This window comes from Rhinatrema bivittatum, chromosome 3 (assembly GCF_901001135.1).
Source record: "Rhinatrema bivittatum chromosome 3, aRhiBiv1.1, whole genome shotgun sequence".
NCBI classification, from domain to species: domain Eukaryota; kingdom Metazoa; phylum Chordata; class Amphibia; order Gymnophiona; family Rhinatrematidae; genus Rhinatrema; species Rhinatrema bivittatum.
The window spans coordinates 494,284,592-494,356,680 of NC_042617.1; positions in this window are offsets into that span (position 1 = coordinate 494,284,592).

The following is a 72,089-nucleotide window of genomic DNA, read 5'->3' on the forward strand; positions in this document are numbered from 1 at the left end:
AATTTGTATTATTTTACAAATCAGGGTCAGAGCAAGCATATTTGCCACCCTTAGTGAATCTTACAGCTTTGTGCCCACCCTTCCTCCTATCATGGCTCTTTCCACAGACAAATTCAAATTAGGCATTTATAATAAAATATTTTACATGATAAAACATACTCTAAGTACAGTCTTTTGAAGTAAAAAGATCACTATTGCACTGCTGTATTGTGTCAACCAGAAAACCCTGCATAAAAGCCAAAAAGACACTTGTAACATATATGGGATTAGGACTATTGTAATGCATGTTGGGTATAGGCTTGGTCTTCAGTAAGCGATATATATGCTGATTGTGCATTGCAAAATCAGCATAGAGAATGTGCTATTCTTGCAAATTCTTATATTGTGTGCCTGCACAGATGAGGGGAAGGGTGTCCCTCTGCTCATTTGCCATTGGATGAGGTCCACTGTCAGCTGCAGGGCCTCTCTCCCTGTTTTTTGTCTTCCGTTGGGAACAGGTTCACCGGCAGTTGCATGCAACTTCCCCCACGGTTCAGAGCATCCAGATTCACTGCTGCTGGTGCCCCCCTGCTCTAGGTGGCCGAGGGCATCCTCCTCTTCTGCTTCCAGGTGGAATGGGCTTCCCCAGTGGCCGCAGGCCTTTTCTTATGCCACAAAGTACCCATACAGCTTGGCAGCCAGGACTTTGCCCCCCCATCCCAGGAATTTCCCCTCGCTATGCCACTAGGCCTCTGGAACATGTGGAGAGAAAGCCAGGCCCTGGCGCAATGGTGCCACACCTAACTTCACAAGCCACTTGGTATGTCAGCGATGCAGTCACATCCACCACAACCCCCACCATGGCCATGCCATTTTCTGTAAACACATTGCCAGAGATGGAATAGAGAAAGAAGCATCTCTCTTACCTATGAGCCGTCACCATAGATGTTGTCCTCAAAATTTTCATACAGGCCCGATTTCCTAAGTATAAGGAATTATGCGCGGCTCCTGGATACCTGGCTACCATGTTGAGGATGGGTATTCCAGCGTCACAGACCAATAGCGCATGATGGAGTGGAAGAGCATTCTGTTGCGAAAGATCTCCTCCCTGTCATGGTGTGGGATGATGGTTATGTGAGTGCAGTTGATAGCTCCCAGAACATTGGAAAAGTTTGCGATGGTATAAGTCTCTCATAAATTCCATGAAGTCCTGCATGTCCTGAGGAAATGCTATGTAGCAATTCATGCGATCAGATATAGCTGTTATGACCTGGTCTAGGTAGCAGGAAAAAGTGGTTTGGGACCTTACCCCGAAGACCCCTATTGTCATTTGTAAGGAGCCACTTGCCATGAAATGCAGATAGTTCCTTACACACTATGCCGTTCCTTACCAATAGTTTGGTAAGGAACGGCATAGTGTGGGAACTTTCTGTGACCGGATCCAGATCCCTCTCAGATTTCTTCATATAATTCCAGGATAGCCTGAGAGCTGAGGCAATACCGGCTAATCATATAATACTAGAGCATGTCCAACAATTAGACTTGTGGAGCAAAGATGCACTCCCTAGGGATGTGCAATTGTTTTCAAAGAATGTGTAATCTGCAACGAATAGATCCCTGTTCATTTGATTGGTGGCTACACGAAACGCATGGCGATCCCGCACAAATGAAACATATCATATTAGTTTCATTCTTTTGGTTTGCAGTGCTTTCTTAGCAGCCTTTTGAAATATGAGAAGACCACGTGGGAGTATCCATAGCAACAACCAGCCCTTTCCTGTGAGTCATAAGTGACCTCAGCGCCCTGTCATAGAATGGGTCAGACAGGTTGGCATGGAGACCAGAATGCCAATGTATCAGAGCAAAGATTTTTTCTAATAAAATCAATTGCTGCTCTTAGTGCTCTGTGATGATGTTCCTGCAGTATTTCTACCTTAAAAAAGCATAGCAATCACGCAGTGCACTTTCATCTTGGCTTCTGTCTGAGAAGGTTGTAGCTCTTTGAGCTCTCTCCGAGTGTCTCAAATCTTTATTCAATTGCTTGCTACTTTGCTAGTTTGCTACAATTAATTTTCCATTGCTGAAAAAGATATTTGTTCTTCTTTGTTGCTGTGCCAGCCAGGATTTTTTTTTACTGTACTTGTTTCTAATTGAACTCAGACTGTCTCTTTGTCTCTCCCACTAAGACAAACTGCCAGCAGTGGCATTTTGCTGCTGATCTTATCCCCTGTGGTAGGTTGCAGGCAGGGTTTTGGTGGTGTGGGAGGGAGATAGTGTGAGAGTTGCAGTGGTTGTCTGGGAGTTGGTATTTTCAAACAACAAGAGCATCACTGTAGGACCTGGGCTTGCTCAGGCTTCCAGTGTTTTATCTGTAGTTTCACACAGAGCAGACAGTGTGAGAGTTGCAGTGGCTGTCTGGCAGTTGGTATTTTCAAACAACTAGAAGCATCACTGTAGTACCTGGGCTTGCTCAGGCTTCCAGTGGTTTCTCTGGAGTTTCACACAGAGCAATCTCAGTTGTAGTGTACAGTAAAACACTGTACTGTGTATCTGTATGTGTGTAGTTTTCCAATAAAGAAATAATTCTTTTAATTGAAATCCCTAGTATGCAGTGATATAAATCCATGATGTCAGGGAATGGTAGACGTGGTCGAGTAATTGGGACTAGCAGAGGAGGCACTGGGAGAGGAGGCACTTCAAAAGGCAGTGCCAGTCCCCCATTAAAGTTAAAAAAGGAGCTGTTCCAATTTAAAATCTCTGGAGGGGCAGGCAGTTCCATCCAGAAAAAAATGAAATTTAAAGATGATGCACCACCACCACCTATTTCTGACCCTTTTGTTTTGGAGGTGAAGTAAGGGGAGGCTGAACCATGCAAGATAAAAGAGTGAGACCCAAAAGCAGCAGTGTAACAGCAGACTCAAGTTAGTGCTGACGATGCAGCGCAGGCACTGTTTGAATCTGATTCTGATGAAGAATCATCTTGTATAGGATTCCCTTAATCAGAAATGGAAAATTTCATAGCTGAAGAAGGTTTAGGAGGATTAGAAAGTTCTGTCATAGCCTCCACTTCAGTGATGGAGGAGAGACATGACACTGATGATGATGAGGAGGAGGATGCGCAGTCAGTGCAGGTACAGAGTGTGACTGATGCCCCTGCTACTCTGCCTTGCTGCCATTCATCAGATGACTCACTCTACTCCTTGTTTTTTCTTTCCACTATCATGGTTCCTCAGTGTGTTGATGCTAGTCTTTCTTTGCTGTTTGTACCTTTATCGGCGCCTTGTGGTTTTTTCTGACACCCTTCCTACCTGCTATGTTCCCCCTTCATTGTGCTGTATGATGTTGATGCCATTTGTCTTGCCACTTTGCCTCTTGTGCTGCCTTTGAGGGTACATGCAACTGTTATTGTTGCTCTCTTTTGAAGCTGTGGTGTGTTTTTGACTCTCTTGATGCTGCTTTGCACCACTGTTAAAGCACTTTTGACAATCCTGGTACCCCTTTGCCCATTTGCAGTGCCTTAGGCTATTCATGCCACTGGTGCCACTTAGCCCTAGTCTAAGTACCTGGGAGCTCTTTTCCCATTCTGATGATTAATCCCCTGTAGTTTCATCCGAACTGATAAGAAAACCCCAATTCTGCAGCCAAAAATCAGCTGCAAATACTTCCCCCATTAACTTTAATGGCAAACAAAAAACGAATGAAACTAATAAAACAAATTGGGGGTTTTTTCTATGAAACTAATAAAACAAATTGGGGTCCCCACGAAATGAAAATATGAACCAAAACATTTTTTCCTTCTGCACATCCCTAGCACTCCCTATTAGGGATGTGCAGAGCAAAAGTTTAAGTTCATATGTCCATATGTCCAAAGGGGGTCCCATTTGCGGTCAATATGGACATAAACAGAATTCAATGAGTTGAGTATATGTCCATATGTGCAAATAAAAATTTAAACCCCTCACCCTCCTTAATCCCCCCCCCCCCCAAGACTTACCACAACTCCCTGGTGGTCCAGCGGGGTCAGGACGCCATTTCTGACCAACTTTGCAAGGAGCAAATGATGTCGGCGTCACGTCGGAGTGACGCGGCGTCACGTGATTCCCCGCGGGGTCGCTTCCGGGATCCTCGTTCGGTCCAAAAGGAACTTTTGGCCAGCTTGGGGGGGCCTCCTGACCCCCCCAAGCTGGCCAAAATTTGCTTTTGGGCCGAACGAGCGTTCCGGCGCGAACCCGCGGGGAATCACGTGACGCCGCGTCACTCTGACGTGGCGCCGACATCACGTGCTCCTCGCACAAGGATTTCAGAAATGGCGTCCTCACTCCTCGCTGGATCACCAGGGAATTGTGGTAAGTCTTTGGGGGAGGATTAAGGAAGGTGAGGGGTTTAAATTTTTATTTTGGATCAACAATTGCAATTTCCAACTTATTCAACATAGCTATGTTGAATAAGTTGGAAATCCAATCGTTTATGTCTCATCACTTTTTTAAATTAAAAAAAAAAAAAGTAGCGTTTTACATTTATGTTCAAAACGAATGCACACCCCTACTCCCTATATCTCCTCCACCATACCTGCCTGCATGCCAGGTGCTGCTATGGGCCCAGACACTCTCCCTGCGGAGCCAGTGGCTTGGGCTCCAGTGCCTGGACTTCCCTGGGAGGGGTTGGAACAATCCTTGCCTATTCTTTTGGGTGCTATTGTTCCTCTTGATGTTATCTGCGGCGAGCCTCCTTGAGCATCCAGTATCCCCTAACAAGTAAACATACCACAATACATTATGAGCCGGATTTTAAAAAGGCCCGGCAGCGGGCATAAAGCCCCATAACACGTGTAAGTCCCGGGGCTTTACAAAAGGGGAGCCAGGTTTGGGGCGGGGCCAGAGGCCTCCGAACGGCCACTGGACCTGGGATCGCGTGCCATCAGTTGGCCAGTGCACAACTTCCTTCAGCCCCAGGGCTGAAGTAAGTTTTAAAACAAACAAAATAAGTAATCAAAGGTAGGGGGGAAAGGTCGTGGGAGGTAGGGAAAGGGAAAAAAAGCAGGGTAGGGAGGTAGGAAAGTTCCCTCCAAGGCTGCTCCAATTTCGGAGCGGCCTGGGAGGGAATGGGGGAAGGCAGCATGACTCGCAGCAAGCTTGGCGCATGCAAGGTGTACAATTGTGCACCCCCTTGCATGGGCCGACCCTGAATTTTATAATGGGTGCGCCTGCGTGCGCATGTTATAAAATCGGGTGTAAATGTGCGCGTGCCGTGTAGCATGTGCGCGCGCCAAGTAATATCTCATGATATTAAAGACCTCTATCATATCCACCCTCAGTTGTCTTTTTTTCAAGCCCTAACCTCTTTAGTATTTCCTCACAGGGGAGCCTTTCCATCCCCTTTATCATTTTGGTTGCCCTTTTCTGTACCTTCTCCAATGCAACTATATCTTTTCTGAGATGCAGGGATCAGATTAGTGCACAGTACTCAAGGTGCAGTCTCACCATGTAGTGATAGAGATGTATTATGACATTCTCCATTTTATTCAGCATTCCCTTCCTAATAATTCCTAATATTCTTTTTGATTTTTTGACTGTCGCAGCCCACTGAGCCGACAATTTCAATGTATTATCCACTATGATGCCTAGATCTTTTTCCTCGATGGTAACGCCTAAAATGGAACCTAACATCATGTAACTACTGCATGAGTTATTTTTCCCTATATGCATCACTTTGCACGTTTCCACATTAAATTTCATCTTCCATTTGGATGCCCAATTTTCCAATATTGCAAGGTCCTCCTGCAATTTATCACAATCCGCTTGTGACTTAACTACTCTGAATAATTTTGTATCATTTGCAATCTTGATTATTTTACTTGTCATATTCCTTTCCAGATCATATGTAATATATTGAAAAGCACTGGTCCAAGTACAGATCCCTGAGGCACTCCACTGCTTACCACTGAGAAAATTTGCCTATTTATCCTAATCTCTGTTTCCTGTCTTTTAACCAGTATGTAACCCATGAAAGGACATCGCCTCCTATCCCATGAATTTTAGTTTTTTTAGAAGCTCATGAGGGACTGTTAAACGCCTTCTGAAAATGCAAATACTGAAAAGAAATATACATTGCAGTCACATACTACTTGTGCTACTTCTCAGGTAGTATACATTATTTTATGTTCTTGTAATTGTATATGTGTAGTTAAAACAATGTATGCTGTTAGAATAAGGATCGCTGAGCACTAAAGCTCGATTTGGTGCAATTGTATAGATGCACCGCTTACATTTCATTGGACAAATCAGGGTCTTTCAATTAGTGATTTAAGGCCTTTGGTACTGCAACAGGTCACTTTCTAATATGGAGGAGAACAAAAGTGGGAAATTTGAACTGGGTTCTCTTAGCCCTGTGGGCTTTAATAATAGAATGAAGTGGGAGTTTTCCTTTAAGGATTTATTATCAATAAGAGTGTTTCCATTTCTACCAATTCAATCGATGGGTTTGAATTTTTACATCAAGTATTGTTACGCTCGGCCAGCTGCATTCACGTCCCTCAGCTGGCTGCCCTCACCATCCTGCAGAGCCAATGTTACTTCCCAGAAGACATGGCCGACCTCCTAGAATGCTACCGTGTTGCGCCGGGACACTATGTGATCATCTGCTTAGGCGCACACGCATGCAGCAGTTGTGTCTTTAAATGGTCAGCGGCGGGGAAATCCTTCTTTAGATGCCTCAGCAACAGGTTCCTTGGACTCTGTCCTGAAGCTTGCTCCTGGATTGTCTTCTGATGTGTCCGGGTTTGCCCTTGCCTCTCTTCTTACTGTTTTCCGCCTGCCCTGAATTGGATTGTTTTTAGATCTATCTTGCTTGCTGCCTGTCCAGACCATGGTTTGCTTCTCGTCTTGCTGTTCACTGCCTGCCCTGACTTGGACTGTTCATCATCTCTCTTGCTTACCGTCTGCCCAGATCTCAGATCATCTCATGCCTTGCTTTCGACCAGCGATGCCTGCTGATGGTGAGGACCTTTGGGGTTCTTCTCCGAAGGTTGCACCAATCTCATCTCAGCCTAAGGGTTCACATGAATAACAAGTATTTAAGATCATGTGATTGTATGTTTTTCTGTAGTATACACTCAAAATGTCTGTTACAAAGTATTATTACATTGTGGTTTTAATGAAAATAAAGAAAAAAATTATAAAAAAAGATCATGTGATATGGGTACCTGGCCAGTATCCTGTTGTTTGGATCATGTCTTACTCTTCTGTCTGTTCTCAACATCAGGAACAAGGATGACGAGCAAACTTGGGAAGTGATTTTTTTCTGTTGAACCAGAAGTCTCACCTGTGGAACGGACACGTTGCCCAGGACTTTTCCTGAACACTGAGGCTCCTGTTTTTGTCTGAAATACGGGGCTTCCCAGCCTGATGTTTGACGAGATGTGGTAAGGACTGTTTGTACATTAAAGTGCTCGGTGTTCTGGTGATGTGATAGCTGACGTCAGATTTCAGTGTTACATATGTACATCTATCTTATATCTGTATATACAATTATTTAGTTAATATAGTATTCTTTTCTATTGTGTGTATACTGTCTTTTGGCCATTAATTCTTGGTTGAAACATTTGGCTTAATTGGCAAGATGTCTTTATTTAGAAAGAAAGACAAAAAGACATGGGAAAAAACTAGTGAAGTATCGGGCCGATACAGTACAGTGCGCTCCAACCCTCTATTGGACATGCGTTTTTGACGAGCTAGCATTCCCCTTATTCAGTAAGGGGCCGAAAACATGCTTCCAATCTCCCGAACCTAATAGCGCCCCCAACATGCAAATGCATGTTGATGGCCATATTAGGTATTCCCGCTTGATTCAGAAAACAAAATGTGCAGCCAAGCCGCACATTTTGCTTTCAGAAATTAGCGCCTACCCAAAGGCTTTTCTGTGCAGGGCAGTCTGCTGGCTGGCTGGCAATATTAAGTCGGAGGTCCGAAAAGTTACCAAAAGTAAAAATAAATAAATAAATAAAATTTGAACTTGGCCCGCGGCTCACAGGTCGAAAACCGTACGCTCGATTTTGCCGGTGTCTGGTTTCCGAACTCGTGGCTGTCAGCGGGCTCGAGAACCGACACCAGCAAAATTGAGCCTCGGCTGTCAAACCCGCTGACAGCCGCAGCTCTGGCCCAAAAAGAGGTGCTAGGGATGCGCTAGTGTCCCTTGCACCTCCTTTTGCCTGTTATACCGCCGGGCCTAATTTGAATAGTTAATCGTGCGCACTAGAGAGCGGGCATTCTCCCGCTCTCCCATGGACTTTACTGTATCGACTCGTTAGTGAGGTAAAAGACTTCCTTGATATCCCGGGATAAGAGAATCAACCGTTTAAAATGTTAGCGGACAATGGGGTTGTAATACGGGTCTATGTAAAAACTGAGAATGGAAGGTGAAAGTTTATATGAGCCTTTGTGTCTCTTTTTCCCTTGATCTTTTAGTGTGAAGGACTGATTTGTTTATGTTGGGGACCATCTAGCTTGTGTTAAGAATTTTTCTTATATTCTGCAAAATGCAGGATAGAGCATAAGAAAACCTATTGAGTACAGAATATTCTGTGTGTATTTAACTTTAGCATTATGTGGCAACAGAAGGTGTCATTTGTTAAGAATACAGAATCGCGCACGCAGGGAGACCGGGCGTGCGCCTGCTCTCCCGTGGACTTTACTGAATAGGCCCGTTTGTATGTGAGAATTTTTTTTTTTTTTTTTACAGATTTAGAAGAATAAAAGCCTGGACTACCTCACAGGAGGGTAGTCCAGTGTAGCACTGTCCCCAAATCTCTCCCTCCACTCTTTTCCAGACCAGAGCCTCCAAGCCTCTACAGAGCCTGCACTTGTTCTGGGGAACTGCCTGGCAGCCAGTCCAGCCAAGCTCCCAGCAAATAAACACAAAAACAGTTTGTAGTCACAATGTATCAGTCTTTTCCTTTTCTATAGTTCCCACTGACGACCACAGGTGGGCCACAAAAACTCCCCAAGGGTTCAAACAGACACCCCACTGCACAGGGACAAACACTGTCTGGCTTCTCCAGCCAGCAAACCGCCCTGCCTGGGAGTTGCAAAACCCACTCCAACTCCCCTCAGTTGTGCAGCAGGTTGCGGCCTTCCTGTTCCTTTAACACAATAACATGGTGCAGCAAAATACAGTAAAAAATATCCCAAAACATACATAATTTCCCCCTCCCCTTCAGCAGTGTCACTCAATCTGTTTCCATGCTGGAGTCAGCGGCTTCCTCTGCTGGGGAATCAATGTCCATCTCTTCCTCCTCCCTAATAGGACAATTAAGCTCTGGAATTTGTTGCCAGAGGATGTGGTTAGTGCAGTTAATGTAGCTGGGTTCAAAAAAGGTTTGGATAAGTTCTTGGAGGATAAGTCCATTAACTGCTATTAATCAAGTTACTTAGGGAATAGCCACTGCTATTAATTGCATTAGTAGCATGGGATCTTCTTAGTGTTTGGGTAATTGCCAGGTTCTTCTTGCCTGGTTTGGCCTCTGTTAGAAAGAGGATGCTGGGCTTGACGGACCCTTGGTCTGACGCAGCATGGCAATTTCTTATGTCCTTATGTTCTTAAGAGCCAATGAAAACAACCAAGAAAGGACCTTTAAACCAGTGTCATCCATCCAACCTTTTTTTCATATCAGATAGAAATTCTGAAGCTAAATTAAAAATCCAGCGTTGTTCTTTATAATTTAATTGGGATCGAATATCTTCCCCACTTTAGATATTTGAACCATGTCCAAGATTTGCTGAACCTGGCTACCACTCAGTGTGGTGTCCTCAGTTTGTGCAGATGCACATGGGAGATCCTGGATTAGATCTGGAAGTATCTCCATTCGTATATCATTGCATAGAGCAAGATTAGTGAATACATAGCACAGCAGCATTATATCTCCTACTTTGGGTGGGGCATACATTAAATCTCCACCCACTTTGTCCAAACAGCAAAATCTACTTTTGAGAACTCCGAAGGTCCATTCTATGCCACAGCGGGTAAAACATAAGGCCTCATTGTACCTAGACTTCGCTGGAATGTTGGGAATAGCAATGGACGTGAGAAGCCACGTCCTGCAACCGTAGCCAGAATCTCCTGCGGCAAAGACAGAATGTGGGCATCAATCACACCACAGTCATTTTGATATCTGGATGCCAAACCACAGCTTGCTATAAGACACTAGAACTTAGCCTCTAGCTTAGAATGACCCTTAAAAGCCTATTTCCCTACACTAAGTGCATGCCACCTTTTCTGGGACACTATGGGGCAGATTTTCAAAGACCTACGCACATAAATCAAGGAGAATTTATGCACGTAGGGAGCTTATGCGCGCCGGGCCTATTTTCAAAAGCCCCAGTGGTGCGCGTGTAAGTCCTGGGGCTTGAAAAAAGGGGCGGGGCATGGGCAGGGCGGTATGGGGCTGGAGGAGGTATGGCCAGAGGCCTTCTTATGGCCTCTGGCCTGGGGATTGCACGCAGTTAGTCAGCCGGTGCGCTCAAGTTACACCTGCCTCTGGCAGGTGTAACTTGTGAGATAAAGTTACGGGTATTTTTTTTTAGGGGCTGGGGGCCGGGACAGGTAGGGGAAAGGAGGGGAAGGTGGGGGGGAAGGAAAGTTCCCTCCGAGGCTGCTCCAATTTCCCAGTGGCCTCAGAGGGAACGGGGAAAGCCAGCTAGTCTCCCCAAGGGCTCAGTGCGTGCAATATGCACTAGTGTGCACCCCCTTGCGCATGCTGACCCCTGATTTAATAACATGCATGCAGCTGCGCAAATATGTTATAAAATTGGCCATACATTTGTGTGCCTACCTTTTAAAATCTGCCCCTTTATGACCAGTATAGCATTAGCTGAATCTAGGTAAGATCTTCCTGACTAATAAACTATGTCTAGGAATTCCACCAAATATGTGGCAGCTCCTCACAACCAAGCTAAGGCTCCTCATTCTTAGCAGTCATTAAACCTTGAAGCAGTACATCAGAGCTGCTATACCTGTCCTAGCAGAAAAACCTCTAGCATGTAGTCTGAATGTTCTAGTCCCTGGCTGCTCTGCAGTATGTCTTCCAGAGATGCAAATTTGTCAGACCTGATACAGGGAATATGCTAGGCCCCAAAATGCACAGGCCACGACTTCTGGTTTACCTGTGTGATGGACAACACAAACTGTGCCTGACATCCTGGTTGTCCCATCACTAGCAGGCCACACCTGATCTATGAATACCAACATTGTTGATACGTAAAGGTTGTGATTAAACTGTGAGATTTCAACTGCTTGAAATGGGTGGATTGGAAAAGGCGACTTTTTAGAGTGAACCTGTAGAAAGTTTAGAGTGCCTGATCTCACATCAAGCTTTATGGCAATTGCATTGTTTGGCCTCACAAGATCTGCAGCCCTCTACAGAGGCATAGTGAGGGTCTTTGGTGCCCGAGGGCCAATTTTTATTTATGTATTTATTAGAATCTTATATTTGCAACTTCCTTGCTCAAAGCGTTCAGTGTTATCTTCCCTGCAGGTGTCCCTCCTTTCTCTTCTCCATCATCCACCACATAGCACCACCATGTGAGGTCTCTTCATTGGGGTGGATGGGAACCCCGCCAACGCATCACCACAGAGCACCACCATGCAATGCCAGTGCTAACTTTTCTACAGCCCTGTGCAAACAATTACTGATCTGTCCCCTCCTCATTCTGGTTTTTCTTTTTTAATTTATTTTTTTTTACCATTTAATTTGTATTATTTTACAAATCAGGGTCAGAGCAAGCGTATTTGCCACCCTTAGTGAATCTTACAGCTTTGTGCCCAGCCTTCCTCCTATCATGGCCCTTTCCACACACAAATTCAAATTAGCCATTTATAATAAAATATTTTACATGAAAAAACATACTCTAAGTTCAGCCTTTTGAAGTAAAAATATCACTATTGCACTGCTGTGGTGTCAACCAGAAAACCCTGCATAAAAGCCAAAAACACACTTGTAACATATATGGGATTAGGACTATTGTAATGCATGTTGGATATAGGCTTGGTCTTCAGTAAGCCATATATATGCTGATTGTTCATCGCAAAATCAGCATAGAGAATGTGCTATTCTTGCAAATTCTTATATTGTGTTCCTGCACAGATGAGGGGAAGGGTGTCCCTCTGCTCATTTGCCATTGGATGAGGTCCACTGTCAGCTGCAGGGCCTCTCTCCCTGTTTTTTGTCTTCCGTTGGGAACAGGTTCACCGGCAGTTGCATGCAACTTCCCCCACGGTACAGAGCATCCCGATTCACTGCTGCTGGTGCCCCCCTGCTCTAGGTGGCCGAGGGCATCCTCCTCTTCTGCTTCCAGGTGGAATGAGCTTCCCCAGTGGCCGCAGGCCTTTTCTTATGCCACAAAGTACCCATACAGCTTGGCAGCCAGGACTTTGCCCCCCCCCCCATCCCAGGAATTTCCCCTCGCTATGCCACTAGGCCTCTGGAACATGTGGAGAGAAAGCCAGGCCCTGGTGCAATGGTGCCACATCTAACTTCACAAGCCACTTGCTATGTCAGCGATGCAGACACATCCACCGCAACCCCCACCAAGGCCATGCCATTTTCTGTAAACACATTGCCAGAGATGGAATAGAGAAAGAAGCATCTCTCTTACCTATGAGCCATCACCATAGATGCTGTCCTCAAAATTTTCATACAAGCCCGATTTCCTAAGTATAAGGAATTATGCGCGGCTCCTGGATACCTGGCTACCATGTTGAGGATGGGTATTCCAGCGTCACAGACCAATAGCGCATGATGGAGTGGAAGAGCATTCTGTTGCGAAAGATCTCCTCCCTGTCATGGTGTGGGATGATGGTTATGTGAGTGCAGTTGATAGCTCCCAGAACATTGGAAAAGTTTGCGATGGTATAAGTCTCTCATAAATTCCATGAAGTCCTGCCTGTCCTGAGGAAATGCTATGTAGCAATTCATGCGATCAGATATAGCTGTTATGACCTGCTCCAGGTAGCAGGAAAAAGTGGTTTGGTACCTTACCCCGAAGACCCCTACTGTCATTTGGAAGGAGCCACTTGCCATGAAATGCAGAGTCCAATAGTTTGGTAAGGAACGGCATAGTGTGGGATCTTTCTGTGACCGGATCCAGATCCCCCTCAGATTTCTTCATATAATTCCAGGATAACCTGAGAGCTGAGGCGATACCTGCTAATCATATAATACTAGAGCATGTCCAACAATTAGACTTGTGGAGGAAAGATGCACTCCCTAGGGATGTGCAATCGTTTTCAAAGAATGTGTAATCTGCAACGAATAGATCCCTGTTCATTTGATTTGTGGCTACACGAAACGCATGGCGATCCCGCACAAATGAAACATATCATATTAGTTTCATTCCTTTGGTTTGCAGTGCTTTCTTAGCAGCCTTTTGAAATATGAGAAGACCACGTGGGAGTATCCATAGCTACAACCAGCCCTTTCCTGTGAGTCATAAGTGACCTCAGCGCCCTGTCATAGAATGGGTCAGACAGGTTGGCATGGAGACCAGAATGCCAATGTATCAGAGCAATGATTTTTTCTAATAAAATCAATCGCTGCTCTTAGTGCTCTGTGATGATGTTCCTGCAGTATTTCTACCTTAAACAAGCATAGCAATCACGCAGTGCACTTTCATCTTGGCTTCTTTCTGAGAAGGTTGTAACTCTTTGAGCTCTCTCTGAGTGTCTCAAATCTTTATTCAATTGCTTGCTACTTTGCTAGTTTGCTACAATTAATTTTCCATTGCTGAAAAAGATATTTGTTCTTCTTTGCTGCTGTGCCAGCCAGGATTTTTTTTTACTGTACTTGTTTCTAATTGAACTCTGCAGGAGGTCGTTCAGCGAGGCGCCGGAACCCTCGCTGAACGACCTCCTGCAGTCGATCTCCTGCCGGCGCCATTTTCCGTACGAAAACGATTCGCGGCGGGAAATCGCTCCCTGACCCCCGCTGGACCTCCAGGAACTTTTGGCCAGCTTGGGGGGGGCCTCCTGACCCCCACAAGACTTGCCAAAAGTCCAGCGGGGGTCCGGAAGGACCTCCTGCCGTCCAATTGTGTTCGTCTATGGCCGCCGCCATTTTTCGGCGCCATTTTGGAAAATGGCGCCGGCCGAACACAACAAGATTCAGTAGCAGGAGCCCGTTCCGGACCGCTGCCGTTCCGGACCGCCGCTGGACCCGCAGGTTATTTAAGTCATTTTGGGGGGGGGTTCGGGAGGGTGGGGGATTTAATTTAAAGGGTCGGGGGTGGGTTTTAGGGGGTTTTAGTGTGCCGGCTCACGATTCTAACGATTTATAACGATAAATCGTTAGAATCTCTATTGTATTGTGTTCCATAATGGTTTAAGACGATATTAAAATTATCGGACGATAATTTTAATCGTCCTAAAACGATTCACATCCCTATCATAAATTGAGCACAGTAATATTCAGAATTATATAAAAGCATGTACATACCCCCCCCTCCCCCCCCCCTCACCTACAGGCTAGTAATAATCTGTTAGATTGTAATGGGTAATGCATAATTTATGAACAAAGAACGATAAAGGGTGCATTCAAAATGAAAATGAAAAGAAGCATCAATCATAATGCAATACCCGGTGTCGTTCATACATATGAGATATGTAGTGAAATAGAAGGACGAGTTACTATGTCTACATAGGACTTCCGATAGAGAAAAATATAGAAAGAAAGAGAGAATGTAAAGGTGATTGCAATCAGGATAAAAATGGCAACTTAGAGGTTCTCCAAGCCCTGAGATGGATACCACACAGTGAACGGAGACCACACAGCCCTATAGGCCGGAAGGCGTTTGTGCCGGATCGCTGTGATATACTCCAGTTGACGAAGATTATGAATCCGGGAAATAATGTTGGCAAGGGTAGGAGTGAGATGAGTCTTCCATTTGCTAGCCAACGCCAAACGGGCCAGTATAAAAACTTGCTGGCAAAACCTATCTAGAGATGTAGATAGAGAAGGGTTGGCCGCTCCCAAGAGTATGACGGTGGGATCCATTACAACAGGCTGTCCCAGAACCTGAGCCAGCCAGTCTGTAATCATTGTCCAGTAGGCAATCACTATTGGGCAAGACCACCAGATATGTAAGTAGGTTCCCATTTGACCGCAACCTCTCCAACACTCCCCCGAAGTCGCTGGGTACAATTTATGTAAATGCGCTGGTACATAGTGCCATTGGTATAACATTTTTAAGCAGTTCTCTTGTAAATGTGCTGATAGTGAGCATTTACGCCCTCTGGCGAATATCTCTTCCCAGTCTCCAATCTGCAGGGTGACCTGGAGGTCCCTTTCCCATATCAAGGAGCTCCGAAGTTTAGTGGACTGTGACCCCTGCAACAGCAAATAGATCTTAGATACTGCTCCCTTCACAACCCTAGGCTGGGCACACTATGTTTCAAATAGAGTATTAGTGAGGTTCACTCGATTGGCTGATAACTGCGACCGGAGGAAGTGATCCAATTGAGCATATTCTAAAAAAGGGAAATGAATCCCCGGGTAACGCTCTGAGAGAGAAGATAGAGACACTACTGTTGACTGAAGAAGCAGCTGTCCCAGTTTGGAGATACCCGCTTTTTTCCACGTCGGAAAAGCAGATCGAGGCAGACCCACGGCTAATTGCAAATTGTGAAATAAGGACGTGGATAAATGATAGGCGGAGTTTCCCACCAACTTTGTCTTCCATCGGGACCAAACTCTTAATGTGTTTTGAAGCGTTGGCGGTAAAGGATATGTCGATCTCCATGTCGATTTTGGTTGCCAGAACATCGCAGCAAGCGGCATATTTCCAGAGAAGTATTGCTCAATGTGCTGCCATGGCTTTGTGCCCTGAGCACACCCATGTATTTGTAAAACAGATCGCAGTTGCGCGGCTGCGTAATACCATTCGAGATTAGGTACGCTCATTCCACCATTTAACTTGGGGCGATATAAAACAGTGCGGGGTACCCTGGGGGGACGTTTTCTCCAGATGAAAGCAAACAGCTTCTTCTGTGTGGATTTCAGAATTCGGGAAGCAAGATGAATCGGTAGGCTGATGAATAAGTAGAGAAGACGAGGAAGGACATTCATCTTTAGGATCGCTATTCGTCCCAACCATGAATGAGAGTCTTGATACCAATGCAGGAGATCATCATCTATACGCTTCAGTAAGGGCACGTAATTCAAATTGTAGAGCTGGTCCACCTGAGCACTAATAAATACACCCAAGTATTTCAATGGCTTTTTGGTCCAGCGAAAGGGAAATTGGTTTTGTAGGCTTCGTTCTTCTTCCTGTGTGATATGTATGGGAAGAATCTCAGATTTGTCTAAGTTGACCTTGTATCCGGAGACGGCGCTGAAGGCTTGAATAGCCCTAAGTACCGAAGGGAGTGACTTGCTCGGATGCGTTAGTGTGAACAAAACGTCATCTGCAAATAAGTTCATTTTGTACTGTTGATCGCCTAAGAGGACCCCCATCACCTCCATATTAGAGCGTATTGCCGATGTAAAAGGCTTCAAAAAGAGTGCAAATAGTAGGGGTGAGAGTGGACACCCCTGACGGGTCCCCCTAGCAATAGGAAAACGGACCCCGTAACCTCCATTCACCTTAACACACGCAGCTGGGTCATGGTACAGTTGTTGTATCCAGCGCAAAAAGCTGTCACCAAATCCCATTTTAGTGAGGGTTTTAAATAGGAAGGGCCAATGCACCATATCGAACGCTTTTTCAGCGTCTACGGCCAGAATCGCTCCCGGGGCTCTCTCCTTATGGATCCACCAGAGGAGATCGACGGTGCGGCATATATTGTCTGCTGCTGACCGATTAGGGATGAAGCCCGCCTGGTCCGGGTGCACCAGCTCCGGTAGAAAAAGATTGAGGCGCTCAGCTAGTATGTGAGCCAGCAGCTTCAAGTCCAGATTGATCAAGGATATGGGACGATATGAACCACACAAGGAAGGGTCCTTCCCAGGTTTGGCGATAATGGTGATACTAGCAGTGTTGGAATGAGGTCCCAAGGATGCTGTGGTCCTCAAGGCATTGAACGCTGATACTAAGCGCGGGGCAAGAACAGAAGAAAACGTTTTATAATACTTGCTAGTCAGACCGTCTAAGCCGGGCGCCTTAACCGGTTTGAGGGATTTAATGGCCTGTATGACTTCGACCAAAGTTACTGGGTCATCCAATCTAGTCTGTTGAGATGGCGATAAAGCAGGTAAATCCACAGCACTCAGGTATTCATCAATCGCCGAGGTGTTAATATCGGTTCGGGCAGCATAAAGGGAAGAGTAGAACTGAGTGAAACAGTCACTAATATCTGCAGAATTAGTTTGCATCACGCCAGAGGTATTCTTAATTTTAGCTATGTTGTTGCGAAGAAGTGTTTTCTTGAGGCGTCGTGCTAGGAGTCGACCCGCTTTATTCCCGCCCTCAAAGTAAAGCTGTTTAGTGATATTTAAGGCGTGGGCAATACGGTCTGCATCCAATTTCTGAAGTTCTAGCCGAGCCTCAGTGAGCTGCCGGTACACAGTGGAGGTGGGTTGGGTCATGTGCCGCTTTGTTAGTTCCGTGATGGATTGAAGGAGACGGGTTCTCCTCTCTTCCTTACGTTTTTTGCAGTAAGTGGCACGAGAGATAAATTCCCCACGAATGAACGCTTTGGAACACTCCCAGATCGTAACGGCTGACGACTCTTGGGGATCCTGGTTTTGAAAATAGTCTTGTAGGGAACATTCAACCTTCTTGACATAATCCTCATCCTCCAATAGCTGCTCATTAAGTCGCCAGTACTGTACTCCCCTCGTCACATCTGGGATGGTGAAATCCACCCACACTGGAGTGTGGTCCGACCATGTGATAGGCTCTATTTCCACTCTAGTAACATAATTCTGAAGGCGTTTGTCGACCAAAATATAGTCTATGCGCATGTAGACCAAATGAGGGTGGGAATAGAAGGTATACTGACGTGACTGTGGGTTTCGCTGCCGCCATATATCCACCATATTCCAGTCATCCATGAGCCGAAGAAGCAGATTGCGTGCAGCTTTGGCGGTGGAAGCCCCGGCTTTGGACGTATCCAAATGTGGTCGAAGAGTGAAATTAAAATCTCCCCCTATTAATACATGGTGGTTGTCTGACTTAGACAATTGGTCTTGCAGATGGCGTAGAAAAGGAACCTGGGTTGCATTGGGAGCATATATATTAACAAGTGTGAACAGTTCAGTCCCAATCCGTATAGTAAGTAATAACATACGACCTTCAGGGTCAGCGTATTCATGAATTACTTCGTGGACCACTGATGCAGAGATGAGGATCGCCACCCCAGCGTACTTGGCCCGTACAGAGCTGGATGTGAAATACTGACTGGGAAATCTGGAGTGATGAAGCAGTTTTTCATGTCGCGCTTTTAAATGGGTCTCTTGTAACATCACTATATCAGTATGGAGGGTAGTAAGCTCTTGGAAGAGGAGCTGCCGCTTCCGATATGTTTGCAATCCCTTTACATTTAAAGATAGTAATCTAACCATTGGATAGAGAGAAAAAAGCACCAGTAAAGCATAGATAAACTCGTACATTATCCTTGTTCATAACAGTGCAAAATAAGAATAAATGAGTAACATACGGAAGGGCGCTCTAGCGCAGCGATCAAAATGGCCGCCTAAGCGAATGCCTCCGCTCTCATCTTTCCAATAATCTGGGGAAACTATACTCCAAAATATTTTCCAGCGCTAATTTTCAGATCCTACAGCTCCTAAATTGTCACTGCACCTGATGGCAGTGAGCAAAGCCGGGAAAATAGAGGCAGCCTTTGCGGCGGCGGCCGGAACAAAAAGATCGAAGGCTGACCCTCCGTCACCAGGCGAGGCCCCGCCGGCGAAAGTCATGGCATCCGCTGATGTTGTATTAATCGAGCTACGACAACTCAAAGACTTGATTAATATTAATATTGATGCCACTAACGCAATCCGAGGCGAATTGCAAGCGGTTTCCACCCAGCTTGACACGTATCGCTCCCGCCTCGACGATGTGGAAACTCAAAGTCTCCTCCTTGTTACTAACAGCTACCTCCGTTCCCCAACTTACCAAGGAGGTGACACATTTACAAAATTCTCTGGAGGACCTTTCTAACAGAAATCGCCGCAATAACATACGGATTCTCGGTGTTGCAGAAGGCGAAGAAGGTAACGATATCGGCGGCTTTATCCTTAGACTGCTTAGCACTAGCCTCCATCTTGAGTTTCAGTATCCTGCAGAAATTGAAAGGGCCCATAGAGTGCCCGCTAAACCTCTTCATAACTCTAAATACCCGCGGCCCATTATTTTTAAACTGCTGCGTCATCCACAAGTTCTTCAAATACTGGCGGCTGCCAGGACTCAGGCACCTATTCAATATAAAGGCCATAATGTGCTTTTTGTTCCCGATTTAGCCAAAGAAACTGCTACGAGGCGTAAGGCCTTTCTCGCCCTCCGGCCACAGCTTCAGCGTGTAGGTGCGAAATATGGGCTACTCTATCCAGCGCAGATGAAGGTTACTCACCTTAATCACACCAGGATATATCAACAACCTCAAGACCTGGAGGTCTTCCTTCAATCCCTTGGAGATGGCCAAGACATGAATACCTGAATTGATACTGTATAGGGCTACACTTAGCCCTAAAGTGGCATTCTTTTTGCAATAGCTCTGATTAGAGCTGAAAGGCCGTCAACTTCGCTGGTACAGTTGACATTTTGGCTTCTTCCTTTCCCCTTTTTGATTGATCTCACTTTTTTCATATTCAGATGAGCGGAGCGGATCGTTTGGAAGGCCATTGGTCCGCCTGGAAACCCATCACTAGTCCCTGTAGGGACTTTCTAGAATAGCACAGATAGTGCTAGCAATACTTGATATCTTTTTTTTTTCTCTTTTTTTTTTTTCTCATCTCTTCTCTTTTTCTCTTTGCTACTCTTCTCTATATTCTTTCTAACTCCCCTTCTAGCTTCTTCTTTATTCTTCTGTCAGCTTTTCCAATTTATCTTTCTTCTTGTTTGCTCTTATTTCATAAAATACAAGGCATACATCAGGTTATTTTTACATCGCTCCTCTTCCTAATTGCTCATGACTGCCGCCATTACCTCATTTACAGTGGTATCTCTCAACGACCAAGGATTCTCGCATCCCATCAAGAGGAAAAAAGTTCTCACTTATTTAAATTCCTTGCACGCAGATATCGCTCTCCTGCAGGAAACCCGTCTGACATCATCTGAATTCCTTAAACTGAAGCGACACTGGGTGGGTCAAATTTCATTCAGTCCTGCAGTTCATAAAAAACGGGGGACAGCTATACTTATCAATAAATGACTAGATGCTACGATTATTCAGCAATCTGCGGATCTTGATGGTAGATGGAATATCATTCAAGTTTCCATAAATAAAGAAGTATATTCTATTCTCAACTTGTATGCTCCGAATCAAGATGATCCTGTTTTTTTTCACACTGTGTTTTCCCATCTCCTGGCTAATGACTCTGCACAGATTATCATTGGAGGGGACTTTAATCAGGCCCTGGATCCCTTCATAGATCGGAAATCGACGGCACGCCTATCCATGTAAAAATGTTATTACTAATGTAAATACCTATACCTAATGTTATTCTCTTTCTTTTCTTCTCTCCTCCCAGTTCTATTACCTTGTTATTTGTAACTGCTTCCTTCTACACAAATAGGTTATTGAATTGTTTACTGTACACCCCTGTTATATGTAAACCGGCATGATGTGTTTGCAACATGAATGCCGGTATATAAAAATTTTAAATAAATAAATAAATAAAATATCAAAATCAAGCAAAGCTCTCAAGCATCTCATGTCTTCATTTGGATTATCAGATCCTTGGCGTCTTCTTCATCCTGGAGACAGGGAATACACTTTCTTCTCTGCTCCACATTCCTCTTACTCTCGCATTGACTTCTTTTTAACATCTCATTCCTTAAACCCGCAAATCCTCTCAGCTGACATTGCCCCTATATTGGTCTCGGATCATGCTGCAATTATTATTTGATGTACTCTACAATCACCGATCATAACGGACAAAATATGGAGATTCAATTCTTCGCTTTTAGCAGACTCAGACTTTGTAGACCACATTCGTACTCATACTATAGACTATTTCTCTACTAATGACACTCCAGACATCTCGATCTCAACTCTCTGGGAGGCCTACAAGGCCACCATTAGGGGCATTATCATCAGCTACTCAGCGCATCAGCGGAAAACTAAACGAGCAGAATTAGCTAGAGTTCAAAGCTCCGTTGCCTCTTTGGAATCCGAACACATTCAACGCCCGACCAGCACCTCTCTGGCAGCTGTAATAAAAGCAAAGTTCCAATATAATCAGCTTCTTAGCTCATCTGTTCACCTATCTACTTTTCACACGAATGCTACATATTATGCGGAAAATAATAAATGTGGACACCTTCTGGCCTCTTACTTGAAGAAGAGGGTAGAAAAAAAACGTATCACTAAACTCACGTCTGCTTCAAATCAGGTTCTTACTCAAGATGTGGATATTCTGTGTGAATTCCGAGACTTTTATGAAAAACTTTACCAGCAGGAAGTTCACATTTCGGAAGAAGAACTTCATTCTTTTTTCTCCACAATCTCCCACCCTTCGTTATCAGCGCAACAAATTCAGGACCTTGAGTCTCCAATTACTTCACAGGAAATCGAATGTGCGATTCATGCTCTCCCAGCAGGGAAAGCCCCCGGTCCGGATGGCTTCACTACTGATTTTTATAAAACTTTTAGCAAGGAATTAGTTCCATATTTACAACAGTATTATTTGATTGCCCCGGATCAACCAGAACTCTTCTCCTCTTTCTCCACAGCATGTATTGTGGTTCTTCCAAAGCCAGGTAGAGATGCAACGGAAGTTGGCAACTACAGGCCCATATCTTTATTGAATACAGATTACAAAATTTTTACTAAAATACTAGCAACTCGACTATCCCGTATAATGTCCAGTATTATTCACCCAGATCAATCTGGTTTCATTAAAAATAGGCTCATAACAAATAACACTAGACTTTTTTTTCATATTCACGAAGCGGTATCCTCTGCCCCCTCCCCGGTCATAGCTGTTTCTCTGGACGCTGAAAAAGCTTTCGTCCGTGTGGAGTGGTCTTTTCTTTTTTCCACTTTACATAAATTTGGTTTTGGCCCCAGTTTCATTTCATGGATCAAACTCCTCTATTTTTCTCCCACTGCTTTTTTATATCTCAATAATCGTAGATCCCCAATTTTTTCCCTTCATAGAGGAACTCGTCAAGGATGTCCCCTCTCTCCTCTGCTCTTCAACCTGGCTTTGGAACCCCTTCTTCTTGCTATCTGACAGAATTCGTTAATTACAGGTGTGAAAATTGGTTCGGAAGAATATAAGTTATCAGCTTATGCAGACGATGTGTTGCTTTTTCTGTCTCATCCTGATTCCTCCCTTCCATACCTCCTCCAGCAAATTGCTTCATACTCTGCTCTCTCTGGTTATAAGATTAACTGGCACAAGACTGAACTCCTCCCCCTCAATACTTTAGGTTCATTGGTTGATCTCACGAATTCTACTATACAAAAAGTTCCTCATTGTATTAAGTATTTGGGAATTTATTTTTACTCCGAGCCCCAATTAACACTTTCTAATGCTGAAACTCGTATTCTCCAAGCGATTAAAGATCTCACTATCCACTGGTCTCCCCTACATCTCACATGGTGGGGACGGTTAGACACTATAAAAATGGTGGTTGCCCCTAAAATCACTTATGCTTTATCAATGATTCCTATTTTCTTCTCCTGTGCTTTTTACAAGCAGATTGACGGGATATTATCTTCCTTCTTATGGAAGAATAAAACCCCCAGAATTGCTTTAACCAAACTCAAGCTCGTTAAGGCTGAAGGAGGTGTCAATTTCCCTAATTTCTATGCATACCATCAAGCTTTCATGCTTCAACAAGCTCAGCATCATTTCTCTCCCTCTGCTACTCAAGGGGAAAGACCTAGATGGCTAGATTTGGAATGCTCCCTAGTATCCCCTTTCCCACTTACTTGTTCCCAGGGATGAAAATATCCAAACAACTAGAATCTAATGCAATTTTACGCTCACTACTCAAGGCGTACTCCCTTTTTGACTCCATCCGCCCCAAACATGTATGCTCTTGGAGCTATTCTAACATGGCCCCCATATGGCGTAACTCTAAATTGACTATTGACAAACACCCCCTCAATTGGCCGCTATGGCAGACAAAAGGCATCTGGTTCTTGGCCTCCATCTTTGAAGATGCTATGATACATACGTTTCCTCGCATGCGAGCAAAATATGGGCTACCAACCTCTCAATTTTTTGCATGGCTGCAATTACGAACTGTTATAGCTGCTTCCTCATACTCCTCCACTTCACTCAATACATCCCCATATCTATTACAAGTTTTCCAGGAACATGGGCTTCAGAGGCATTTAGCATCAAAACTATATAAAATTCTTGTTTCTACTGATGCTCATGTTCTTCGAAATGGGCTTTACTCCACCTAGACTAGAGAAATTGACACCCATATTGGTCAAACTACATGGCGACACCTCTGGTCCATAACAACTCGCATCACACTATCTTCCAGCCTGACGCAATCCTCCTTTTTCCTCATGCACAGAGCTCTTTGGACACCTTGGCGATTACATAGGGCCGGTTTACTTACCTCCCATCAATGCTGGTCATGCTCAGCACCCAAAGCGACTTTTGAACATATGTTTTTCTTCTGCCCATATGTACGAAAGTTTTGGCTCCAAGTTTGGTCAACGATCACTTCCATCATCCCCATTTCCCATCCCTTTACGTATGCTGTGTTTTTCCTCCGAGGCTCCAATCCTTCGTTTCCCCTATCCCTTCCTCGTCGGAAATTAATAGATTTCTTGTTCGCCATTGCTATCCACACAATACTATCCAACTGGAAGCGTAGTGATTTGCTTTCAAAAGCCTGGTGGTGGAATTCAGTGTGTATGTATTATAAGTATGAAAAAGCAATGGCTATAAAGTGTAATCGGCTAGCTTCTTGGGCTCAAGTATGGAAACCGCTCGAAGAATATATAACCTCTCTATCTTGATAACCTGATACTTACTTGCATAATCCAATTTCTTCTCTGCCATCTCCACATGTCGCTCTCTCATACACTTTTGCCCTTCTCTCTTTATCTTTCCTCTCTCTTATTCCCTCTTTACCTTTTAGTTTTCGTCTCTTCTTTCTTACAGGATTCTCTTATAATGTACTTTGTACTGTTATATAGACTCCTCCCCCCCATTATTATTGCTAATACAGAAGATGTGGCTTTTTTATTTGTTTGGAAAGTATGCTAATTTGAGTTCTGTAAACTGGATATCTATTGCACTGTGCTACTGTGTTTGAGATTCTTATATGCCGCTCTCCATTATGTTGAATCCTGTCTTTTTCTTTTATTTTGTACTCTCTCTGTTTAATGTTTAAAAAATGTTAATAAATCGTTTAAACATAAAAAAAAAAAATGAGTAACATACAATGATGCTCGTTCTGTATGGTGAGATCCCAACTGAATCTGACAATCTGCCCAACCCATCCGGCAGATCAAACTCCTGCGCAGGGCGTATAAGCGCATGTGAAATGGTGTGTAGTAACCTTGAAACCCCCCCCCTTCAAACCCCCCAACATACAGTGCGTACTTAATGACATAGCAACCTTACCCAGCAAAAATAACAGTAAAAGAGAAAATCATCGCATTCATATATAGTGCAATAGGGATGTGAATCGTGTGCCATATCATCTTAACGATAGAAATCGTGTGGCAGGAGAAGAAAATCGTGTTAGACACGATTTTTTAGTTAAAAAATCGTTAAAAATCGTTTTTTCCGATTAGTGCGCACTAACGGGAGTTAGTGCGCACTACCTCCCAGTTAGTGCGCACTAACTCCCGTTAGTGCGCACTAACAGAAAATGATACAATTTGACACTTTTCAGGTCAGTTAAGGTCAGTTTAGGAATGAATATGTATTCCTATTGGCTGCCCTCTTATTTATTCATGTTACCAAGGTTCCCACTGACAATATATGGGGGATGGGAAATGGAAATAGTTGGTAGCTTGACAAAAAAAGTAATGTGATCAGTCAATGTGACTAGAACTTGTGCCCTAACCCTGATACCAGGGGTGTTGTGATCTTCCTGCACACAGTGCCCTAACCCTGGCACCAGGGGTGTTGTGATCTTCATGTACACAGTGCCCTATCCCTATTAATACCAGGAGTGTTGTGATCTTCCTGCACACAGTGCCCTATCCCTATTAATACCAGGAGTGTTGTGATCTTCCTGCACACAGTGCCCTAACCCTGGCACCAGGGGTGTTGTGATCTTCATGTACACAGTGCCCTATCCCTATTAATACCAGGAGTGTTGTGATCTTCCTGCACACAGTGCCCTATCCCTAATACCAGGGGTGTTGTGATCTTCCTGCACACAGTGCAGCTCCCCCCTGTCTGTGAAGCCAGCCTCTCACTAGTAATGCAGGGAAGGAGCTGTTTCAGCCTCACCATCCTCCCCCCCACCCCCCTCACCCACACACCATTCACTGGCTGGGACATGGGGGAAGTCAGGAGTGAGGGTCAGGCAGCTCCCCCCTGTCTGTGAAGCCAGCCTCTCACTAGTAATGCAGGGAGGGAGCTGTCTCAGACTTCACCATCCTCTCCCCCCCCCCCTCACCCACACACCATTCACTGGCTGGGACCTGGGGGAAGTCAGGAGTGAGGGTCAGGCAGCTCCCCCCTGTCTGTGAAGCCAGCCTCTCACTAGTAATGCAGGGAGGGAGCTGTCTCAGGCTTCACCATCCTCCCCCCCCCCCCCCCCTCACCCACACACCATTCACTGGCTGGGACATGGGGGAAGTCAGGAGTGAGGGTCAGGCAGCTCCCCCCTGTCTGTGAAGCCAGCCTCTCACTAGTAATGCAGGGAGGGAGCTGTCTCAGACTGGTATCAGGGATAGGGCACTGAGTGCAGGAAGATCACAACACCCCTGGTATCAGGAATAGGGCACAGGTTCTAGTCATATTGACTGATCACATTACTTTTTTTGTCAACTACCAACAGTTTCCATTTCCCATCCCCCCAACCATCACCTCAGTTGGAACCTTGGTAACATCAATAGATAAGAGGGCAGCCAGCCAATAGGAATACATATTCATTCCTAACTGACCTTTACTGACCTGGAAAGTGTCAATAATTTGTATCATTTTCTGTTAGTGTTCCTGAGTTTCCATTTCCATTTCCCATCCCCCCAACCATCACCTCAGTGGGAACCTTGGTAACATCAATAGATAAGAGGGCAGCCAGCCAATAGGAATACATATTCATTCCTAACTGACCTTTACTGACCTGGAAAGTGTCAATTTGTATCATTTTCTCGTGCGCCGAACAGCACCCCCGGGAGTTGGTATTTTCAAACAACAAGCAGCATCACTGTAGGACCTGGGCTTGCTCAGGCTTCCAGTGGTTTCTCTGGAGTTTCACACAGAGCAATCTCAGTTGTAGTGTACAGTAAAACACTGTACTGTGTATCTGTATGTGTGTAGTTTTCCAATAAAGAAATAATTCTTTTAATTGAAATCCCTAGTATGCAGTGATATAAATCCATGATGTCAGGGAATGGTAGACGTGGTCGAGTAATTGGGACTAGCAGAGGAGGCACTGGGAGAGGAGGCACTTCAAAAGGCAGTGCCAGTCCCCCATTAAAGTTAAAAAAGGAGCTGTTCCAATTTAAAATCTCTGGAAGGGCAGGCAGTTCCATCTAGAAAAAAATGAAATTTAAAGATTATGCACCACCACCACCTATTTCTGACCCTTTTGTTTTGGAGGTGAAGTAAGGGGAGGATGAACCATGCAAGATAAGAGTGAGACCCAAAAGCAGCAGTGTAACAGCAGACTCAAGTTAGTGCTGACGATGCAGCACAGGCACTGTTTGAATCTGATTCTGATGAAGAATCATCTTGTATAGGATTCCCTTAATCAGAAATGGAAAACTTCATAGCTGAAGAAGGTTTAGGAGGATTAGAAAGTTCTGTCATAGCCTCCACTTCAGTGATGGAGGGGGAGACATGACACTGATGATGATGATTTATTTACGGGTTTTTTATATACCGAGGCACGTTTGCAAAACATCACCTCGGTTCACAATGTAACATAACTGAGCAACAGGCTTTACAATAATAACGTTTTTTAACAGGGAGGGGGTAAACATGGACAGGAGTAGATGATATGAGAATTATATACATATATACATGTTAGTTTTTACAAGGGCGTTCATCAATGTAATCAGGGTAATTAGCAGGGGAAAGAAATAAGGGAGGGGAGGGGGAGAATATTCACAGTGGGTGGGAGGAGGGGAGAGTAAGTAGGAAGGGCAAGCGTCAGTCGGGAGGTCATGTCGCATCTTTGGAAGGAGTCAATTCGTTAGTCCGGGTACGCTAGTTTGAACAGCCATGTTTTAAGATTGTGCTTGAATTTTTTGTGGCAAGGTTCCTGGCGTAGTTGAGAAGGCATTTTATTCCAGTGGGTAGTGCCTGTAATGATGAATGATCGCTCTCTGAAGGTGGTGTGTTTCATGAGCTTAGGAGAGGGAGTCTGAAGTTTGGCCTGGTGATGCGTTCTTGTGGGTCTGGTCGGAGTGTGAAGCAGGAGATGTTCTGGGAACCATTGCATGTCATGGTTATGAATGGCTTTGTGTATGAGCGTGAGTACTTTATATACTATCCTGGAGGTTACAGGAAGCCAGTGTAGTGATTGGAGGACGGGAGTGATGTGTTCATGACGGTGAGTATTGGTAAGGATGCGTGCAGCAGCATTTTGTAATAACTGTAGTGGTTGTAGAGTACTTTTTGGTAAGCCTAGGAGAATAGCGTTGCAATAATCAATTTTGGATAGGATCATAGCTTGCAGTACTGTGCGGAAGTCAGAGGAATGAAGAAGAGGTTTGATTCTCTTCAAGGTGTGGAGTTTGAAGAATCCGCTTTTTATGGTGGCCGAAATGAATTTTTTGAGGTTAAATTGGTTATCTATCATAATTCCAAGGTTACGGACTTGTAAGGTAGGAGGGCAGCTGGGGGGGGGGGGGGGGGGGGGGAGAGATTTCGTGAGGGGTTGTTAGGAGGAGAAAGAATGAGTAGTTCTGTTTTGTTGGTGTTGAGAGCAAGGAAATTTTCGGAAAGTAGTTTATTTATCTCAGATAGTGCAGCGTTCCAGATCTTCATTGCATTTGTAATGGAATCACTAATGGGAATGAGTATCTGCACGTCGTCAGCATATATAAAGTGCTGGATACCCAGTTTAGAGAGGAGATGGCAGAGGGGGAGGAGGTATATATTAAAGAGTGTTGAAGAGAGGGATGATCCCTGTGGTACTCCTTGAGATAGTTTGACAGGGTTGGATTTGTTACAACCAATTTTTACACTGTAGCTTCTGTCGCTAAGGTATGATTGGAACCATAGTAAGGCTGTGCCAGCAATGCCAATTTCCATGAGTCGTTTGATGAGTGTGAGGTGATTGACTGTGTCGAATGCTGCAGATATGTCTAACAGTGCAAGGATGTAGGATTGTCCGTTGTCCATGGCTTTAAGTATGGATTCTGAGAGTGTGATGAGTAGCGTTTCGGTGCTATGGTGTTTGCGAAAACCATATTGGGATGTGGAGAGTATGTTGTGTTCATCAATGTATTCGGTGAGTTGTTTGTTGATAATCTTTTCCAGTATTTTGGAGAGGAATGGGAGGTTTGATACTGGGCGATAGTTAGCTAGTTCATTAGGATCCAAATTAGTTTTTTTAAGGGTAGGTTTGATAATGGCATGCTTGAGTTGCTTCGGGACTTGGCCTAGGGTAATGGATTTGTTCAGGATGTTTGCGATGTGTTTGGCTGTGGTAGCTGGGCTCGTGAGTAGTATGTTGGTGGGCAGGTTGTCTGAGGGGTGATAGGCTGGTTTGATTTTTTTGAGGGTATTTTCAATTTCTAGTGCAGATGTGTTTTCGAATTTCAGTAGTGAAGAGTTTGGGTTCTTTGTGTGTGGGTGTGATTGTATGCTTTGATTGGTGTAGTCTATTGGGGTGTTTTTAGTTGCTGATGTGTTCGGGGAGCCAGAATGAGCTGTGAAGCGTGCCATAATGGTTTCCACTTTAGAAAGGAAGTAAGATGCTAGATTCTCGCATTTGGTTTCATCATCATTGTCGGGGTTGCATCTGTCTGGAGATGTAATGAGGCTGTTTACGTATTGGAAGAGGGCTTGTGGGTTGAACTGGAATTGATGGATTCTTGTGGCATAGAAATCTTTCTTTGCTTTTTCTGTGGCCTTCCTGTAGGTGTGTAGATGGGTGCGAAACTGAAATAAGGTGGTTGGGAGGCGGTTCTTTCGCCAGGTTTTTTCTAATTTACGAAGTTTCAGTTTCATGGTTTTAAGCTCATTTACATACCATGGTTTTTTGTTATTCTTTTCTAAGTTGATTTTTTTGGTTTGAGAGGGGCAGAGTCTATCTGCTATGTTGGTGGTGATTTGGAACCATGAGGAGGTAGCAGAGTTAGCATCTGTAAGGTCTAGGTTAGGTAGTTCCTCTGAAAGGGCCTCTATGATATCTTCGGTTTTAGCCTGTTTGCGAAAACTAATTGTTTTTGTAGGTTGGGAGGATTGGGGGGAATCTTGTATAGTGCAGCATGTGTCAATACGATAGTGATCTGACCAGGGAATGGGCGTACAAAAGGGGTGATCAGCTTGGATTAAGGTGTTAGTAAATATCAGGTCAAGGGTATGACCCGCTTTGTGCGTGGGGTTAGTCACGATCTGTTTGAATCCCAGGGCATTCATAGCTAACAATATAGTTTCGCATGAAGTGGAGAGGGGGTTGCAATCGACATGGAGATTGAGATCTCCAAGAATGATGGCTGGGTTGGCAATATTTATGTTTTTTGAGATGTATTCTATGAGGGGGGAGGGGTTCTTTTCTAGGATGCCAGGGGGGGCATAGATTAAGCAGAGTTGGAGAGAGTTGGATCTAAAGATGCTGATCTCCAATTTGGGTGGAGGGAGGGTAGATTGGAGTGAGAATTTGAGTCTCTTTTTGGCGGCAAGGAGTAGACCACCCCCTTTCTTTTTAGGTCTAGGAATGGAGAAGATGCTATATGTGTCTGTGGGGAGTTGGTTGATTAGAGCAGTGTCGGTATCCTTTAACCAGGATTCTGTGATGGCACATATGTCAGGGGATTCGTCAGTAAGTATGTCAAATAGGAGAGTGGTTTTCTTTACAATAGATTGAGCATTTAGAAGAAGAATAGAGAAGGTCATTAAGCCTATCATTTGTGTAAGGGGAGAGGTCATTATGGGTATGATTGATCTGTGTTGTATGGTTTGGTCGGTGTCTCGGAGTCCTTTGTATGAAGTGTAGAAGTGTGTGATGGTAGGAATGTGTTGGACGTGTTGATAACCCATGATGCTGAGTAAAGGAAGGGTTACAGTATGGTAGCTGGATGATAGGTGTGAGTCGTAAGATTGTTCACTGCAAGGGGGTGGGATGTTAGTGAAACATAAACATAGATGATTCAATTTTAAAATTGAGATATCAGCATGGAGACATTAGCATAGGGAACGTAATAGAGTGATGTTTTGGGGTAGGAGGAAAGAGAAGTAGGAGGCAAGTTGAAATTATGATTCAAAGGTATTGTGGTCGATATACTTATTCTTAAACAGTCTAGTAGTATAGATAGAAGGGTAGCAATTCTAGTGGAACATATACATGTGTCAAGTGGTTCCAGGGAGACAATCGAGAGAGGTGAACGGTTGCAATTGACTCACTGTTAGTCTCGTTGCTATTTGTACCGTCTATAGGTCCTCCTTGGGGCTAGGCTTAGGTGAAGCGGCAGTAGGTTAGTTGGGTTTCCGGTAATTGTGGTTTTCCCCAGGTGGGTGGTGTCATCTGTATGGAGACTTTGTTTATTTGTGGGTATTCCTCGGGAGAGGGTCGGGGCTCCTCGGGGCTGCAACGAAGGGGCGAGACAAAGGGGCAGGCCCCTTTGACGCGCTCCTTCGGCGCGTGACGCACGGCGCGTGGCGCCTAGAGAGAGTGAGAGTTTAAAGGAACCGCTAAATGGCTTGTGATTGGTTGCCTTGCAGCGGTCGGCTGATTGGCCGGTTCTCGGTGGGGGGCGGGCTTCGGTCGCGAGGGTAGCAGGCCTGTAGCAGTGCCTGGTGTGGTCGCGCTGTCGGCGGTGGCCCCGTCCGGGTAAGAGGTGGTTAAAGAAAGGCCTTACCCCGATGGGACGCCGGCGCCGATCGCGCAGGCCTTGCAGCAGGAGCAGCAGCGTTCTTCAGCAGGTAAGCCGGAACAGAAGGAGGATGCGCAGTCAGTGCAGGTACAGAGTGTGACTGATGCCCCTGCTACTCTGCCTTGCTGCCATTCATCAGATGACTCACTCTACTCCTTGTTTTTTCTTTCCACTATCATGGTTCCTCAGTGTGTTGATGCTAGTCTTTCTTTACTGTTTGTCCCTTTATCGGCGCCTTGTGGTTTTTTCTGACACCCTTTCTACTTGCTATGTTCCCCCTTCCTTGGGCTGTATGATGTTGATGCCATTTGTCTTGCCACTTTGCCTCTTGTGCTGCCTTCGAGGGTACATGCAACTGTTATTGTTGCTCTCTTTTGAAGCTGTGGTGTGTTTTTGACTCTCTTGATGCTGCTTTGCACCACTGTTAAAGCACTTTTGACACTCCTGGTACCCCTTTGCCCATTTGTAGTGCCTTAGGCTATTCATGCCACTTTGGTGCCACTTTGCCCTAGTCTAAGTACCTGGGAGCTCTTTTCCCATTCTGATGATTGATCCCCTGAAGTTTCATCCGAACTGATAAGAAAACCCCAATTCTGCAGCCAAAAATCAGCTGCAAATACTTCCCCCATTAACTTTAATGGCAAACAAAAAACGAATGAAACTAATAAAACAAATTGGGGTCCCCACGAAATTAAAATATGAACCAAAACATTTTTTCCTTCTGCACAACCCTAGCACTCCCTATATCTCCTCCACCATACCTGCCTGCATGCCAGGTGCTGCTATGGGCCCAGTCACTCTCCCTGCGGAGCCAGTGGCTTGGGCTCCAGTGCCTGGACTTCCCTGGGAGGGGTTGGAACAATCCTTGCCTATTCTTTTGGGTGCTATTGTTCCTCTTGATGTTATCTGCGGCGAGCCTCCTTGAGCATCCAGTATCCACTAACAAGTAAACATACCACAATACATTATGAGCCGGATTTTAAAAAGGCCCGGCAGCGGGCATAAAGCCCCATAACACGTGTAAGTCCTGGGGCTTTACAAAAGGGGAGCCAGGTTTGGGGCGGGGCCAGAAGCCTCCGCACGGCCACTGGGCCTGGGATCGCGTGCCAGCAGTCGGCCAGTGCACAACTTCCTTCTGCCCCACGGCTGAAGTAAGTTTTAAAACAAACAAAATAAGTAATCAAAGGTAGGGGGGAAAGGGCGGGGGAGGTAGGGAAAGGGAAAAAAAGGCAGGGTGGGGGGGTGGGAAAGTTCCCTCCAAGGCTGCTCCAATTTCGGAGCGGCCTGGGAGGGAATGGGGGAAGGCAGCATGACTCGCAGCAAGCTTGGCGCATGCAAAGTGTACAATTGTGCACCCCCTTGCATGGGCCGACCCTGAATTTTATAACGGGTGCGCCTGCGTGCGCATGTTATAAAATCGGGTGTACATGTGCGCGTGCCGTGTAGCATGTGCGCGCGCCAAGTAATATCTCATGATATTATAGACCTCTATCATATCCACCCTCAGTTGTCTTTTTTTCAAGCCCTAACCTCTCTAGTATTTCCTCACAGGGGAGCCTTTCCATCCCCTTTATCATTTTGGTTGCCCTTTTCTGTACCTTCTCCAACTATATCTTTTCTGAGATGCAGGGATCAGATTAGTACACAGTACTCAAGGTGCAGTCTCACCATGGAGTGATAGAGATGTATTATGACATTCTCCATTTTATTCAGCATTCCCTTCCTAATAATTCCTAAAATTCTTTTTGATTTTTTGACTGTCGCGGCCCACTGAGCCGACAATTTCAATGTATTATCCACTATGATGCCTAGATCTTTTTCCTCGATGGTAACTCCTAAAATGGATCCTAACATCATGTAACTACGGCATGAGTTATTTTTTCCTATATGCATCACCTTGCACGTTTCCACATTAAATTTCATCTTTCATTTGGATGCCCAATTTTCCAATATCGCAAGGTCCTCCTGCAATTTATCACAATCCGCTTGTGACTTAACTACTTTGAATAATTTTGTATCATTTGCAATCTTGATTATTTTACTTGTCATATTCCTTTCCAGATCATATGTAATATATTGAAAAGCACTGGTCGAAGTACAGATCCCTGAGGCACTCCACTGCTTACCACTGAGAAAATTTGCCTATTTATCCTAATCTCTGTTTCCTGTCTTTTAACCAGTATGTAACCCATGAAAGGACATCGCCTCCTATCCCATGAATTTTAGTTTTTTTAGAAGCTCATGAGGGACTGTTAAACGCCTTCTGAAAATGCAAATACTGAATAGGAATAACCATTGCAGTCACATACTACTTGTGCTACTTCTCAGGTAGTATACATTATTTTATGTCCTTGTAATTGTATATGTGTAGTTAAAACAATGTGTGCTGTTAGAATAAGGATCGCTGAGCACTAAAGCTCGATTTGGTCCAATTGTATAGATTAGTGATTTAAGGCCTTTGGTACTGCAACAGGTCACTTTCTAATATGGAGGAGAACAAAAGTGGGAAATTTGAACTGGGTTCTCTTAGCCCTGTGGGCTTTAATAATAGAATGAAGTGGGAGTGTTCCTTTAAGGATTTATTATCAATAAGAGTGTTTCCATTTCTACCAATTCAATCGATGGGTTTGAATTTTTACATCAAGTATTGTTACGCTCGGCCAGCTGCATTCACGTCCCACAGCTGGCTGCCCTCACCATCCTGCAGAGCCAATGTTACTTCCCAGAAGACATGGCCGACCTCTTAGAATGCTACCGTGTTGCGCCGGGACACTATGTGATCATCTGCTTAGGCGCACATGCATGCAGCAGTTGTGTCTTTAAATGGTCAGCGGCGGGGAAATCCTTCTTTAGATGCCTCAGCAACAGATTCCTTGGACTCTGTCCTAAAGCTTGCTCCTGGATTGTCTTCTGATGTGACCGGGTTTGCCCTTGCCTCTCTTCTTACTGTTTTCCGCCTGCCCTGAATTGGATTGTTCTTTAGATCTATCTTGCTTGCTGCCTGTCCAGACCATGGTTTGCTTCTCGTCTTGCTGTTCACTAGGGATGTGCAGAGCAAAATTTTATGTTCATATTTTTTATGTCCGAAAGGGGGTCCCACTTGCGGCCAATATGGACATAAAAAAAATCCAATGAGTTGGGTATATGTACATATGTGCAAAAAAAAAATGTAAACCCCCTCACCCTCCTTAATCCCCCCCCCAGACTTACCACAACTCCCTGGTGATCGAGCGAGGAGTGAGGACGTCATTTCTGCAATCCTTGGCGAGAAGCATGTGACGTCGGTGGCACGTCGAGTGACGCGGCGTCACGTGATTCCCGGCTCGTTCGCGCCGGACGGCTCGTTCGGCCCAAAAAGAACTTTTGGCCAGCTTGGGGGGGCCTCCTGACCCCCCCAAGCTGGCCAAAAGTTCTTTTTGGGCCGAACGAGCCGTCCGGCGCGAACGAGCCGGGAATCACGTGGCGCCGCGTCACTCAGACGCGACGTCACGTGATTCCCGGCAAGTTCGCGCCGGACGGCTCGTTCGGCCCAAAAAGAACTTTTGGCCAGCTTGAGGGGGTCCCCCCAAGCTAGCCAAAAGTTCTTTTTGGGCCGAACGAGCCGTCCGGCGCGAACTTGCCGGGAATCACGTGACGTCGGCGTCACGTGATTCCCGGCTCGTTCGCGCCGGACGGCTCGTTCGGCCCAAAAAGAACTTTTGGGCCAGCTTGGGGGGGCCTCCTGACCCCCCCAAGCTGGCCAAAAGTTCTTTTTGGGCCGAACGAGCCATCCGGCGCGAACGAGCCGGGAATCACGTGACGCCGGCGTCACTCGACGTGCCGCCGACGTCACATGCTTCTCGCCAAGGATTGCAGAAATGGCGTCCTCACTCCTCGCTCCATCACCAGGGAGTTGTGGTAAGTCGGGGGGGGGGGGCTTAAGGAGGGTGAGGGGGTTTATATTTTTATTTTGGCTCAACAATCGCAATTTCCCACATATCGAACATATCTATGTTCGATATGTGGGAAATCCGATCGTTTATGTCGAATCAATTTTTTAAGTAAAAAAAAAATATGAGTTGCGTTTTACTAATGCGGTCAATCCGAATGCACACCCCTACTGTTCACTGCCTGCCCTGACTTGGACTGTTCATCATCTCTCTTGCTTACCATCTGCCCAGAGCTCAGATCATCTTATGCCTTGCTTTCGACAAGCGATACCTGCTGATGGTGAGGACCTTTGGGGTTCTTCTCCGAAGGTTGCACCAATCTCATCTCAGCCTAAGGGTTCACATGAATAACAAGTATTTAAGATCCTGTGATTGTATGTTTTCCTGTAGTATACACTCAAAATGTCTGTTACAAAGTATTATTACATTGTGGTTTTAATGAAAAAGTTAATAAAGAAAAAAATTATAAAAAAAGATCATGTGATATGGGTACCTGGCCAGTATCCTGTTGTTTGGATCATGTCTTACTGTTCTGTCTGTTCTCAACATCAGGAACAAGGATGACGAGCAAACTTGGGAAGTGATTTTTTTCTGTTGAACCAGAAGTCTCACCTGTGGAACGGACGCGTTGCCCAGGACTTTTCCTGAACACTGAGGCTCCTGTTTTTGTCTGAAATACGGGGCTTCCCAGCCTGATGTTTGACGAGATGTGGTAAGGACTGTTTGTACATTAAAGTGCTGGGTGTTCTGGTGAAGTGATAGCTGACGTCAGATTTCAGTGTTACATATGTACATCTATCTTATATCTGTATATACAATTATTTAGTTAATATAGTATTCTTTTCTATTGTGTGTATACTGTCTTTTGGCCATTAATTCTTGGTTGAAACATTTGGCTCAATTGGCAAGATGTCTTTATTTAGAAAGAAAGACAAAAAGACAATGGAATAAACTAGTGAAGTATCGGGCCGATACAGTACAGTGCGCTCCAACCCTCTATTGGACGCGCGTTTTCGACGAGCTAGCAGCTAATAGCGCCCGCAACATGCAAATGCATGTTGATGGCCCTATTAGGTATTTCCGCTTGATTCAGAAAACAAAATGTGCAGCCAAGCCGCACATTTTGCTTTCAGAAATTAGCGCCTACCCAAAGGATTTTCTGTGCAGGGCAGTCTGCTGGCTGGCTGGTGATATTAAGTCGGAGGTCCGGAAAGTTACCAAAAGTAAAAAAAATAAATAAATAAAATTTGAAGTTGGCCCGCGGCTCGCGGGTCGAAAATCGTACGCTCGATTTTGCTGGTGTCTGGTTTCCGAACTCGTGGCTATCAGCGGGCTCGAGAACCGACACCAGTGCTAGGAGACGCTAGGAGGCGCTAGGGATGCGCTAGTGTCCTTTGCACCTCCTTTTGCCTGTTATACCGCCGGGCCTAATTTGAATAGTTAATCGCGCGCACTAGAGAGCGGGCATTCTCCCGCTCTCCCATGGACTTTACTGTATCGACTCGTTAGTGAGGTAAAAGACTTCCTTGATATCCCGGGATAAGAGAATCAACCGTTTAAAATGTTAGCGGAACAATGGGGTTGTAATACGGGTCTATGTAAAAACTGAGAATGGAAGGTGAAAGTTTATATGAGCCTTTGTGTCTGTGTTTCCCTTTATCTTTTAGTGTGAAGGACTGATTTGTTTATGTTGGGGACCATCTAGCTTGTGTTAAGAATGTTTCTTATATTCTGCAAAATGCAGGATAGAGCATAAGAAAACCTATTGAGTACAGAATATTCTGTGTGTATTTAACTTTAGCATTATGTGGCAACAGAAGGTGTCATTTGTTAAGAATACAGAATCGCGCACGCAGGGAGACCGGGCGTGCGCCTGCTCTCCCGTGGACTTTACTGAATCGGCCTGTTTGTATCTGAGATTTTTTTTTTTTTTTTTACAGATTTAGAAGAATAGAAGCTGCTGTACTGGACAAATTGTAAAACCTGACAAGTGTCACGGGTCATGTATGACGTCCCTCACAGGAGGGTAGTCCAGTGCAGCACTGTCCCCGAATCTCTCCCTCCACAGGGATCTCCGCTGCTGGGCTCCGCTGTCCTTCGCTTTTCAAGACCAGACCCTCCAAGCCTCTACAGAGCCTGCACTTGTTCTGGGGAACTGCCTGGCAGCCAGTCCAGCCAAGCTCCCAGCAAATAAACAGAAAAACAGTTTGTAGTCACAATATATCAGTCTTTTCCTTTTCTATAGTTCCCACTGACGACCACAGGTGGGCCACAAAAACTCACCAAGGGTTTATTTATTTATTTATTTATTTTCTTTTACTATACCGATGCTCAAGACCAGGTCTTATCGTACCGGTTTACAATGTAACAGAGGGGAAACCAATTAACATCTAGTTAGAAAGTAAAGTTACATTAAACAGGGAGCGTAAAACATGGGAGATGGAAGACAGGACAGAATTTAAACTAAAACAACTGGAGAGTGATAAATATAATCAACAAAAAACTATATGTTAAAGATACATAAACAGAGATTTATCCTAGGCGATTATTAACATGGTAAGTCCAGTGGGAGAAGGAGAGGGGGGAGGTGAGTGGGGGGGGGGGGAAGGGGGAGAGGGAAATGAAGAGGGGGGAGGGATTAGGGAGGGGTGGAAGGGGTGAGAGTCAGTGATGGTTGAAGGAGTTCCTTCAACGGTAGGCTTCTGCGGACAGCCAGGTTTTCAGTTTCTTTCTGAATGTTAGATGGCATTGTTCTTGGCGTAAGTCTTGGGGAAGTGAATTCCAATGTAGCGGACCTGCTGTTGAAAGTGCTCGCTTGTGAATAGAGTTGTGGACCGAGGATTTGTTGGGGGGGGGGGGGGGGCCTTGAGCGAACTTTTGTAGGCAGTTCTGATCGGCCTTGCGGAAGTATGTAATTTGAGTGGGAAGGTGAGTTGGAGTGTGGATTGCTGGTAGACGGATTTGTGGATGATGGTGAGGGCCTTGAAAAGTATTCTATATTGGATGGGCAGCCAGTGTAGGATTTTTAGGATTGGTGTGATATGGTCCTTGCGACGTGTGTTTGTAAGGATCCTGGCCGCTGCGTTTTGCAGCATCTGAAGAGGTTTGGTAGACGAAGCGGGGAGACCGAGTAGTAGAGCGTTACAATAGTCGATCTTTGAAAACAGTATGGCTTGAAGCACTGAACGGAAATCCTTGAAGTGTAAGAGCGGGCTAAGTTGCTTCAAGACCTGTAGCTTGAAGAAACATTCTTTAGTTGTAGCGTTAATGAATTTTTTGAAATTTATTCTAGAGTCAAGGGTGGCCCCAAGGTCTCTGACCTGGCTTGCTATTGGGATGAATGCATTATTGGCAAAGGGGTTGTCATCACTAGGGGAGATAACCAGGAGTTCCGTTTTGGAAGTATTTAGGACTAGGTTGAGACTCGAGAGAAGAAGGTTGATGGCATGTAAGCAGTTGTTCCAGAAATTTAGAGTAGAGGAGATGGGGTCCGAGATGGGAATTATGATTTGCACATCGTCCGCGTATATAAAATGGGTGAGGTTGAGGCTATTGAGTAGCTGGCATAAAGGGAGTAGATATATATTGAACAGGGTAGGGGAAAGAGAAGAACCCTGAGGTACTCCTTGGTTTGATGGAATGGAGTGGGATTCTTTGTCATTTATTTTGACTTTGTAGTGCCTGTTGTTCAGAAAGGATGTGAACCAGAGCAGTGCAGAACCAGATATGCCTATTTCCATTAAACGGTTGATGAGGATAGAGTGGTTTACCGTGTCGAACTCTGCGGAAATGTCGAGTAGGACTAGCAGGTATGATTGTCCCTTGTCGAGGCCCATCAGGATGTTGTCCGTTAGAGAAAGAAGGAGGGATTCTGTGTTTAGGCGTTTCCTGAATCCGAATTGAGAAGGGTAGAGAATATTGTGGGAGTCAAGGTAGTCTGTGAGTCGGATGTTGACAAGCTTTTCCATTAGCTTGGCTATAAAAGGTAGGTTTGCAATGGGGCGGAAGTTTGCAGGGTTGGCTGGATCCAGGTTGGGTTTTTTTAGTAAGGGTTTCAGTGAAGCAATTTTTAAGGAGTCCGGGACTGATCCTTGATTGAAGGAGCAATTTATGATGTCTGCCAGCGGTTTAGCAATGGTGTTAGGGATGGTGAGAAGGAGTATGGTCGGTATTTGGTCCAATGGATGTGAGGAAGGTTTCATTTTCTTGATTATTGATTCTATTTCCAGGGAGGATGTCTGTTCAAGAGTTTCTAGTGTCGGTTTGTGGATAGTTGGAGGAGGGTTAGTGGTTGCGAGGCTTAGTGGTTCCGAAGGGTTTGGAGAAGTGTTAGTTGATGCCAGGGGGGCAAGTAGGTTTTTGATTTTGTTATCAAAGAAGATGGCCAACTCTGTGGATTTGTTATGGGCTTCTTCTTCTGGGATGGTAAGGGGCATAGGTGTGGTAAGGGTAGCGACATATGAGAACAGAGTTTTTGGGTCATATAAGAAGCCGTGTATTTTTTTGGCGTAGAAATCTCGTTTGGTGCGGGTAATGGATGTCCTATAGTGGTTAATTGCAGTTTTGTAAGAAGCCAGTGAGAAAGGGGAGGAATCTTTCCGCCAGCGTTGTTCTTTGTGTTGTAGATCCTGTTTGAGTTTTCTTAATTCAGTTGAGAACCAGGGTTTTTTATTCGTGCGGGCTGGGTTGATAACTTTTGAGGATACGGGGCAGATTCTGTTAGCTACTGAGTGTGTAATAGTTTGCCAGGAGTTAATAGCGGTATCAGCATCGGAGAGGTCCAGTTTAATTAGGTCTTTGGCCAGGCTGTTGTTGAGAGTGTCCATGGAACAAGGTTTCCTGAACTGGATCGAGGATTTAGTAGCAATAGGGGTCAGTTTTTGTTTTATAGATAATTTTGTAGTTATCATCGAGTGATCTGACCAGGGGATGGGGGTGCAAGAAGGTGGGGAGATGGGCGAGATGGTTTTGTTAGTGAATATCAGGTCAAGCGTGTGGCCTGCCTTGTGTGTGGGATTGTTTATAATTTGTTTGAATCCCATAGCCTGGAGAGATGAGAGAAGGGCTTCGCAGTTAGATGATGGGGTGGGGGAGTCAACATGGAGGTTGAAATCTCCTAAAATAATAGCAGGTGAGTTAGTGTTGATGTATTTGGCTATGGTTTCGATGAGTGGAGAAGGGTCGGATTCTAGGAGCCCCGGGGGGCGTAAATAAGGCAGATTTGAAGCTGGGAGGATTTGAATAGTCCGATTTCTAATTTGGTTGTCGATTTGAAGGCTTGCTGGGACAGTCTCAGTTCTTTTTTTGCTATTAACATTATTCCACCCCCTCTTTTTTTAGGTCTGGGGATAGAGAAGATGCCATATTGTTGTGTTGGCAATTGGTTAATTATGGCGGTGTCTGTGTTTTTCAGCCATGTTTCGGTAATGGCACAGATGTCCGGTTGGGTGTCCAGGAGGTGGTCGTTGAGCATGTGAGATTTTTTTGAGAGCGACTGCGAGTTGAAAAGGGTTAAGGTGATTAAAGATAAGCCTAGGAATTGTGTTAGAGGGGAGATCATGATTGGAATCAGGGATCTCTTTGAGCGTAGATTGAGCACGGGTGTATTAGCTCTGTGGGGGAGTAGGCGAGGGATAATCGGTATGGGGAAAGTTTGTAGCATGCTGTCTTTTTGGAAGAAGTTGCTGGTGGAGAAGATTATTGGATGACTGCAGGGTGATGGAGTGAATTGATGAGTGCTGGATGCTGGCGTGAGTGGAAGATTGCTGGAAGAATGCTGGATGCTGGAGTGACTGGAAGATTGTTGGAAGAATGCTGGATGCTGGAGTGACTGGAAGATTGCTGGAAGAAGTGCTGGATGCTGGCGTGACTGGAAGATTGCTGGAAGAATGCTGGATGCTGGAGTGACTGGAAGATTGTTGGAAGAATGCTGGATGCTGGAGTGACTGGAAGATTGCAGGAAGAATGCTGGATGCTGGAGTGACTGGAAGATTGTTGGAAGAATGCTGGATGCTGGAGTGACTGGGTTCAAACAGAACTCCCCACTGCACAGGGACAAACACTGTCTGGCTTCTCCAGCCAGCAAACCGCCCTGCCTGGGAGTTGCACAACCCACTCCAACTCCCCTCAGTTGTGCAGCAGGTTGCGGCCTTCCTGTTCCTTTAACACAATAACACGGTGCAGCAAAATACAGTAAAAAATATCCCAAAACATACACAATTTCCCCCTCCCCTTCAGCAGTGTCACTCAATCTGTTTCCATGCTGGAGTCAGCGGCTTCCTCTGCTGGGGAATCAATGTCCATCTCCTCCTCCTCCCCTGAGGATCTCAGCTTTTCTGGCCACATGAACCACTCTAGCACGCCTTCTTCCTCAACCACCATTGGTTCAGGTAAGTCTGAATCACTGGAGCTCAGCTCAGCTGCCTGATCAGCGTCCTCCCTTGCCCATTGGCTCAGCTGTGCCTCCATGAATCTGGGAGTTGTAGTCCTTTTTCTGCCCCCAGGTGCCCTCTGCTGCCTAACTCGGCTACGGGTTCTCCAAGCATTAATCCAGCCTGGATTTTCCTGCCTCAAAGCTAGCTGCACTTCATCACATAAGTAATACACATTGGGGCAGATTTTAAAAAGGTTACGCGCCGATTTTAAAAAGGCCCAGCGTCGCGCATATAGCCTGGGTACGTCTGTAAGTCCCAGGGCTTTACAAAAGGGGTGGTCGGGGATGGGGTCAGAGGCCTCCGACGGAGTGGCCATTGCTGCTGTGTAAGATGATCGCGTGCCGGTAGGCTGCCGGCGTGCACAACTTGCGCCTGCCCAGAGGCAGGCACAATAGCTAAGAGAAAGGACGGGCAGGTTAGAGTAAGGCTAGAGGGAGAAAGGTTAGGGGAAAGGGTGGAAGGTCAGGCTAGGGGGAAGGGAATTTTCCTCACAGGCTGCTCCACAAGTTATAAAATCGGGTGTACATGTCCGCCTGCCGGGTAGCGCGCACACATGTATGTCCACGCGCACCTTTTTAAAATCTACCCCATTGTTCTGATGAATGTTTACACCAATATAAATATAGATTTGGAAACTTTTCATTCAGCAAGTATTGGTGTGAAAACTCTGAATCCAGGGGTAGAATATTTGGACTTTTTGCTGAGGGTATGGATTCAGAGTTTTCACTCAGACACAGAGTAGTTTGAAGGCCTGCACAGCTGTTTCTGAAAATTGATAAGAACTCAGAGGGAGGGAAGCTGTTATTTCACAAGCATTTTTAGTGTGTAAGGGGAGTCAAGGAGAAAGAGGGTAGAGAGAGAATAGGCTGTGCTTTTCCTCTTTACTTTGTACATTGCAGACAAACATTGTTTGAACTGCTTGTCTGTAATGAGAATGAATCCACAAGCCCTGACTAAGTAGAAATGCAAAAGACATTCTATACTGCATATTCTTGTTCCATCTCTATTTTTGGCTTCATTTGATTGCTTTAACATGCCATGCAAACATGTAGTAAGTTAGAAATAATTTACATGTGAATTGTTTATTTCCTCTTTCAGATAATAGAAGGACTAGGGGGTATTCTATGAAGTTAGCAAGTAGCACATTTAAGACTAATAGGAGATAATTATTTTTCACTCAACGGACAATTAAGCTCTGGAATTTGTTGCCAGAGGATGTGGTTAGTGCAGTTAGTGTAGCTGAGTTCAAAAAAGGTTTGGATAAGTTCTTGGAGGATAAGTCCATTAACTGCTATTAATCAAGTTACTTAGGGAATAGCCACTGCTATTAATTGCATTAGTAGCATGGGATCTTCTTAGTGTTTGGGTAATTGCCAGGTTCTTGTGGCCTGGTTTGGCCTCTGTTAGAAACAGGATGCTGGGCTTGATGGACCCTTGGTCTGACCCAGCATGGCAATTTCTTATGTCCTTATGTTCTTATGAGCCAATGAAAACAACCAAGAAAGGACCTTTAAACCAGTGTCATCCATCCAACCTTTTTTTCATACCAGATGGAAATTCTGAAGCTAAATTAAAAATCCAGCGTTATTCTTTATAATTTAATTGGGATCGCATATCTTCCCCTCTTTAGATATTTGAACCATGTCCAAGATTTGCTGAACCTGACTACCACTTAGTGTGGTGTCCTCAGTTTGTGCAGGTGCACATGGGAGATCCTGGATTAGATCTGGAAGTATCTCCATTCGTATATCATTGCATAGAGCGAGATTAGTGAATACACAGCACAGCAGCATTATATCTCCTACTTTGGGTGGGGCATTCATTAAATCTCCACCCACTTTGTCCAAACAGCAAAATCTACTTTTGAGAACTCCAAAGGTCCATTCTATGCCACAGCGGGTAAAACATAAGGCCTCATTGTACCTAGACTTCGCTGGAATGTTGGGAATAGCAATGGATGTGAGAAGCCACATTCTGCAACCGTAGCCAGAATCTCCTGCGGCAAAGACAGAATGTGGGCATCAATCACACCACAGTCATTTTGATTTCTGGATGCCAAACCACAGCATGCTATAAGACACTAGAACTTAGCTTCTAGGTTAGAATGACCCTTAAAAGCCTATTTCCCTACACTAAGTGCATGCCACCTTTTCTGGGACACTATGGGGCAGATTTTCAAAGACCTACGCACATAAATCAAGGAGAATGTATGCACGTAGGGGGGTTATGCATGCCGAGGCTATTTTCAAAAGCCCCAGTGGTGCGCGTGTAAGTCCTGGGGCTTGAAAAGGGCGGGGCATGGGCAGGGCGGTATGGTGCTGGAGGAGGAATGGCCAGAGGCCTTCTTACGGCCTCTGGCCTGGGGATTGCACGCCGTTAGTCAGCCGGTGCGCTCAAGTTACACCTGCCTCTGGCAGGTGTAACTTGTGAGATAAAGTTACGGGCATTTTTTTTGGGGGGCTGGGGGCCGGGACAGGTTGGGGAAAGGAGGGGAAGGTGGGGGGGAAGGAAAGTTCCCTCCGAGGCTGCTCCAATTTCCCAGCGGCCTCAGAGGGAACGGGGAAAGCCAGCTAGTCTCCCAAGGGCTCAGTGCATGCAATATGAACTAGTGTGCACCCCCTTGTGCATGCTGACCCCTGAATTAATAACATGCATGCAGCTGCGCGCACATGTTATAAAATTGGCCATACATTTGTGTGCGTACCTTTTAAAATCTGCCCCTTTATGACCTGTATAGCATTAGCTGAATCTAGGTAAGATCTTCCTGACTAATAAACTATGTCTAGGAATTCCACCAAATATGTGGCAGCTCCTCACAACCAAGCTAAGGCTCCTCATTCTTAGCAGTCATTAAACCTTGAAGCAGTACATCAGAGCTGCTATACCTGTCCTAGCAGAAAAACCTCTAGCATGTAGTCTGAATGTTCTAGTCCCTGGCTGCTCTGCAGTATGTCTTCCAGAGATGCAAATTTGTCAGACCTGATACAGGGAATATGCTAGGCCCCAAAATGCACGACTTCTGATTTACCTGTGTGATGGACAACACAAACTGTGCCTGACATCCTGGTTGTCCCATCACTAGCAGGCCACACCTGATCTATGAATACCAACATTGTTGATACATAAAGGTTGTGATTAACCTGTGAGATTTCAACTGCTTGAAATGGGTGGATTGGAAAAGGCGACTTTTTAGAGTGAACCTGTAGAAAGTTTAGAGTGCCTGATCTCACATCAAGCTTTATGGCAATTGCATTGTTTGGCCTCACAAGATCAGCAGCCCTCTACAGAGGCATAGTGAGGGTCTTTGGTGCCCGAGGGCCAATTTGTATTTATTTATTTATTAGAATCTTATATTTGCAACTTCCTTGCTCAAAGTGTTCAGTGTTATCTTCCCTACAGGTGTCTCTCCTTTCTCTTCTCCATCATCCACCACATAGCACCACCATGTGGGGTCTCTTCATTGGGGTGGATGGGAACCCCGCCAACACATCACCACAGAGCACCACCATGCAATGCCAGTGCTAACTTTTCTACAGCCCTGTGCAAACAATTACTGATCTGTCCCTTCCTCATTCTGTTTTTTTTTTTTTACCATTTAATTTGTATTATTTTACAAATCAGGGTCAGAGCTAGCATATTTGCCACCCTTAGTGAATCTTACAGCTTTGTGCTCAGCCTTCCTCCTATCATGGCCCTTTCCACACACAAATTCAAATTAGGCATTTATAATAACATATTTTACATGAAAAAACATACTCTAAGTACTGTCATTTGATGTAAAAATATCACTATTGCACTGCTGTGGTGTCAACCAGAAAACCCTGCATAAAAGCCAAAAAGACACTTGTAACATATATGGGATTAGGACTATTGTAATGCATGTTGGGTATAGGCTTGGTCTTCAGTAAGCCATATATATGCTGATTGTTCATCACAAAATCAGCATAGAGAATGTGCTATTCTTGCAAATTCTTATATTGTGTGCCTGCACAGATGAGGGGAAGGGTGTCCCTCTGCTCATTTGCCATTGGATGAGGTCCACTGTGAGCTGCAGGGCCTCTCTCCCTGTTTTTTGTCTTCCGTTGGGAACAGGTTCACCGGCAGTTGCATGCAACTTCCCCCACGGTACAGAGCATCCCGATTCACTGCTGCTGGTGCCCCCCTGCTCTAGGTGGCCGAGGGCATCATCCTCTTCTGCTTCCAGGTGGATTGGGCTTCCCCAGTGGCCGCAGGCCTTTTCTTATGCCACAAAGTACCCCTACAGCTTGGCAGCCAGGACTTTGCCCCCCCATCCCAGGAATTTCCCCTCGCTATACCACTAGGCCTCTGGAACATGTGGAGAGAAAGCCAGGCCCTGGCGCAATGGTGCCACACCTAACTTCACAAGCCACTTGCTATGTCAGCGATGCAGTCACAGCCACCACAACCCCCACCATGGCCATGCCATTTTCTGTAAACACATTGCCAGACATGGAATAGAGAAAGAAGCATCTCTCTTACCTATGAGCCGTCACCATAGATGCTGTCCTCAAAATTTTCATACAGGCCCAATTTCCTAAGTATAAGGAATTATGCGCGGCTCCTGGATACCTGCTACCATGTTGAGGATGGGTATTCCAGCGTCACAGACCAATAGCGCATGATGGAGTGGAAGAGCATTCTGTTGCGAAAGATCTCCTCCCTGTCATGGTGTGGGATGATGGTTATGTGAGTGCAGTTGATAGCTCCCTGATCATTAGAAAAGTTTGTGATGGTATAAGTCTCTCATAAATTCCATGAAGTCCTGCCTGTCCTGAGGAAATGCTATGTAGCAATTCATGCTATCAGATATAGCTGTTATGACCTGGTCCAGGTAGCAGGAAAAAGTGGTTTGGGACCTTACCCAGAAGACCCCTACTGTCATTTGGAAGGAGCCACTTGCCATGAAATGCAGAGTCCAATAGTTTGGTAAGGAACGGCATAGTTTGGGATCTTTCTGTGACCGGATCCAGATCCCCCTCAGATTTCTTCATATAATTCCAGGATAGCCTGAGAGCTGAGGTGATACCTGCTAATCATATAATACTAGAGCATGTCCAACAATTAGACTTGTGGAGGAAAGATGCACTCCCTAGGGATGTGCAATCGTTTTCAAAGAATGTGTAATCTGCAATGAATAGATCCCTGTTCATTTGATTTGTGGCTACACGAAACGCATGGCGATCCCGCACAAATGAAACATATCATATTAGTTTCATTCTTTTGGTTTGCAGTGCTTTCTTAGCAGCCTTTTGAAATATGAGACTGTCTCTTTGTCTCTCCCACTAAGACAAGCTGCCAGCAGTGGCATTTTGCTGCTGATCTTATCCCCTGGGGTAGGTTGCAGGCAGGGTTTTGGTAGTGTGGGAGGGAGATAGTGTGAGAGTTGCAGTGGTTGTCTGGGAGTTGGTATTTTCAAACAACAAGCAGCATCACTGTAGGACCTGGGCTTGCTCAGGCTTCCAGTGGTTTCTCTGGAGTTTCACACAGAGCAATCTCAGTTGTAGTGTACAGTAAAACACTGTACTGTGTATCTGTATGTGTGTTGTTTTCCAATAAAGAAATAATTCTTTTAATTGAAATCCCTAGTATGCAGTGATATAAATCCATGATGTCAGGGAATGGTAGAAGTGGTCGCGTAATTGGGACTAGCAGAGGAGGCACTGGGAGAGGAGGCACTTCAAAAGGCAGTGCCAGTCCCCCATTAAAGTTAAAAAAGGAGCTGTTCCAATTTAAAATCTCTGGAGGGGCAGGCAGTTCCATCCAGAAAAAAATGAAATTTAAAGATGATGCACCACCACCACCTATTTCTAACCCTTTTGTTTTGGAGGTGAAGTAAGGGGAGGCTGAGCCATGCAAGATAAAAGAGTGAGACCCAAAAGCAGCAGTGTAACAGCAGACTCAAGTTAGTGCTGATGATGTAGCACAGGCACTGTTTGAATCTGATTCTGATGAAGAATCATCTTGTATAGGATTCCCTTAATCAGAAATGGAAAACTTCATAGCTGATGAAGGTTTAGGAGGATTAGAAAAGTTCTGTCATAGCCTCTACTTCAGTGATGGAGGGGAGACATGACACTGATGATGATGAGGAGGAGGATGCGCAGTCAGTGCAGGTACAGAGTGTGACTGATGCCCCTGCTACTCTGCCTTGCTGCCATTCATCAGATGACTCACTCTACTCCTTGTTTTTTCTTTCCACTATCATGGTTCCTCAGTGTGTTGATGCTAGTCTTTCTTTGCTGTTTGTCCCTTTATCGGCGCCTTGTGGTTTTTTCTGACACCCTTTCTACTTGCTATGTTCCCCCTTCATTGTGCTGTATGATGTTGATGCCATTTGTCTTGCCAGTTTGCCTCTTGTGCTGCCTTCAAGGGTACATGCAACTGTTATTGTTGCTCTCTTTTGAAGCTGTGGTGTGTTTTTGACTCTCTTGATGCTGCTTTGCACCACTGTTAAAGCACTTTTGACACTCCTGGTACCCCTTTTCCCATTTGTAGTGCCTTAGGCTATTCATGCCACTTTGGTGCCACTTTGCCCTAGTCTAAGTACCTGGGAGCTCTTTTCCCATTCTGATGATTGATCCCCTGAAGTTTCATCCGAACTGATAAGAAAACCCCAATTCTGCAGCCAAAAATCGGCTGCAAATACTTCCCCCATTAACTTTAATGGCAAACAAAAAACGAATGAAACTAATAAAACAAATTGGGGTTTTTTTTTCTATGAAACTAATAAAACAAATTGGGGTCCCCACGAAATGAAAATATGAACCAAAACATTTTTTCCTTCTGCACATCCCTAGCACTCCCTATATCTCCTCCACCATACCTGCCTGCATGCTAGGTGCTGCCATGGGCCCAGACACTCTCCCTGCGGAGCCAGTGGCTTGGGCTCCAGTGCCTGGACTTCCCTGGGAGGGGTTGGAACAATCCTTGCCTATTCTTTTGGGTGGTATTGTTCCTCTTGATGTTATCTGCGGCGAGCCTCCTTAAGCATCCAGTATCCCCTAACAAGTAAACATACCACAATACATTATGAGCCGGATTTTAAAAAGGCCCGGCAGCGGGCATAAAGCCCCATAACACGTGTAAGTCCCGGGGCTTTACAAAAGGGCCAGCCAGGTTTGGGGCGGGGCTAGAGGCCTCCGCACGGCCACTGGGCCTGGGATCGCGTGCGAGCAGTCGCCAGTGCACAACTTCCTTCAGCCCCAGGGCTGAAGTAAGTTTTAAAACAAACAAAATAAGTAATCAAAGGTAGGGGGGAAAGGGCGGGGGAGGTAGGGAAAGGGAAAAAAAGGCAGGGTGGGGGGTAGGAAAGTTCCCTCCAAGGCTGCTCCAATTTCAGAGCGGCCTGGGAGGGAATGGGGGAAGGCAGCATGCCTCCAGCAAGCTTGGCGCATGCAAGGTGTACAATTGTGCACCCCCTTGCATGGGCCGACCCTGAATTTTATAATGGGTGCGCCTGCGTGCGCATGTTATAAAATCGGGTGTACATGTGCGCGTGCCGTGTAGCATGTGCGCGCGCCAAGTAATATCTCATGATATTATAGACCTCTATCATATCCACCCTCAGTTGTCTTTTTTTCAAGCCCTAACCTCTTTAGTATTTCCTCACAGGGGAGCCTTTCCATCCCCTTTATCATTTTGGTTGCCCTTTTCTGTACCTTCTCCAATGCAACTATATCTTTTCTGAGATGCAGGGATCAGATTAGTACACAGTACTCAAGGTGAAGTCTCACCATGGAGTGATAGAGATGTATTATGACATTCTCCATTTTATTCAGCATTCCCTTCCTAATAATTCCTAAAATTCTTTTTGATTTTTTGACTGTCGCAGCCCACTGAGCCGACAATTTCAATGTATTATCCACTATGATGCCTAGATCTTTTTCCTCGATGGTAACTCCTAAAATGGAACCTAACATCATGTAACTACTGCAAGAGTTATTTTTCCCAATATGCATCACCTTGCACGTTTCCACATTAAATTTCATCTTCCATTTGGATGCCCAATTTTCCAATATCGCAAGGTCCTCCTGCAATTTATCACAATCCGCTTGTGACTTAACTACTCTGAATAATTTTGTATCATTTGCAATCTTGATTATTTTACTTGTCATATTCCTTTCCAGATCATATGTAATATATTGAAAAGCACTGGTCCAAGTACAGATCCCTGAGGCACTCCACTGCTTACCACTGAGAAAATTTGCCTATTTATCCTAATCTCTGTTTCCTGTCTTTTAACCAGTTTGTAACCCCTGAAAGGACATCGCCTCCTATCCCATGAATTTTAGTTTTTTTAGAAGCTCATGAGGGACTATTAAACGCCTTCTGAAAATGCAAATACTGAAAAGGAATAACCATTGCAGTCACATACTACTTGTGCTACTTCTCAGGTAGTATACATTATTTTATGTCCTTGTAATTGTATATGTGTAGTTAAAACAATGTGTGCTGTTAGAATAAGGATCGCTGAGCACTAAAGCTCGATTTGGTGCAATTGTATAGATGCACCGCTTACATCTCATTGGACAAATCAGGGTCTTTCAATTAGTGATTTAAGGCCTTTGGTACTAGGGATGTGAATCGTTTTAGGACGATTAAAATTATCGTCCGATAATTTTAATATCGTCTTAAACCGTTATGGAACACAATACAATAGAGATTCTAACGATTTATCGTTATAAATCGTTAGAATCGTGAGCCGGCACACTAAAACCCCCTAAAACCCACCCCCGACCCTTTAAATTAAATCCCCCACCCTCCCGAACCCCCCCCAAATGACTTAAATAACCTGCGGGTCCAGCGGCGGTCCGGAACGGCAGCGGTCCAGAACGGGCTCCTGCTACTGAATCTTGTTGTCTTTGGCCGGCGCCATTTTCCAAAATGGCGCCGAAAAATGGCGGCGGCCATAGACGAACACGATTGGACGGCAGGAGGTCCTTCCGGACCCCCGCTGGACTTTTGGCAAGTCTTGTGGGGGTCAGGAGGCCCCCCCCAAGCTGGCCAAAAGTTCCTGGAGGTCCAGCGGGGGTCAGGGAGCGATTTCCCGCCGCGAATCGTTTTCGTACGGAAAATGGCGCCGGCAGGAGATCGACTGCAGGAGGTCGTTTAGCGAGGGTTCCGGCGCCTCGCTGAATGACCTCCTGCAGTCGATCTCCTGCCGGCGCCATTTTCCGTACGAAAACGATTCGCGGCGGGAAATCGCTCCCTGACCCCCGCTGGACCTCCAGGAACTTTTGGCCAGCTTGGGGGGGGCCTCCTGACCCCCACAAGACTTGCCAAAAGTCCAGCGGGGGTCCGGAAGAACCTCCTGCCGTCCAATCGTGTTCGTCTATGGCCGCCGCCATTTTTCGGCGCCATTTTGGAAAATGGCGCCGGCCGAAGACAACAAGATTCAGTAGCAGGAGCCCGTTCCGGACCGCTGCCGTTCCGGACCGCCGCTGGACCCGCAGGTTATTTAAGTCATTTGGGGGGGGGTTTCGGGAGGGGGGGGATTTAATTTAAAGGGTCGGGGTGGGTTTTAGGGGGTTTTAATGTGCCGGTTTTGCGATTTTACGTTTTTTCGATTTTTCACGATTTTTCACGATATTTTACCCCCCCAAACAGCAACAATACGATTCCCTCCCCCTCCCAGACGAAATCGATCGTTAAGACGATCGAGGACATGATTCACATCTCTATTTGGTACTGCAACAGGTCACTTTCTAATATGGAGGAGAACAAAAGTGGGAAATTTGAACTGGGTTCTCTTAGCCCTGTGGGCTTTAATAATAGAATGAAGTGGGAGTGTTCCTTTAAGGATTTATTATCAATAAGAGTGTTTCCATTTCTACCAATTCAATCGATGGGTTTGAATTTTTACATCAAGTATTGTTACGCTCGGCCAGCTGCATTCACGTCCCACAGCTGGCTGCCCTCACCATCCTGCAGAGCCAATGTTACCTCCCAGAAGACATGGCCAACCTCCTAGAATGCTACCGTGTTGCGCCGGGACACTATGTGATCATCTGCTTAGGCGCACACGCATGCAGCAGTTGTGTCTTTAAATGGTCAGCGGCGGGGAAATCCTTCTTTAGATGCCTCAGCAACAGGTTCCTTGGACTCTGTCCTGAAGCTTGCTCCTGGATTGTCTTCTGATGTGACCGGGTTTGCCCTTGCCTCTCTTCTTACTGTTTTCCGCCTGCCCTGAATTGGATTGTTCTTTAGATCTATCTTGCCTGCTTCCTGTCCAGACCATGGTTTGCTTCTCGTCTTGCTGTTCACTGCCTGCCCTGACTTGGATTGTTCATCATCTCTCTTGCTTACCGTCTGCCCAGATCTCAGATCATCTCATGCCTTGCTTTCGATCAGCGCTGCCTGCTGATGGTGAGGACCTTTGGGGTTCTTCTCCGAAGGTTGCATCAATCTCATCTCAGCCTAAGGGTTCACATGAATAACAAGTATTTAAGATCATGTGATTGTATGTTTTCCTGTAGTATACACTCAAAATGTCTGTTACAAAGTATTATTACATTGTGGTTTTAATGAAAAAGTTAATAAAGAAAAAAATTATAAAAAAAGATCATGTGATATGGGTACCTGGCCAGTATCCTGTTGTTTGGATCATGTCTTACTGTTCTGTCTGTTCTCAACATCAGGAACAAGGATGACGAGCAAACTTGGGAAGTGATTTTTTTCTGTTGAACCAGAAGTCTCACCTGTGGAACGGACACGTTGCCCAGGACTTTTCCTGAACACTGAGGCTCCTGTTTTTGTCTGAAATACGGGGCTTCCCAGCCTGATGTTTGACGAGATGTGGTAAGGACTGTTTGTACATTAAAGTGCTCGGTGTTCTGGTGATGATAACTGTTAGCTGATGTCAGATTTCAGTGTTACATATGTACATCTATCTTATATCTGTATATACAATTATTTAGTTAATATAGTATTCTTTTCTATTGTGTGTATACTGTCTTTTGGCCATTAATTCTTGGTTGAAACATTTGGCTCAATTGGCAAGATGTCTTTATTTAGAAAGAAAGACAAAAAGACATGGGAATAAACTAGTGAAGTATCGGGCCGATACAGTACAGTGCGCTCCAACCCTCTATTGGACGCGCGTTTTCGACGAGCTAGCGTTACCCCTTATTCAGTAAGGGGCCGAAAACGTGCTTCCAACCTCCCGAACCTAATAGAGCCCGCAACTTGCAAATGCATGTTGATGGCCATATTAGGTATTCCCGCTTGATTCAGAAAACAAAATGTGCAGCCAAGCCGCACATTTTGCTTTCAGAAATTAGCGCCTACCCAAAGGCTTTTCTGTGCAGGGCAGTCTGCTGGCTGGCTGGCGATATTAAGTCGAAGGTCCGGAAAGTTACCAAAAGTAAAAAAAATAAATAAATAAAATTTGAAGTTGGCTCGTGGGTCGAAAACCATACGCTCGATTTTGCCGGTGTCTGGTTTCCGAACTCGTGGCTGTCAGCGGGCTCGAGAATCGACACCAGCAAAATTGAGCCTCGGCTGTCAAACCCGCTGACAGCCGCCGCTCTGGCCCAAAAGGAGGCACTAGGGATGCGCTAGTGTCCCTTGCACCTCCTTTTGCCTGTTATACCGCCGGGCCTAATTTGAATAGTTAATCGCGCGCACTAGAGAGCGGGCATTCTCCCGCTCTCCCATGGACTTTACTGTATCGACTCGTTAGTGAGGTAAAAGACTTCCATGATATCCTGGGATAAGAGAATCAACCGTATAAAATGTTAGCGGAACAATGGTGTTGTAATACGGGTCTATGTAAAAACTGAGAATGGAAGGTGAAAGTTTATATGAGCCTTTGTGTCTGTGTTTCCGTTTATCTTTTAGTGTGAAGGACTGATTTGTTTATGTTGGGGACCATCTAGCTTGTTTTAAGAATGTTTCTTATATTCTGCAAAATGCAGGATAGAGCATAAGAAAACCTATTGAGTACAGAATATTCTGTGTGTATTTAACTTTAGCATTATGTGGCAACAGAAGGTGTCATTTGTTAAGAATACAGAATTGCGCACGCAGGGAGACCAGACGTGCGCCTGCTCTCCCGTGGACTTTACTGAATCGGCCCGTTTGTATGTGAGATTTTTTTTTTTTTTTTTTTACAGATTTAGAAGAATAAATGCTGCTGTACTGGACAAATTGTAAAACCTGACAAGTGTCACGGGTCATGTATGACGTCCCTCACAGGAGGGTAGTCCAGTGCAGCACTGTCCCCGAATCTCTCCCTCCACAGGGATCTCCGCTGCTGGGCTCCGCTGTCCTTCTCTTTTCCAGCCCAGAGCCTCCAAGCCTCTACAGAGCCTGCACCTGTTCTGGGGAACTGCCTGGCAGCCAGTCCAGCCAAGCTCCCAGCAAATAAACACAACAACAGTTTGTAGTCACAATGTATCAGTCTTTTCCTTTTCTATAGTTCCCACTGACGACCACAGGTGGGCCACAAAAACTCCCCAAGGGTTCAAACAGAACTCCCCACTGCACAGGGACAAACACTGTCTGGCTTCTCCAGCCAGCAAACCGCCCTGCCTGGGAGTTGCACAACCCACTCAAATTCCCTTCAGTTGTGCAGCAGGTTGCGGCCTTCCTGTTCCTTTAACACAATAACACGGTGCAGCAAAATACAGTAAAAAATATCCCAAAACATACACAATTTCCCCCTCCCCTTCAGCAGTGTCACTCAATCTGTTTCCATGCTGGAGTCAGCGGCTTCCTCTGCTGGGGAATCAATGTCCATCTCCTCCTCCTCCCCTGAGGATCTCAGCTTTTCTGGCCACATGAACCACTCTAGCACACCTTCTTCCTCTACCACCATTGGTTCGGGTATGTCTGAATCACTGGAGCTCAGCTCAGCTGCCTGATCAGCGTCCTCCCTTGCCCATTGGCTCAGCTGTGCCTCCATGAATCTGGGAGTTGTAGTCCTTTTTCTGCCCCCAGGTGCCCTCTGCTGCCTAACTCGGCTACGCGTTCTCCAAGCATTAATCCAGCCTGGATTTTCCTGCCTCAAAGCTGGCTGCACTTCATCACATAAGTAATACACATTGGGGCAGATTTTAAAAAGGTTACGCGCCTATTTTAAAAAGGCCCAGCGTCGCGCATATAGCCCGGGTACGTGTGTAAGTCCCAGGGCTTTACAAAAGGGGTGGTCGGGGATGGGGTCAGAGGCCTCCGACGGAGTGGCCAATGCTGCTGTGTGAGATGATCGCGTGCAGGCAGGCTGCCGGCGTGCACAACTTGCGCCTGCCCAGAGGCAGGCACAATAGCTAAGAGAAAGGACGGGGAGGTTAGAGTAAGGCTAGAGGGAGAAAGGTTAGAGGAAAGGGTGGAAGGTCAGGCTAGGGGGAAGGGAATTTCCCTCACAGGCTGCTCCGCAAGTTATAAAATCGGGTGTACATGTGCGCGTGCCGGGTAGCGCGCACACATGTATGTCCACGCGCACCTTTTTAAAATCTACCCCATTGTTTTGATGAATGTTTACACCAATATAAATATAGATTTGGAAACTTTTCATTCAGCAAGTATTGGTGTGAAAACTCTGAATCCAGGGGTAGAATATTTGGACTTTTTGCTGAGGATATAGAGGTTAGGCCGTATGGATTCAGAGTTTTTACTCAGACACAGAGTAGTTTGAAGGCCTGCAGAGCTGTTTCTGAAAACTGATAAGAACTCAGAGGGAGGGAAGCTGTTATTTCACAAGCATTTGTAGTGTATAAGGGGAGTCAAGGAGAAAGAGGGTAGAGAGAGAATAGGCTGTGCTTTTCCTCTTTAGTTAAGGTACTTTGTACATTGCAGACAAACATTGTTTGAACTGCTTGTCTGTAATGAGAATGAATCCACAAGCCCTGACCAACTAGAAATGCAAAAGACATTCTATACTGCATATTCTTGTTCCATCTCTATTTTTGGCTTCATTTGATTGCTTTAACATGCCATGCAAACATGTAGTAAGTTAGAAATAATTTAACCCATGGGATATTATTGGCTTTTCTTAATATTTCTTAATTACACCATTCAGTAAACATATGTCTCTGGACTATATTGCCCACCAGTGATGCTTCCTATTTCAAGGTGATTGGTCCTCAGGTGTTGTATGTTGTAACATCAACTAACATTGGGTTATCAATATCCTTACCATTTTGTGGATGTGTTTATAATGTTACTACATTTACCTGGTACAATGATACATATGTCCTATCACCAATTAGACAAATATCTAAAGACCGGACTTATCAATATGATATTAAATGGATACAAAGTTTAAGATGCAATCTCCCTTTGAGAAAAGTATATCAGTTGATGAACAATACCATTGTACTTGAGAGACATACTGGCATTATTAACGGTTGCATGAGATGCAAGCGATTATTGTCAAGAATTAGTTAATTAAATTAACAACTAAAACTGCTGCTGATACTGCTCACCATTGATGGGATATCTTTACTGGCAAATCTAGAACTGCAGATAACATGTTTTGGACTTTAATACATCTCATTCTAATATTGTTTATTGGTTTATGTATTATAACCTTAATAACAATCATGTATTTTAAAATTCAACACATGTTTAATGTATTAAGATCCAGTCTATGAATGGTACATACATACTGTTACATATAGTGGTGCGTAAACAATCGAGGAAGTTCAAGGGCCAAATGAAACAGCATGAAAAAATACATAGTTTTGTAAACCAGAGGTGAGCTTTCTGATTGTTAATAATTGGCAGGACAGAGGATGTTGATCCAGATCGTGTCTTACTGTTCTTTCTGTTCTCAACATCAGGAACAAGGATGACGTGGAAACTTGTTTTTGCTGTGTTATTTAGGGAAGGGATTTTTTCGGCTGAGCCAGAAGTCTCACCTGTGGAGCAAACGCATTGCCTGCCACTTTTTCTGAACACTGAGGCTCCTGTCTTTGGCTGCAATACGGGGCTTCCCAGCCTGATTGGGATTTTGGTAAGGACTGTTTGTACATTAAAGTGCTTGGTGTTCTGGTGATATACATTTATTTAGTTAATAATGTCATCTTTTCTATTGTGTATATACTGTCCTTCGGTCATTAATTCTTGGTTGAAATACAGTGATACATTTGGATATCTCTCTCAGCATGATTTAAATCAGTTTTCAAACAGGAACATAAGAACATGCCATACTGGGTCAGACTAAGGGTCCAGCATCCTGTTTCCAACAGTGGCCAATCGAGGCCATAAGAACCTGGCAAGTACCCAAAAACTAAGTCTATTCTAAGTTACCGTTGCTAGTAATAGCAGTGGCTATTTTCTAAGTCAACTTAATTAATAGCAGTTAATGGACTTCTCCTCCAAGAGCTTATCCAATCCTTTTTTAAACACAGCTATACTAACTGCACTAACCACATCCTCTGGCAACAAATTCCAGAGTTTAATTGTGCGTTGAGTAAAAAAGAACTTTCTCCGATAAGTTTTAAATGTGCCACATGCTAACTTCATGGAGTCCCCCTAGTCTTTCTATTGTCTGAAAGAGTAAATAACGGATTCAAATCTACCCATTCTAGACCTCTCATGATTTTAAACACCTCTATCAAATTCCCCCTCAGCCATCTGTTCTCCAAGCTGAAAAGTCCTAACCTCTTTAGTCTTTCCTCATAAGGGAGCTGTTCCATTCCCCTTATCATTTTGGTAGCCCTTCTCTGTACCTTCTCCATCGCAATTATATCTTTTTTGAGATGCGGCGACCAGAATTGTACACGGTATTCAAGGTGTGGTCTCACCATGGAGCGATACAAAGGCATTATGACATTTTCTGTTTTATTCACCATTCCCTTTCTAATAATTCCCAACATTCTGTTTGCTTTTTTGACTGCCACAGCACACTGAACTGACAATTTCAATGTGTTATCCACTATGACGCCTTGATCTCTTTCTTGAGTTGTAGCACCTAACATGGAACCTAACATTGTGTAACTATAGCATGTGTTATTTTTCCCTATATGCATCACTTTGCACTTATCCACATTAAATTTCATCTGCCATTTTGATGCCCAGTTCTCCAGTCTCACAAGGTTTTCCTGCAATTTATCACAATCTGCTTGTGATTTAACTACTCTGAACAATTTTGTGTCATCTGAAATTTGATTATCTCACTTGTCGTATTTCTTTCCAGATCATTTATAAATATATTGAAAAGTAAGGGTCCCAATACAGATCCCTGAGGCACTCCACTGCCCACTCCTTTCCACTGAGAAAATTGTCCATTTAATCCTACTCTCTGTTTCCTGTCTTTTAGCCAGTTTGCAATCCATGAAAGGACATCACCACCTATCCCATGACTTTTTACTGTTCCTAGAAGCCTCTCATGAGGAACTTTGTCAAATACCTTCTGAAAATCCAAGTATACTACACCTACCGGTTCACCTTTATCCACATGTTTATTAACTCCTTCAAAAAAGTGAAGGAGATTTGTGAGGCAAGACTTGCCTTGGGTAAAGCCATGCTGACGTTGTTCCATTAAACCATGTCTTTCTATATGTTCTGTGATTTTGATGTTTAGAACACTTTCCACTATTTTTCCTGGTTCTGAAGTCAGGCTAACCGGTCTGTAGTTTCCCGGATCACCCCTGGAGCCCTTTTTAAATATTGGGGTTACATTAGCTATCCTCCAGATTTCAGGTACAATGGATGATTTTAATGATAGGTTACAAATTTTTACTAATAGGTCTGAAATTTCATTTTTTTAGTTCCTTTAGAACTCTGGGGTGTATACCATCCGGTCCAGTTGATTTACTACTCTTTAATTTGTCAATCAGGTTTATTACATCTTCTAGGCTCACTGTGATTTGATTCAGTCCATCTGAATCATTACCCATGAAGACCTTCTCCAGTACGGGTATCTCCCCAACATCCTCTTCAATAAACACCAAAGCAAAGAAATCATTTAATCTTTTCGTGATGGCCTTATCTTCTCTAAGTGCCCCTTTAACCCCTCGATCATCTAACGGTCCAACTGACGCCCTCACAGGCTTTCTGCTTCAGATATATTTTAAAAAGCTTTTACTGTGAGTCTGCTTCTACAGCCAACTTCTTTTCAAATTCTCTCTTAGCCTTTCTTATCAATGTCTTAATTATTTATTTATTTTATTTAACATTTTTTATATACCGACAACCGTTTGCACATCGTATCGGTGTACATTTAACTCAGAACTAATAGGCGGAGCCTTTACATGGAACAGTAACTATAAAATTAGAGTTAATAGGTATTACAAGAGACAAAGTAAACAAAATTAATAATAATTGTGAACTAATGTACAATATATTTACAAGAGAGTCAACAGTCATATGGACAAATGGTTTTCATACATCATGTGGAGGGAGGAGAGGGAGGGTAGGCTTGTTGAAAGAGCAATGTTTTTAGTTTCTTTTTGAATTTTGGTGTGGATGTTTCTGTGCGGAGATCTGGAGGGAGGGAGTTCCAAGGAGTGGGGGCGGCGAGGGAGAATCCTCTATTCATTGTATAGATTAGCTTATAGGGTTTCATAGAAGGGGAACGGAGTGTTCCTTGGAGGGCAGGACATGTGGATCTAGTGGGGGAGCGAGGAAGGAGGGGGGGGGGGCAGAACCAATTGAAGTTTTCATTGGTGATACTTTTGTGAATGAGGGATAGAGTTTTGAACAGGATACGTGATTGGATTGGTAGCCAGTGGAGTCTTACATTTAACTTGCCAACATTTATGCATTATCCTATTTTCTTCTGTTGGATCCTTCTTCCAATTTTTGAATGAAGATCTTTTGGCTAAAATAGCTTCTTTCACCTCCCCTTTTAACCATGCCGGTAATCGTTTTGCCTTCTTTCCACCTTTCTTAATGTGTGGAATACATCTGGACTGTGCTTCTAGAATGGTATTTTTTAACAATGACCACACCTCTTGCAGACTTTTTACTTTTGTAGCTGCTCCTTTCAGTTTTTTTCTAACAATTTTTCTCATTTTATTAAAGTTTCCCTTTTGAAAGTTTAGCACGAGAGCAATGAATTTGCATACTGTTCCTCTTCCAGTCATTAATTCAAATTTGATCATATTATGATCACTATTGCCAAGCGGCCCCACTACCGTTACTAGGGATGTGAATCGTGTGCCCTATCGTCTTAACGATTGAAATCGTCTGGCAGGAGAAGAAAATCGTGTTTGACACGATTTTTTAGTTAAAATATTGTTTTTTCCGATTAGTGCGCACTAACCATTGTTAGTGCGCACTAACAGAACATGATACAATTTGACACTTTTCAGGTCAGTTAAGGTCAGTTTAGGAATGAATATGTATTCCTATTGGCTGCCCTCTTATTTATTCATGTTACCAAGGTTCCCACTGACAATATATGGGGGATGGAAAATGGAAACAGTTGGTTGCTTGACAAAAAAAGTAATGTGATCAGTCAATGTGACTAGAACTTGTGCCCTAACCCTGATACCAGGGGTGTTGTGATCTTCCTGCACACAGTGCCCTAACCCTGACACCAGGGGTGTTGTGATCTTCCTGCACACAGTGCCCTATCCCTATTAATACCAGGAGTGTTGTGATCTTCCTGCACACAGTGCCCTAACCCTGATACCAGGGGTGTTGTGATCTTCCTGCACACAGTGCCCTATTCCTGATACCGGGGGTGTTGTGATCTTCCTGCATACAGTGCCCTATCCCGGTTACCGGGGGTGTTGTGATCTTCTTGCACACATCCCGGTATCAGGGATCCTGGGAGTATGTTAGGTCGGTTCTGTGTCTGTTACAGAGATATTTTAATAGCATTTAAGTGTTTTATCAGTCATATTTGTTGCGTTTTCTCAAGAGGACATGCATTGGTGGTAAACTGCTGTCTTTTCATAAGTAGGGCTATTGAGCCTGAAAGTAGAAGGAGTTTGAGTTGCTGTTACTGAGATGACACCAGAACCAGAATATCTTTTTTGTAGGGTGAGTTGTATGGGGAATGTCATAATTCTGCTTTACATCCATTATTGTGGATCAGGGGGGTTCCCGTGGATGCAAACTGTACATTTACATCTAGCCCTGTGACGATCATGGGTCAGTGTGTCACGCATGTGAGAATCATCTGTCAGGTGTGTCCCAACAGAAAAAAGGTTGAGAACCACTGCCCTAGAGCATGGAACCGTCCCGAATTTTCTCAAACTACCGGTAGTGAAACCGCTCCTCAAAAAACCCAATCTTGACCCTGCCACCCTATCTAATTACAGACCTGTTTCCAACCTCCTAGCCAAAATCCTTGAAAAACTAGTTAACTCTCGCCTTTCCGATCACCAGAACAATACAATATACTCCCGTCCACACAACATGGTTTCAGGAAGCATTTAAGTACTGAAACCTTACTGCTCTCACTCTACGACACACTCATCAGAGGTACCGACTCTGGATCATCCTATTTGATTGCCATGCTTGACATCTCCGCGGCTTTTGACACTGTCAATCACGCTATCCTCCTCAACATCCTCAAGAGTATTGGGATCACTGGTAATGCACTCGCCTGGATACAATCATATCTCCAAAATCGCTTCTTCACTATCTTAGTGGATAACAACCAATCTGATCCCATCAGTCTCCCACAAGGGGTGCCCCAAGGCTCTTCCCTCTCCTCCACCCTCTTTAATATATACATGCTTCCCCTTACCACTCTCCTCACCAACCTTCACATAAAGCATTTCATCTATGCTGACGATGTGCAAATCATATTCCCCTTTTCTGACTCCCTACAAGCTGCTATACAAAAATGGGAATCCTGTCTTTCCTCCATCAATCAACTCCTCTCAGACATGCACCTGGCTCTAAATCCCAACAAGACTGAGCTATTAATCATCTCTAATAAGCAGCCGCTGCCTGCCATCCCACTCTCATATGCATCTACTAGGGATGTGCAGACCAAAAGTTTATGTTCATAAGTCCATAAGTTGAAAGGGGGGGTCAATTTCGGTCAATATGGACATATGGAGAATTCCATAAGTTGAGTCTATGTCCATATGTGCAAATAAAAATGTAAACCCCTCACCCTCCTTAATCCCCGCCCCCCCAAGACTTACCAAAACTCCCTGGTGGTCCAGCGGGGAGTCAGGACGCCATTTCTGAACTCCATTGCGAGGAGCATGTGACGTCGGCGTCACGTCGGAGTGACGCGGCGTCACGTGATTCCCCCCGCGTTCGCTCCGGGACCCTCGTTGCACCCAAAAGGAACTTTTGGCCAGCTTGGGGGGGTCAGGAGGCCCATAGCTATGTTGAATAAGTTGGAAATCCGATCGTTTTTGCCTCATCACTTTTTTAAGTTAAAAAAAAAAATAAGTTGCGTTTTACATTTAAGTTCAAAACGAATGCACACCCCTAGCATCTACCACTTTCCCCGCACACATTCGCAATTTAGGTGTCCTAATTGACAATCACCTTACTTTTAAACCATTTATTAAATCTATCATAAAGGAATGCTATTTTAAGCTACAAACTATAAAAAATCTCAGATCCCTACTACACTTTTCTGATTTCCGTACAGTACTTCAATCTATTATTATGTCTAAAATTGACTACTGTAACGCACTCCTCCTTGGCATCCCCGCAACACATACCAAACTGTTACAACTATTACAAAACACCGCCGCCCGCATACTGTCAAACTCTAAAAAAAGAGACCATATCACGCCCACACTTATCGAATTACATTGGCTCCCAATACACTCACAAATACTTTATAAAGCACTCTCCCTCATCCATAAAGTCTGTTAAACTCAAATCTCAATTGGATCAACCCCCCTCTCCTCCCCCGTACCTCTAATAGACCCACCCGCCCAGCCCTCCAAGGAACACTATGTTCCCAATCCATCAAATCTTTCAAACTCTCCTCCACTATAAGCAGAGCTTTCTCACTCGCCGGTCCCACCATATGGAACTCCTTGCCTCATGATATACGCATGGAGACCTCCACTCCCAAATTAAAAAAAAACCTGAAAACCTGGCTTTTCCGGCAAGCCTATCCTACATCTCCTCCCACTACAGGAAATTTCCCTGTTAAGCCGCCACTGAATTTTGACTAAGGATGCCTTTATAACTGCTGATTCTTGTACATTGTTATTATGTTATAGTTGTTATATTTACTCAATAAGTATTAATTTTGTTATCCTTGTACAGTATTATCCTCTTCCCCTGTTATTTGTATTTCTCGGTTACTTGTAAGGGCCCTGCCCATAAGTTCTTGTTTTTTGTGAACCGATACGATGTGCGAACGGCTATCGGTATAGAAGAGACTATAAATAAATAAAATAAATAAATAAATATTTCTTTCTTTATTTTTTTATTTATTGAATTTTCAATCTTATATTACACACAAGGTTTAACTTGTATCCAGAAACAATACAGAATACAACAAGAGAAAAGAAAAATGGATTTGTCCAGTTTAAAGAAGCTTTCTGAGAAAATATATTGCCATCTATTGAATATTGAAAGAAGCAAGGACTAGATGGCAAAATGAGTAGGTTGGACTATAAGTTTAAGACCCTCCGGCTTTCAAACAAAAATAATATGGTTTGAATACTGATGTATTTTTTGTGTAAGATTTGGATTAAAGGTTATTTTTGAAAGAAATATTTTTTCATTGGAATGTGATTTTCTGTGTGATTATTGTGATATCTTTATTGTGTATGTGTGTCTGAAGAATGAATGGTTGTATAATTTTGAGTCCAATGTAATGGGTACAATTTGAGAAATGTGCTGTTGATAGAATGGGTTGTTTTTAAATAGCCACTAGGTGATATTTGTAAATTGATTTTTCTAAAAATGTCTTGTAAAATTATTTGAGGTAGATGCCTTATTGAAGGAAATAAAATGTTTTATGATATGAATTGCTGAATTTGTGCCAAGCATTCACATTTTTTGCGATATTGTGTATTTATCCTGATTTTCAAAGCTATTTGCATGCCTAAAATCATGTGCATAAATTTATGTGCCTAAATGGCTGTTATACAATAGCTCGTGGCTCAGTGTGCATACAAGAATCCATGTAACCTGGTTGCATGCATATTAATATGTTCACTGGAATTTGCATGTATCCTATTGTATGTTACAAAATATGCATCTAAATTCATCCAAACAAGTTATGCCCATGATACAGCAGGCATAACTTCGTGCCTGTACCTAGACACTGACCTAGAGATTTTCAAAATGAAAGTTTGCACATAAATTTTCTTTGAAAATATGAGATTATCGTCTATGTAAAACATGTATGCAGACTTCATCACTACCAGCACAGTTATAAAATTAACCCCTTTGAGGTCTAGGAGTATTTTATTAGGATTTTCAGACCAGGTAGCTGCTACTTGATCCCAAATGCAATGATAATGTTTTAATGAGAATTTGACAGGACAATTGTTATGGTTCTGGCCGCGAGCGCCGTGACTAGCCCCTTACCTCCATGTTTCTGGACCTGTTACCGCCTCTGTTGGCCTAGTTCGTGGCCTGTTCGGCGGCGTCCCCACGAGGGCCATGCCTGGGAAGCCTCCCATGGACGCCCTGCCTCTAGGCACGCCCACGCGCCACTTGGGTGCTTTTCTAGGCCGGTTCCTGCCAGTGGTGACTCCGCCCAGTTCCTGATGTCAGACGCCGCGGCCTTGATAAGCCGGCCGTGGACACCCAGTCTTTGCCTTGCAAAGGGCTTACCAACCAGTTCCCTGTTGCTCCATGCCCCGGAGTGAATTGCCTTCGGAACTCGCTCCATTCCTGCTTGCCTGCTACAGTACTTGCTTAGTTCCTGCTTGCCTGCTACAGTTCCTGTCTGGTTCCAGTACCCGAGTCTTGCTACAGTTCCTGCCTGGTTCCAGTACCCGAGTCTTGCTACAGTTCCTGTCTACTGTTCCAGTCTGGTTCCAGTTCCCTCTCCTGCTCACCAGCCTGCCCACTCTAGTCTCAAGATCATCTACTCGCCTAAGTCCCAGCGGCCGGGCTCCTACGGTCTCCTCCCAGGGGGGCTTCGGCTTCCAAGGGTGAAGCCTTACCTAAGTCCCAGGGGCTGGGCTCCTACAGGCTCCTCCCGGGGGAGCACCATCTTCCAGGGTAAAAGACCATCTCTACGTCCTGCCTGAACATCTGACTCCCGGCCTGCGGCATACCAGAGACATTGAATACCTTTCCCAGTCTCTTGCAGATCGGCCCAAGGGTCCACTAAATTGAGACTCCTTAATAGGGATGTGAATCGTTTTTTGACGATTTAAAATATCGTCCGATATATTTTAAATCGTCAAAAATCGTTAGGGCCACGATACAATGCCAATTCCCCCGATTTATCGTCAAAAAATTGTAAATCGGGGGAAGGGGGAAGGGGGAGGGCAGGAAAACCGGCACACTAAAACACCCTAAAACCCACCCCCGACCCTTTAAATTAAATCCCCCACCCTCCCGAACCCCCCCCCCCCAAATGCCTTAAATTACCTGGGGGTCCAGTGGCGGTCCGTAGCTAAATCGGGGGAAGGGGGAGGGCAGGAAAACCGGCACACTAAAACACCCTAAAACCCACCCCCGACCCTTTAAATTAAATCCCCCACCCTCCCGAACCTCCCCCCAAATGCCTTAAATTACCTGGGGGTTCAGTGGCGGTCCGGAACGGCCTCCTGCAATTGAATCGTGTTGTCTTCAGCCGGGGCCATTTTGCAAAATGGCGGCGCAAAATGGCGGCAGCCATAGACCAACACGATTCGACTGCAGGAGGTCGTTCCGGACCCCCGCTGGACTTTTGGCAAGTCTTGTGGGGGTCAGGAGGCCCCCCCAAGCTGGCCAAAAGTCCCTGGGGGTCCAGCGGGGGTCCGGGAGCGATCTCCTGCCGCAAATCGTTTTCCGTACGGAAAATGGCGCCGGCAGGAGATCGACTGCAGGAGGTCGTTCAGCGGGGGTGTGTTTTAGGGTGTTTTAGTGTGCCGGTTTTCCTGCCCTCCCCCTTCCCCCGATTTAGCTACGGACCGCCGCTGGACCCCCAGGTAATTTAAGGCATTTGGGGGGGGGGGTTCGGGGGGGTGGGGGATTTAATTTAAAGGGTCGGGGTGGGTTTTAGGGGGTTTTAGTGTGCCGGTTCACGATTTTAACGATTTTCACGATACTCTAAACACCCAAATGGCGACGATACGATTCCCCCCCCCCCCCCCTCCCAGCCGAAATCGATCGTTAAGACGATCGAGGACACGATTCACATCTCTACTCCTTAACAACAATAGGGGTCACATAGTACCTGGTCTTTTCAAATCGAATTAATACTTGCAAACTTACATCCTCACTGAAGATGGGGCATGTTTGTGATGCCACATTGCTTCTGTATTAGAACTACAATTGTATTACTCTGTTTCAAAATTGCATTGGGTAATTATTGTTTTGCTATTCATGACACTTCCAAATATCTTATGCTGTGCAATCAATCAAAAATTCAAAGTCAACATCCTGTGCTGCACCTCTATAAACAAACATCTGTAATGTAATGTAATCCAGTTAATTGGTGAGCATGGGGAAGCGTTTGTGAACACGTCCATAGCCCTCAGGGCTTTATAAAAAGCTTCATTCTGAAACACACATCCAGGGCCATCCTTTAGGGGGAGGAGAGAATCAAGAAAACAGTCCTGGGCCCCATGCTTTGGAGGCCACATTCAGAATAGAACTAAAGTCCTCAGTCAGGTCAGCCCACATTGTTGAAGAAAAGGTGTCATCAGCAGTCTGTGTTATCAGTTGGTGCTGCTTTTGCCTTCTCCCCTCCCCCACCGCAGCATTAGCTCAGCATCTAAAAAGGGCTCACAGGATCATAGGCTAACAGGACACCTTGATCACTGGAGTCTTCAGTTTGCGAAGCAAGTTCACAACATGCAGAGAATTTGAGAAGAGGACAGAGATATCAGCCTTCATGGGCAAGACGGTAGAAAGTACTGAGCAGCAAATCAGGTGCCAGTGGGGTTCAGAGGCTGAGTCTGCTTGCTGGGGACTTGGCGGGAGGCAGAAATAGGGGATAATATTTGCTGGCGGCTTGGGCGCAAAAAAAAGGAAGAATACTTTATGGGGTTTGGGGTGGAAAAGGGGGGAGTGCTTGCTGGGTTTTGCCATGTATCATACATACAGAGGATAGAGCAGCAGTGGGCTAATATCACATGATCTGGACAGACCTCCCTTACTATTCAGTTCTCAATGGGGTCCTGCTCTGGCTGATTCAATCTGGGTCCTGCAACCCTGCAGACATCGAATGTTAGAGGAATTACAGTCAATGAAATAACTCTCTCATTACTTCCTATTTTCCCCTACAATATTAAACTACAGATCATACTGTTAGCAGCGTCGGCCGCGGCAAGCCGCGACTGGGACCAGGTGTCATGGCCGCCCGCCGTGGCCGACCGCGACTGAGGCCAGGCCGACGGGCGCAACAAACATAGCTTACCCGAGTCGCTGGGTATGGTCGTGGGTGCCTGCAGTGGCAGGCAGCCCTTTCCTCTTTCTTCTCCTGACCGCTGCCATTGCGGAGTTCGGCAGTGTGGCTCCGCGATCATCCTCCTCTGCTCCTCCCCCTCTGCTCTTAGGAGCCACGCGCGCGGCTGAGGGAGATTCTTAAAGGAGCCATGACAGGAAGTGTCATGGCTCCCCTTGAAGCTCCTCCCCTGGCTTCCTGTACTTAAGGCAAGGGCTGAGCATTCATTCCTTGCCTTGGTATTGAGGTTCCTGCTTGAGTGTGTTCCTGGTTCTTCGTTCTTCATCCTGCTCTGCTCCCCTGCTCCATGGATTGATTCTTGGCTTCGGACTTCTGGACTGGTGGACGTGTCTTCTCATGGCTTGATCCTGGTACGGCGTTGGACCCTTCCCCTGGCTTGATCCTGGTATGGTGTTGGACCCTTCTCCTGGCTTGATCCTAGTACGGCTTTGGAACCTTCTCCTGCTTTCGACCCTGGACTGGACTCGGACCCCGCTTGTGTATCGAACCTTGGACCGGCTTTGGACTCTTCTATGACTCCGTCCTCAGACTGCTGCGACCTGTTGGAGGCGCCAGCCATCTGGAACCCACAACCTGCAGGAGGCGCCTGCATCCAGACCTTCCTACAGTCTTCAGAGGAGTCGCCTAAATCTCAGTGGCTGGACCCCTACAGGCTCCTCCTGGGGGGGGGGGGGGGGGGGTTGCATGATTCCAGGGTGAAGTCTTCTATCAAGCCTCTTCAGTCCAAGAGGCCTCGCCCTTCGGCAGCTATATACCTCGAAACAGGGGTCCACTTTCATAACAGAATACCAAGGCCATGGACCCGGCAGAGGCCTCGGCTCGGCAAGCCATTCTAGGACTAGCCCAGAAGGTCATGGAACAATAACGCATACTGGAATCCATGGCAGCCTCCCTAGAGCAACTTAACACACGGCTGGACTCTATGGCAGCTGCCCTAGTTGCTTCTTCAGTAGTGCCAGTGCTTATGTCAAACACCTCCCGGACTGTAATTCCGCTACCAATACCTCCACGCTATGCAGGGGATCCTCAGCAGTGTCAGGGATTCTTCGACCAGTGCAGCATGCATTTCCAACTTCAAGCCTCTTCGTTCCCGGACGACCTTACTAAGACCACTTATATTCTATCGCTCTTGGAAGGGAAAGCCCTGGCATGGGCTTCTCCCTATTGGCAATGATCAGACCCAGTCCTGCAAGATCTTTAAAAGCTTTTGGAACTATTCCTTGCTGTTTTCGACGATCCGGGGAAGCAGGTAGTAGCCAGTTCTAAACTTTTGCAACTTCGGCAAGGGAACCGTGCTCTCGCAGACTACACCATAGAGTTCAGAACACTGGCTTCAGAGCTTCACTGGGAGGAGAATTGTTTGCGTTCCATATATCTGGAGGGTCTGTCATCTAAGATTAAGTACGAGATGGCAGCTCGTGAACTACCAAGGTCCATGTACTCTATTATAGACCTAGTAACTCGGATAGGCTGTCAACTACAAGAAAGAGCTCATGAAGGAGCTAATTTTAGAAGAACCACCTCATGGAACTCTCCTCGTCCAGCACCGACCATCTCACGAACTACCTCTGTGTCCGAGGGAAGTGCAGAAGAACCTATGCAACTGGGGCGTGGTCCTCTTTCTCCTGAGGAATGACAAAGATGCCATCATGCAGGTCTCTGTATGTATTGTGGAGGAACGGGTCACCTCATCACCTGTTGCCTGATCCGTCCAGGAAACTTCAAAGACTAGGCTCCGGTGGGGGAGTAACCCTAGGCATTACATCCCCAGCTCCCCCACTCACTTTACGGATCTCTTTGGAACTGAAGGACCTCCAATTTTCTACCATGGCCTTAGTAGACTCTGGTGCAGGTGGGAGTTTTATCCTTCAAGATATCGTGGAGAAACTCCATAATCCTCTTCAACCTTGCCCCAGGCCATTGATCATATCCTCTATTCATGGAGATCCTCTACCAGGAAGGATAACTCATCAAATTGTTCCTCTGGTGTGTCACATCGCTCCCAGACATTCTGAACAAATTTCATTTTATGTCATCCAGAAAGCCATACATCCCGTGGTATTGGGTATCCCCTGGTTACAATGTCATAACCCTCAGTTTGATTGGACAACCTTGAAACTTCTGCAATGGGGAGCCACTTGTCAAGAGACTTGTCTACAAGGAATTACACCAACCAACAGCTACGTTTGCACCGCACGGCTTGAAGGTCTGCCCACACAGTATAGTCAATTCACAGATGTTTTTTCCAAAAAGGCCGCTAATATCTTGCCTCTGCATCGAGAGTTTGACTGTGCCATTAATTTAGTCTCAGGGGCCTCACCTCCCCGAGGGAATGTCTATGCATTATCCGCTTCAGAGACTCAAGCGATGACCAGCTACATTCAAGAGAATCTACAGAAGGGATTCATTCGACGCTCTACTTGCCAGCCAGAGCTGGTTTCTTCTTTGTGGGAAAAAAGGATGGGATACTGCAGCCATGTATTGATTTCCGTGGACTCAACGCAATCACCATCAAAGATCGCTACCCATTGCTTCTTATCGCTGAACTTTTTGATCGTTTACAGGGGGCCCAGATTTTTTCCAAATTAGATCCCCGAGGGGCCTACAATCTAATCAGAATTTGTGAAGGTGATGAATGGAAAATGGCTTTCAATTAGGGATGTGAATCGTGTCCTCGATCGTCTTAACGATCGATTTCGGCTGGGAGGGGGAGGGAATCGTATTGTTGCCGTTTGGGGGGGTAAAATATCGTGAAAAATCGTGAAAAATCGTGAAAAATCTAAAAATCTAAAAATCGCAAAACCGGCACATTAAAACCCCCTAAAACCCACCCCCGACCCTTTAAATTAAATCCCCCACCCTCCCGAACCCCCCCCAAATGAGTTAAATAACCTGCGGGTCCAGCGGCGGTCCGGAACGGCAGCGGTCCGGAACGGGCTCCTGCTCCTGAATCTTGTTGTCTTCAGCCGGCGCCATTTTCCAAAATGGCGCCGAAAAATGGCGGCGGCCATAGACGAACACGATTGGACGGCAGGAGGTCCTTCCGGACCCCCGCTGGACTTTTGGCAAGTCTCGTGGGGGTCAGGAGGCCCCCCACAAGCTGGCCAAAAGTTCCTGGAGGTCCAGCGGGGGTCAGGGAGCGATTTCCCGCCGCGAATCGTTTTCGTACGGAAAATGGCGCCGGCAGGAGATCGACTGCAGGAGGTCGTTCAGCGAGGGTTCCGGCGCCTCGCTGAACAACCTCCTGCAGTCGATCTCCTGCCGGCGCCATTTTCCGTACGAAAACGATTCGCGGCGGGAAATCACTCCCTGACCCCCGCTGGACCTCCAGGAACTTTTGGCCAGCTTGTGGGGGGCCTCCTGACCCCCACAAGACTTGCCAAAAGTCCAGCGGGGGTCCGGAAGGACCTCCTTCCGTCCAATCGTGTTCGTCTATGGCCGCTGCCATTTTTCGGCGCCATTTTGGAAAATGGCGCCGGCTGAAGACAACAAGATTCAGGAGCAGGAGCCCGTTCCGGACCGCTGCCGTTCCGGACCGCCGCTGGACCCGCAGGTTATTTAACTCATTTGGGGGGGGTTCGGGCGGGCGGGGGATTTAATTTAAAGGGTCGGGGGTGGGTTTTAGGGGGGTTTTAGTGTGCCGGCTCACGATTCTAACGATTTATAACGATAAATCGTTAGAATCTCTATTGTATTGTGTTCCATAACGGTTTAAGACGATATTAAAATTATCGGACGATAATTTTAATCGTCCTAAAATGATTCACATCCCTACTTTCAATACTAGAGATGGACATTAAGAATATCTCGTTATGCCATTTATATTAACTAATGCCCCTGCAGTGTTTCAACACTTTATTAATGAAATATTCTGAGACCTACTTTATATCTGTGTTGTGGTCTATTTGGACGACATTCTTATTTTCTCGGCCAGTTTGCAATCCCACAGACAACACGTCCTTCAGGTGTTACAATTCCTAAGGGAGAACAGATTGTATGCTAAGCTTGAAAAATGTATCTTTGAAAAAGAGTCATTACCCTTCCTGGGTTATATCATATCTAAGCAAGGGTTTCAAATGGATCCCGCAAAGCTGAAATGCATTAAAGAATGGCCTCAGCCTAATGGATTGCGTGTGCTCCAACGTTTTCTAGGATTTGCGAATTATTATCGCAGTTTTATCCAGAATGTTTCTAAATTAGCCGACCCTCTGACTGCGCTGACTCGCAAAGGAGCCAACATCAAGGCATGGCCTGTGGAGGCTGAGGAAGCATTTCAAGCACTCAAAAACTCTTTTCTTCGACAACCATGTCTTCGGCATCCCGACCCCAAGCGCCCATTTATCGTTGAAGTTGATGCATCAGCTGAAGGAGTTGGAGCTGTTCTGAGTCAGACGACTACATCAGGAACATCACATCCTTGTTCATACTTCTCCAAGAAATTCTCAGCGGCAGAACGTAATTACTCCATTGGAGATAAGGAACTCCTTGCTATCAAGATGGCACTAAAAGAATGGCGACAGTGGTTGGAAGGAGCACAACATCGCATAACCATCTTTACTGACCACAAAAATTTAACATATCTGCAACAAGCTCAACGGTTAAACCCGCGTCAAGCCCATTGGGCCTTCTTTTTTACTCGCTTCAACTTTGAATTACGATATCGCCCTGCTGACAAGAACATTAAGGCTGACGCCTTATCTCGATCGTTCTCCACAGAGGATACTGAGGATCCTGAACAACACATCATTGATCCAGCTCGTATCATCTTGTCTGCTACCTTCACGGTATCACCAGGGAAGACTGTGGTGCCTAAACGGCTTCACAATAAAGTCTTGGCTTGGGGTATTGATTCCAGATTGGCAGGACACCCCGGACGAATGCGAACGCAACCTCTCTTACAGCAGTATTATTGGTGGC